Consider the following 72089-nt stretch of genomic DNA (forward strand, 5'->3'; position numbering starts at 1 on the left):
TATGGAAGGTTTTATTAGTCATTAACACTGTAGAAGTATTTATTATTAGTTCCTAAATAGAACGTCCTATTAGCTCGCATGCAGCAAAAGGAGATCAGGCTATGCAGGCTCTATTCAAGTAGCATTCATGAGGCCAGCAATTATTAAGAAGAGGTCTGATTGACATAGATAGAGATTTCACCGTGCATCATGGTATTATTTTGGTTGTTGATCTTCGTGATGGCGATGCGGTTATTATTGCTCATACGAAGTGCGGTGGTATAAATTCCATTGACTTGGACACTTGCGTATAGGGCTTGGGCGCTGAACCACATGACTACGGCGCGTATACCTTCTCCACGACCTTCTCCATCACATCAATATTTAGTGTAACCTGAAAAATTATAACTCAGTACTCACTGCAATGAGTGACAGAGAGCGCATTTTCTCGTCGACGAAAACTTGAGGTCACGGACGGACAGACGGACGGACAGACGGACAGACAGACGGACATGGCGAGCACAATAGTGCATTTTTTCCATAAATGAGAAAATGCGCTAAAAAGACCGGTCGATGATTATTCCGAGTCCTGGGTTGATATGGAACACAGTTGTGTGATAATAGAAGCTGTTCTGTAATCTCTGCAGAATGTGCGTAGTTGAAACTGCAGTTAGAAGAGGTCAATAAAACATTAGACGTGTGTACAGATATCACTAGATTATTTTGCATTTCTGTTTTCCTTTTGGGGGTGGCGGTGCGTTGTTTGAGGTCTTGGTGACAAAGCTGCACCTTATTCGACTGGCTCAAATCACCGATGGTCACAAGAATTAAAATTCCACACTTCGTTGGTGCAGGCAGTGGCTTTTTGTGTTGATTCAAAATCAACGCATTAAAAGCCCCACACGAGTTCAAAATTAGATGCATCCAAACTTGAGGGAAGATTCTCAGAAGCAGGACATACACCATTGAAGGGTACACAGCAGGGATTGCTTTTTCACGTAAAATTTTGCTGTCTTTCGATTGTCTACTGTTGCTTGCCTACTGTTGTTTTTGTGATTGTCCGCGGTGTTGGCCGCGATGGTTGTAAAAATTTAGCAGCAGACGGTCAACATAAAATGTTTTTTTTTCTACAGCACAAATCATTTAATAAGATTTAATACTTGATACACTACGCTGGGACAAAGAGAGTAAGAATACTTAGGCGAGAGAATCGGCCTTAACGGTTGCAGGGAATCATTATTGCGTGGAGGTGGGAAGCTGTAGATACTAAAGAAGGAGCAAGATGCTGTGTATATCAAAGAAGAAGGAGCTTACTTAGTTGGTCTGCAGAGGCAGGAGAGCAATGCTATTAACCAGGTGTAGGAGAGGCTGGCAGGGTGGAATTAACTGCACCCGGGGCTAATAATTCCATGGTGAAATGAAGAGCCTGTCAGCATATTTGTGATGTTTGGCAAGACTAGCACATGGCAAGTGTTGGCCTGCCAATACTGTCTACCAATAAAGTTACGCTAACTGGGCGTTAAACGGGAGATGAAGTCCTCAATTAAACTGCCAAGCCTGCTTACCTTTGCTGTATATTTGCTAGGCTGCATCACAAGGATAGCCCAAAGGCTTACTGCTTGAGGGGTATCAACATTTGACCACATGAATTAGTTTCCGTGAGAGTTGCATCAGCAGTATGGTAAATTTCTGACTTATTTATAAAGAAGGAAGGTGGAGATTCATGTAAGCACGTTTTGTAGCCATGCCGTTGTCAGGTCGGCTACAATCCATTATGTCCTTATTTCAAGTTTAGGACGTTTCCGTCCATGGTCAGGCTTATGCGCCATCGTTCTCCGTCCCCAAGCCGTCGATAGGTAGATCTCCCCGCCACTGGGGCCCGGAGGTAACGTTGAACTTGACTACCTTGCAACCGCCTGCATTTGGGCCAGCTAATGCAAATGGTGTTGTTTAATTGTTAGGACTTGCTGATGGTAGTGGGGCATTGACGGATGATCTAAGACAGTTCTTGAAAACATAATCAGTCGTCTCTTAGTTGTTTAGACTGACCTCTCATCTCAGTTCCTACATCTGGTCGTTGAACAGCCTTTGACCCGCCAATGAATGAGAACCATACGAAGAATCTAAACTCTAGCCGCAGCTCGGATGTGCTGTGGGGGTATCCTACACAGTCTCCCCTTCTTTCGATATAATACGTCACTACCCTGAAAGTCTAACTTTTAAAGTTTGAAGCCAGACTCAGTCTGGTTATCATCTTCCACGTGTGCAGTATAATTTACCTATCCATTCTCCTCTCCAGTGAGTACCTACAGTCCCAGATACTCCAACCTGCACCAGTTGCGCAGGTCCCTCATTCCGCTGATCCAGCACGGTGCACCCGAAGATGCGCTGGATTGAATCCAATGACATGATCAGTTGCATGGTCAATTAGACACACTGTACTTGACGATCACTGGAGCCTAAATGATTGATTAGAACTGTTATAAAAATGTTCGAGTGAGAGAACTAGATTGAGGCACAAAACATTTACTATTATAGATCAGTCCATACTCAAGTAGGTAATTATAGGGATAAATATCCAAGAATGTAATTACTGATTACTTAATCGAGAAGGTAATTTGTGGTAGCCTTCTGGAAATGGTAATTAGTAGTAACTTACTCGAGAAGGTAATTAGTCGCAACCTACTGGAGTAGATATGCCAACTCACTGTAGCAGTTACCAGCGCTCTGCCTGTACTGAGTAATCAGAGAACTTCTAACTAATAACGAAATTAGTTAGAGGAAGAAGCCACGAATTGGCTACTTGTAACACTTTGACGTTAATTAGTCTTCGGATTCATCGGAGAAAGAGCATAATACTTCAGAGATAAAAAAGTGGTAGTCAATGAAAAGGGAAGAATGGGTCGTCGGAAAGCAAGTTTGATTGATGCCACAGAAGCCATCACTGGACTGCAGCTAGATCACCTGCTATATATGTAGAAGATGAGACAGCATATGGAGAAGGCACACTGCACATTCACAATATAGTCAAGAGTCGGATAATATTAAATGGTCCGCATCATTCTCAGGACTGTATAACGACAGCCTTTGCATTCACTATTACAACTCTGTTCTTTCCAATGCAGCTGATGTCTTCACAAATTATTGATCCACATGAGATGTGACATGAAAATTTGGCAAAGCTTTAGAATAGGCACAATTGAATTGTGTGAGTGCAGCCATCGAGCTATGAATTAATTCTCAGGACTGTATAACGACAGCCTTTGCATTCACTATTACAACTCTGTTCTTTCCAATGCAGCTGATGTCTTCACAAATTATTGATCCACATAAGATGTGACATGAAAATTTGACTAAGCTTTAGAATAGGAACCGTTGAATTGTGTGATTGCAGTCATCGAGCTATGAATTTTTAACGAAGCGGTTAAAATTGTTCGAATAAGTTATCAGCTCATGGTTGTCTTCACTTATTATCGAATAAGTGACCTTGTCACTGGAAGAGTATTTGCGTTTGGAACGATGAAAAATCCTTCATTATTTTTGTCTCTCTTCGGCTCTCTCGCAGAGCGACTTCTTCTTAATCGTGCAATGAAAGTTCCTGACCCCGCCAATGGTATGTCAATTTTCTCCCATGTAACACTGGGTGTGGCAGTGTGATGTGTCCACATTTTCAAAGTGTAAAATTTCTTGAATTAAATAAAAAATCGATGAGTTCTGAGGAAGACGCTTGCACTTTTTAAACTACAATCATTCAAGTATCTTCTAATAAGTTTGTTGCTGACGTTCAACCCTAGTGAGTCAGAGGATCAGGGCATCGATCGTCCGCTGCCAAGGTCACCACAAACTCACGATCTTATCAAAACGACAGAGAAATACGCACAATGAGAAATTATTTTTTATTGACTGCTATTTAGAGGAAACTTGTTTGATTTTGTTCGCGAAGTTTCTGCCAAAATTTCAGATAGTTAGAAGGGAGATGGGTATTTAAAAGGGAGATTTACTCTTACAGAAATATTTCCAAACAATCGTCCCCGTCCAAATTGAGTTCATTATTATTTCAGGGGCCATAAACCACCCTGTCCATTATGGGGCCATTTCTTCGATCAGATTTTCAGTAACTTATACGATGCTAAGCCAGGCAAAAAAAAACACAAAGAAATATTCAATTATTTTTTAATATACCTGTATATGTGGGTTTATAATCCGTTAAACAGTAACGGTTCATTAGCTAAGCACATGTGAACATCCACGGAGCAGTCCGGGGCACGGACGGGGTACGAATGAGATATAAGCGGGGCACGGACGGGGTGGGACGCCTGGGACGGGGCACATTTGAGACATGAACGGAGGTACATTCGGTGCCCGGACGCAGTAAGGACGGGGCAAGCTCGAGTCACGAACGGGGCAGGCTCGAGTCACGAACGGGGCACGAACGGGGCAAGCTCGAGACACGAACGGGGTACATATGGAGCATGGGCGGAGTAGGGACGTGGCACGCCCGAGACACGAACGAGACACGAACTCCACAAAAATTCACAGTATCATTAAAGAAAACGTTTATAGAAACATTCCCAATAAAGACAGTATGAATTTTTGCGGAGTTTTCTTTGCTTCTAAGTTTTTAGTGAATATGCGATTCAAGTAAACAAGTGACATTATTACGAACGAGGCACATACGGAGCACAGACGGTTAGGATAGAAGCAAGTACGAGACACGAACGACGCATGACACACGAACGAGAAAGCCGTATGCCTCAGGGAGCATAGTGCAAGCAATGCGTGTGCAGGCAGGTAAATAATTTTTACTTTAAAAACGAAAATAATGGTAGTAATGATAAAAAAAAAAGATTATCGAAACACTGAAACTTGTATACGTATATTTAGATACGAAAAATAGAACATGATATGTTGGATGCATGCAGCTAATATACTGCAAGTGTTTTCAAAGACCGAGATGTGTCCTGCAGAAGAAGAAACACTAAACGTTTGAAAAACTTTTGACGACAGAGGTTCATGAACAGTGGTGAACAGCGGTTCTGTGAATTTAATACTGAAGTTGGAACTGTAATACACACTTAATCAGTCTGCATAATCTATCCAAATACTAAAAGGTCTACGAGGGCCCGGGAGGATTACTTACATTCCATTAATTTTAAAACAATGATGATAATGCATGCAGCTGAATTTGTTTATATTGGTACGTATTGGGCATTTCACACCGTTCTGCGCAATACATGTTACTAGATGACGTAATTCAAGCACAAATTTACTCTCGTCAGCTGCAGGTAAAAATTTCAAGTGCTTTACATATAACTTTCGTGTTCTCTTCACAATCTTACGCAGACGTAAGCTTTTTTAAAATTGTTTTCTTCGACTTCTGAACTAAGAAGGAACAATTTTACTGAATCTGAGCTGAACTAAGTGAGTGTGATTTCTAGAAATTTTCGCTAAAGATTCAAATATACTTACCGATGAAAAACCTAAAGGATAGATAAACATTTTTTTTTAATAAGAAGACTACTGGTATGTCATTTATCGAGTAATGGATAAATGTGCACAATTATACAAGGTGACCGCATTGGGACTGCATTGCGACTTTGAACGGACCGCAAAAGTGTCAGTTTGCCGGGCGCTGGCTTAGTTTAACTTGCTCTTATTTTAGCCCAACATTACTTATAGAATTCAATAGTAGAACTTGGAAGCAAACCAAAACTTTATGTACAGCGAAACTCAAATATATTGTAGATTATACAGATTATTGTATATGTAATATTGTAAAAGTGCAAGGTGTTGTGATGATAATCGGTTGAAAATGTTTTCCCTTGCAGTGAATATTAGTTCAATTGCCAATCACAGTAACCTACTAGTCCGTAAAAAAAGTTCATTTTCACTGTAATTACTGCTTTTTGAATCATATTAAGAGAATGTTAGTAAAAATACTTCATGAAAGTACAGTTTGACTTTATTTTCTAAAGTTATGTCTATTTTTATGGACGTATCCATAGTTTATTTGCACTTTAACGCAGGGCTAAAACGCAGTCACTACTCACTAAGTATTGAAATCGGAAAGATGACTCTTCAGTAATTGAATAAAAGGGTATAGAGATAACATAGCCTACCTGTAACTTGTAAGAGTGTCAATGATGCAAAACATTTAAAATATGCATTTACCGTGTATTTTGTAGATTTCGTCTGCAGGAAGAGAATGTTAGCCATCTGCGTGATTTTTGTTTAGGTGCAAAACATTTTCGGTACGTACAACTACAAGTGTAAACTTTTGAAAGTAGAATTTTCGGTTAACGTCTTCCAGTTCCAGTAAACCATTACCATAGGATGAATCCGACAAAAAAGTTCCAATTTCTCATCCATAGCTACCAAGGTGAGTGACGATTAGAAATAAGCATGAAAAATAATCATTGCACATGACATGATGACTTGCATGCACACGCTACACATCATTGATGCTAGCCTGCTATCGTTGTTTACATACATTTTCGTTCGACTTTGCTAGGAGTATTGTAATCAGGCCTGCGTTTAATTGTATTTCTTTAAACGTGGTCCGCATTTCGTTTGACTTTGCTAGGAGTATTGTAATCAGGCGTTTCATTGTATTTCTTTAAACCTGGTCCGCATCTCAACCGTTGGCAACGCTTTCTCGCAGTGATTAACGAATCACAAAAACAAACAAACGAACCCAAAACTATCATTCGCTCTGAGGCGAAATGTTTAGGTAGTCGTATTTATTGGAACCTTGACGGCGAAAGATACCAATTGCTTGTCAAAAAATATAAAATGTCAAAAAGAGTTGAGCTTAGTTGATGTATGATTATAATTGTATCTAACAATATAGTTGAGTATTGTGTAATAAAAAATTTAAGTATTTTGTTCAATGTGCTCAGTTATAAGCGAATTGGAAGCTTAGTTTCCTAAGTCCTAACACCGTAACACGTCAGTGTGGCGTTGCCTTTGTTTTGGTGCTGTGGCATGTGGTAGAGCGCGGTAGCCGCAGCCTCTACTGGCTGCTTACGGTTAGGTCAATGAAGACGGATCCATGTTTACTTGAGTCTGTGACTCTGTGTTGAGGATAAATAGATGGCTGTGCAGTGTGCATTGCTGGCCTTGCCACTCACTACACTGCCTGCATGTGGGGCGTGGCGTCACACGCGCAAAAATGGGAGGCAGTGTGGCATATAGCCACTCGTGTAAAACTTGGAGGCAGGGTAGCATGCGCCATGCAGCAACCTCTGAGCTGCTAGCAATACACACGTGTTGCGCCGCGCTTCATATGCAGGCAGAGACTCCGCTCTTGAATGATATACTTATAGTGATATGCGTGGAAGACATTTGACTTGCGCACTACTGACACTGAGTGTCACTGACTAATGCTCAGTCAGTGCAGTCCTAGTAATAGCAGTGTGAAGGTTGCGCGTAAAGAACGCTCAGTGCAGTCTTCGTCACGTCCGTGTGAGTACTAAGGCGGATTCATGTGGGCTTTATTACTGTAAAATTGGAAAGAAATTCAGGGAAACCAGAGCCTCATAAGGGTTTTGATTGCTTCTTCCAGTAACAGGCATATGAAACGCTCAGAAAATCTTTCGTTTCTTATTATATAGAGTACTATTGTGAATTTAATAATATTATCTCGTATGACTATGACTATGAGTGCGTAGGCTAGCTGGCAAAGTAGGTAGCCTACTATTGTGAATTTAATAATATTATATCGTATGAACTATGAGCGCGTACTAGCTGGCAAAGTACTATTGTGAATTTAATAATATTATTTCGTTTGAGTGCGTAGCTGGCAAAGTATTAATGTGAATTTAATAATATTATCTCGTGCCAGTCGTGTGAGTGCGTAGCTGGCAAAGTACTAATGTAAATTCAATAATATTATCTCGTGTGAGTGCGTAGCTGGCAAAGTATTAAAAGTACTATTGTGAACTTATTAATATTATTTCGTACGAGTGTGTAGCTGGCAATTTGTACTTTGTAAGGATTATATAGGCCAGCAATTGCGACTATTGCGTTACACGTATTTATTCAGCTTACCCGTGCGTTTGCAGCTTCTCGTATTGCCTTGCAGGTAGCCGGCCACACTCCCACAGTTTACCATCGGCAGACATGACTTGCTAATGCGATTTTCGATAGACATGTTTTGACGTCTGGGCTCATCCGATTAAAACTATTGACGGTAGATGGATGGCAAGATTAGGTTCGAGTATCTCAGACATGATTATTTCTGAAGGCCAATCAGGTCGGAACGGACGGGCAGTTTTGAATTTTTGATACGCTGCATGACGAAACGGGAGCGCAGCCGTGGACCAAAAATTTAACTCATAAACAGGCCCTGGCGGCTGACGCCAACGCATCTCGACGAAACTGTTCTTCGTATGCCCAATTGAACATGTACTGCGAACGAGCGCGCCAGCTTGTGCGGTTGTACCTGGCATCTACTATCCGAGAGCTCCACTTAGTCTAAAACTTATTTCATTTATAGTTACAGAATTTTTTGTAATTGAGAAAAATTGTCGTTCGCTCATGACACGGCGCTGGCATCACGACTCATCTATATCATTAGCACGACTCATCTATATCATTAGGGAGACTTATCTATATCATTAGGGAGACTTATCATGCATTGTTAGCGATTTCAAAGTATTTATCACGTCTAATCAGAAGCATGCCTACGCACTCCTAATTTGTTATCTTTCTCCCCCACAAATGTGGTTTGTTGTCGCTCTTAAAAGCTGGTGCCATATTTCTGTCTCGTCCTAACTGGTTTGAACAAGCCAAGGCTCGAAACGAGAAATTATCAATCAGTTTGGCTCATTACATGACATGTTATATCTATTTACCTTCTCAACAATTTTGGCTGCTAATGCTACTCTTCAAGCAAACACTCTTAGACAAACATATTATAAATATTTACCATGATTAATTAATATGTGGCCTGTATTGTAAATAAGCAATATGAAAATGTATATTTATGATTAACCCCTAATTGTTTTGTACTCGTCCGTGATCTGTGCCTCCTTTGGACGTCTCCTCCCTTGTTGCTGCTCCTGATGCTGCAGAAGCCTTGGCTTGGTGAGCGTACCCCCCTTGTTTTTATGTCTCAACTATAGCCAGTATTACGATAATAACAATCCGTTATGGGAATTGTTTACCTGCATTACCATTAAAAAATAAGCATAGTATGCGATTCATTGTGTATCATAAATGGCTGAAGTGTTCACAGCTTAGCTTTGCTATTCATCGCTCGTGTTCTCTGTGGACCTTACATGGGCTCATCATTGATCACTGCCTCGTCATGAGTTGCTAAATACATTCTTTTTAGAACTTCAGTGAATTATTTATTTAAGATCACGTATTTTTGTTCAATCAATGAAGCAAAGTTTATGCCTACAGATGAAAATATTTCACTTGCCCGATGATTACATAACCTGCTTGCTTTCCAGTTTAGAAGTCGTCGAAAGGAACCTGCAGCACCCCCGCGATCACTGGCAAGTGTCTGAAAGCAATAAATTTGCTCCACCAGAACCTCCAGGTTCATGCAATTGGAGCTGCACGTCTGACTCCATGTACCCAAGTGGCCATCCTACTCGAAGTCACTCAAACGAAGTCCACACAATTCACGGTGGTCTTTGCAACCAGACGAGCGATGAGTCGGACCGTGTCGGTGGTTCTAATTTGAGCTCCTCGAAGCGAAAGGCTTATGTTTGTGTTGCCGAAAAAACTCCAAAAAATCTTAGTTACGCCGAAAACATTCATCACGGAAGCCAAATTCCTGTTAATTTTTGTGACGAAGTGGCAGGCAGTAGCTCGACGAGAAAGGCCATTATTTCTATCATGATAACCAGCGCCCCTGATCAACCGTCTCTGGAGCCGATCCCTGGCAGCGAGGAGGCGTGCAGTCTACCGCAGACCAGAGACGAAGCTCACCTAAATAGCGGCTCAAGAATGCGTCCAATGGATACGACAACCTTGTTCTCTGTAAGTTGAATTCTAATTTTGGTGCATTCTATTAAAATTCGACGTAGAATTGAAAGAAGTAAATGAATTTTATCCCAAGAAAGAATTTTATCCCAAAGCGTTGAATTGTATGACATAATATTGGACGAAGTTATTATTTGAAAGCTTATTTGAAGCTCTTAGTTGTAGAGAAATTTCGCCAATTTCCTCGTTTTATCACTTTTGTGCCCCCAACCATTATCGTTATCATACTGAGCCATTTAGTTCAAACGCTTTATTAGAAATCTTTTCATTTCTTTCTGTATCCATCACTTTGAATTCTCACTCATGGCCAGCGGGACAAAATCCTGACCGAAGATATGCTTGGTGGCAGCAACGAGCCCTCAGGCGTGCACGATATCTCGACCTCAGACAGCGACCACGACGCTCCGGTTTGGTCCAACTCTCCCCGGTCCAGCGATCGATCCGGCACCGATACATCCGGTTCACGTCAGGACAGTAGTACCGACAACGCTGTTACGGACGTTTTGCTCGAGCGATGCTCCAAAATACTTGCCGCTGTTGAGGCACAAGTGCATTCTCATAATCCAGTGATAAAGGTAAATTGCTGGTACTCCAGGTTATCTTAGAAGATTACCTACATGAATTGCTTGTAAGTGTAAGCCGTTTGTCGTAAATATTGTTGAGGGACAACTCTCTGTCTTTATGCTTATGCTCTTCCAACCTCCCTCATTCAAGTTCACATCATATTCAGAAGTACAGAGTTGCCAGACTTGTATTTTAATGATCTTACCTGTACAAAAGCGTTGTGCAATTTTAGTCATTAACTTTATGAAGAAGGAATCGAATCAAACCCGGAAGCACACAAAACAGGAAGTCCGGAAGTAATGTAGGAAAATGTAGGAATTGGTATTACTGAAACATTATTTAAATTTGTATAATTCTCAAACAATATTCTTACTCCTGCAACGTCCATTCTCTCATCACTCGCACATTTTTCCAAGCTTTTCCGATGGCATGCGATATTTTTACGATTATCCTCAGGAATCTTTGGTATCCCTACTGCGGTCACTGGAGCTACAACGGCATCTTTTGCTACAAAGGCAAAACCGTGCGCTTCCGAGCGATCCTTCGTACCTGGAACCACAGGCGCCGGTTGATGCCGCGACCCACGCCCATGTCAACTTGTTCAACGCGCCTCCTGACCACTGTCACATTCGTGAGTTTTATTCACCACGCACCGAGTTGCAAGAATCGTTTTCTCTCGACAATAATGTGAGTAAATTCATCTGAAGATGTCATGATCCATCTTACATCTAATATTTCTACTTAATCTCGTGATTGTTTTGGCTATTGCACTTTCTACGCAATAAAATACCAATATTATTCGATCTAAAATGAAAGGAACATTAGGATTGATTTTTATAAAAAAATGTTACGATCATCTAAATGTGACGCCATTAAGGAGCGACTAAGGTAAGGACTGTTTTGGATGTCTGTGAAGTGGTTCACCAAAGATAAATAATTGATACAATCTCTCAATGTATGCAGAAAATTTTAAAAAATGTGTTTACACTATCACAGTAAAATAAACATGGAATATTTATATAAACAATAAATAGTCTTTAGCAATCATAAAATTGCAATACAACAAATTCATTATGGAGTTATCATTGAATCAAACAATGGCAATTGACTCGCGGTAACAATTTATGATGCCGTCGATATTGTGAAGTAAGTCGCTTGTTAATTATTTTTAAGGTATTTTAATGGCAACAAGGATAACATTTTTCTTTCTGTCGCTCGCGTTCAACGGTCTCTTCAATCGTCAGCCCATGCTGATTCATACTTACCCCAAAACAATGAAAAACTTTTAGGGGGTGAAAAAATTTAGGGAAATAGTTAGGGGGATGAGAAATTTTTTCAGTACGAGCTTTGTTATTTGTTGCGTTATTTTAACTTCATCTGAAAGAACATTATTAATGCTGCTCATCATTTGGAAAATAATTTTTTTTAGTACGAGCTTTTTATTTCTTGCGTTATTGTAACTTTGAAAGAGTATTATTATTGCCGCTCATCATTTGGAAAATAAAAACAATAAAAATAATTCTTAATAAAACAAAATAAAAATAATTCATGGTCAGAAGAGGAGCCGCAGAGCGCGGCGAGCTGTGCCGTGGAGAGCATGCGGACCAGCCCAGCGGGAGGCGCGGGGCTGGCAGGCGTCGTGGGGCTACAGGAGGTCAAACAAGTCCTGCAGGAGGCGTTCGTGTGGCCGCGTCGCTTCCCTCAACTTTTTCAAGGTAGAAATTGTTCCCGTCTTTTGTTATATTAATGTTTTATTAACATTAACCACCTTTTTTATTTTCTGTCTGCCCAATTACTTGATGTACCTTTGTTGGATCTTGTTTATTTTGCGATGGTGAAATAAGTTGCCACGACGCTTGGTACCAAACACAATGTTGGGAAAATCTATTATTTTTCTCGTATTATGTCGCGTCGTGAAATTATTCAATAACTTACCGAACATTTTACATATGTATTCCATCCGATTTGTTCCATGTTAATACTGGAATAAATTCTTGTGTACCACCTCAACACTTCCAAGATAACTTACGCAAATATCATTTCTTACAGAAACGCTTCGCTTTTCTTCTGTGTTATTGAAGCCTTAAAATTTACTAAGTCTGTTCTCGGTGGAAAAAAATATATGTACACGAAAATCATGTGAATTTTGTTCACTTTACTATAATACTTTTTGTGCTCAGTTCTCGTTCGTAATCATGTGAATTTTGTTCACTTTACTATAATACTTTTTGTGCTCAGTTCTCGTTCGTAATCATGTGAATTTTGTTCACTTTACTATAATACTTTTCGTGCTCAGTTCTCGTTCGTAATCATGCGAATTTTGTTCACTTAACTAAATACTTTTCGTGCTCAGTTCTCGTTCGTAATCAAGTGAATTTTGTTCACTTTACTGAAATAATTTTTGTGCTCAGTTTTCGTTCGTAGAAATAAAACATTTCATAAAATTCCAGTGACTGCTTTTCCAGGAGAAGCAAGCGGGTGCTGGTCGCGGCTGCTGCTGTACGGCCCACCGGGCACCGGCAAGACGCGCCTCGCCAGGGCTCTCGCCCAGGAGCTCTGCTGCCCTCTGTACACCGTCACGCCCTCAGCGCTGCTCTCCTCCTGGCTCGGCGACTCCGAGAAGTAATCAGTAGCATTACAATCAGGGCCAGCACCAGCATTATAATCAGGGCCAGCACCAGCATTATAATCAGGGCCATCACCAGCATTATAATCAGGGGCAGCACAATCACCAGCATTATAATCAGGGCCATCACCAGCATTATAATCAGGGCCATCACCAGCATTATAATCAAACCCATCACCAGCATTATAATCAAACATCCAAATAATGCAATCAAATGTCGTCGGGTTTCCTTTCTTACAATCGTCCATCTTTATTTCTTTGATCAGTCACTATTTAACCACACAGGGCTATATTTGGACTAGTGGTTACTAGGATTAAATTGACACCGTTGCTTACATGTTTGAGCCCCAGCGAGCTGTAAAAACTCTGACATTTATGAGGTGATCGAGTGTTTAAGATTAGCAAGATTGAAGCAGCTGAGTTTATTTGTAGAAGTCCTAGAGTCAAGAGTCGGCGACAGGCGAGACAGACTTGACCAAATCTTCAAAGCTGGCACTAATCCACACTATACTTTCATTGCAGACAAATTATAGGTTCCTTCTTCTGAATCATAGGCTCCCATTGGGCATCCTAAAGAGTCTTAATTTATGATGGAACAATAGTTAGTAATTATAGTCTTATTATTGTTTATCCAACTTCATCGATATGACAAAATTCACAACGAAAATTCGGTATATTTTTAGCATAAAGGTATTTCAAGCAGCACGTTAATAATTAGTAATAATTTATATTACTGGCATTTTATGTATTGCATACTTGAGTATGTGGTGATTGCGGTGTGTATCGTACACGACAGGATCGTGCGTGAGTTGTTCAGCCGTGCTCGCAGTGAGGCAGGTCCTGTGATCGTCTTCATGGATGAGATGGACGCGCTCTGCCGCACTCGCACACACGCCGAGGACGACTCCACGCGCCGGTGAGGGTTACGCTGCCTTCCATGTAAGGACTTCACTTATGTGGCGCTCTGAGAATTATTGGCGGAGACATGGAGAGCATTTGAGACAGGGAGAGAATTATGGTGGAGACTCCACCCGCCGGTGAGCGTGCAGCTGCCTTCCTTATAAGGACTTCACTTATGTAGCGCTCTGAGAATTATATGCGGAGACATGGAGGGAATTAGAGACACTGAGGGGTCAGTCGGAGACACGGAGAGAATTATTGCGGAGACTCCACCCGCCCGTGAGCCTTACGCTGCCTTCCTTGTAAGGACTTCACTTCATGTAGCGCTCTGCGAACCAGCTGCGGAGACATAGACGGCCTTTGCTTGACGTGTTGCCATTCAGAAGGCGAGATGTCTTTAGCGTTGAGGTCGCTAGGCCTGTAATCAATAACTGAGACGAGCAATAGTAATGTTGAACGAAGACTGTCTTCGATAAAGATGCTCATGCTAAAGTCTGGTTTGAAATCTCAACATTGAATAAAAACTGTATTAATCAATCTTATACCATATATCACTCATTTCGTAAAACTTTTTCGCTCAAATTAATACCTTTCGAAATAGAAACATTATTGTTTTCTCTAAATTTACGGCATTAACATACTTACAAAATACCATAGAAGTTGTATTGGATGACTGAAGCAATGTAATATGTTTCCTTTCACAGTATAAGCATATATGCGTTTCTTGGTTTCGCGAATGGAATTGAGCCAGTGATATCTGCGTAGATCCTGCAATCATTTACCATGTCCTGTTCTGACAATACGTGTACAACAATACCCTCACTTCCTTCTTCAAATATTGTACTCTTTCAATTTCAGCATCAAAACAGAGCTGCTCGTTCACATGGACAACGACCGGAGAGCTGACACTGCAGGCCATCACGGGTGCAAGAGAAACTTTACTAATTTTACTTCCACTACAAAAGATCATTTCACGTCTACGAATAACAGCTGTCATGTCCTGCAGGAAGATGATGGCATTTCTCCTTCCAAAAAACTCAATTCCGCGAAATTCCCGCATCTGATGAACAGTTTTTTGTCGAGGACCGTGGACGCATCTATTCGTAATGAGAACAATAATCGTCGCGGACGAGTTTCATCTTCGGACGAAGATATTTTTTTCATGAGCGATGAGCCTCATGAAGGGAGCTCAGTTTACCCTGGCATGGACAGCACAACCCACGGCACATTTCGCAGCGGCGACCAAAACGATGAGACGGGCGGCGTCAATCAGTTGTTCGTCATCGCCGCGACTAACTGCCCATGGCACGTCGACCCGGCCTTTTTAAGACGATTCCAACGTCGATGTTACGTCGCACTCCCGAACGGGTCAGTTCCTATCATTAGAAGACTACTTTAGAGTGAAAAAAATGTGTGCATCAGGTAAACAATAACTATAGAATCATTATATCATTTTTGATGTTCGAACCTTATTTCGCAGTACGGAACGTCGTGCGCTGCTGGAGGCAGACTTCGCAGGCCGCCGTGTGGAGCTTGACGCAGCCTCGTGGCAAGAGGTCATATCGGCCACTGAGGGCTACTCAGGCGCTGACCTCGGCAACTTGGCTACCACCGCTCGCTGCCTGCCAATCAGAGAGCTGCATTCTGCTCGCTATTGGCAGTTTACTGATGGTATGTTCGATGAGCGACGAGATAAGTTTTGGTGAAATCTTCCAAAAGAACGATCCAATTATCACTCTATAATCGGTCACCGGTGGTCATTATTGCTGGTTGTGACTGTTCTCGTCTCGTGCTCTCTTGTAACCGTGAGTACATGTCACTAGGAACTAGTGGCTATATTTTTTTACCTCTGTTTCTACTCTTGTTTTACACAGACGACTGCACCCCCATCATATACCTGTATTTTCACTCTCCCCCTCCCCGTACCCTCATGACCCCTCCTCCAGAGGGTACGTCTGCCTCAAACCTGATGGGCTTGTCCCAGAGGATGAGAGGCAGCCTCCTCCCAACATCATCATCACGACCTAGACTCCCATCTCACTCATCGTGTCATTCTCCCTCATCTTCATCCTCATCCCACCCACCATCAAACTTATCAGAACGATCGTGTCCCAACATTGACCCAAGAATATCTACCGACCGACCCAAAATATTCCAGACAACCTTCAAAGAACTCGACGCTCCAATAATCCGACTCACCGACCGCAATTGACGCAATTTTACGCCGTAACTGACGACGCTACTGCAATTGGCAAAATGAATTCAAAAAAGCGACCGAAGCATTCCTGAAAATCAACCTGACACCCATTATACCCCCAGACCTTCGAGCTAAACAGACCATCTTTATACGACAAATAGACAGAGGGACGTAGGAAGCCACGCAGCAGACGAAATCAAATACGAAATCACTACACTACAGAAGTGGCTACATATACAAGACGTCATCAAAATCAGACACTACACACATGTCATCAAAATCATTACCACAGACACTGCAATAACCCAGCGCACACTTACTAGTGGATTCTACATATACAACACGAAATCTCACCTTCATAATGCGAACAAGAACAACACACACACTTACTCATATGCACTTACACACTTTAACAAATATAAGAGCACCCTACACATCAATGCACATCCACCACTCCACTCCCTCTTGTTACGAATGCGCCGCAAAAGACCACACATGAACACAATGCTCTAACACTTACAAGAGTTGCCTAAGCTGCCAGAACAACCACCGACTGCCCATACCGCAAATAGAAAATTCAAAATTCAACACAAACAACAGAAACAGACCGAGACCATCAAACAAAAGACCAATCAAAATACGTCGACATCGCCAAGCAAGCAATACAGCAAATCAACGTCCCCCAACACAGCCTGACACTGACACACAAGACTCAACTGAAACTGACCGCCATAGTACTGGAAGCCCACTTCGCCAGCCTCTCCCGCCAGGAGGGGCTCAGTACCAACTCTCCGAATCTCTAAAAGATAACTATGACATTGACGCGACGTTCCCCCCCGACAGAGACTCAGCAAAAATTTCCAACTTCTATAATCAACCAGAGACCACGACCCCTGACTCTGACTTCATCCCTATAGGACCAAATTTATCGACGATAACGACCTCAGACGCTCATAACTCAACCTCTCTCAACAACCAATAGACGACGACAACCGGAGAAATGACTCTCCACCTCCGATATCCATAACTCGTAACGAAGACCGTGATCCTAGGAAAAAACATCTAATAAGAGTACAAAGAATCATTTATCACAAGACTCTAAAAAAGATCCCACAGAAATCCCCATGGACCCATATAACCATTGGTATGCCGACGAATTGAGGAAGGAAGATTACTGACTGAGGCTCTCGGTGAAGGGCGCTGACTCATCGAAAGTACTTGACTTCCTGAAATGTGACATGTGACAGACTGAAGATGCATCAACCACTAGTAAATATCATCCCCCACGACACCTTCGTCAACATGGACAAACACTCGACAACAAGCATCAAAAAGATGAAACACTCCATATTCAAACACCCCTTAAAATGACCCTTCAGTCCACACTAAAGATAACACAACACAACGTCCGTCACTCGTACAACAATAGATTTACTCTTGCAAGCAGCTACAACCACATACACACAGACATAATACTTATCAACGACCACTACATTACAGAGGATAACACCCAATTCAAGATATTCTATCGCAATGTATATTGTTGCAATAATGATAACACTCTACACCTCGGTGTTGCCATAGCCATTAAAAGACACTTGCCTTACAGACTCCACGACAATTCCCGCACGGACATGCTCGCAATCACAATTGCCACTCAACAGGAACCCACCACAATAGGAGCTACATGCATCCCACCCCGCATAGACTACATCAACTACCTTGACTTCCACACATTGTTGAATAGGCCCCATCACGTATACCCCTTCGCGCACGTAAACGCAAGACATACAAACCACATAGGAAGACAAATACACTAATATCCACATGCAAATGTACCCACATCAGGCCTACTTTCCAACTCTCATCACCCACAACAGCACAACATCAACCTGACAGAGTTCTACGCAACAATAGGGTATTCCACAACATACAGCCAGGACCCATCACTCCGTCAGGCCACATTACCATAATAGCCACAATATCTACAAATCCGTTCAAATACCCATCCGTCCTCGTAGTTCCTTCCATAGAGAAAATTGGACACTTTCCAGCAACACGCCATTCAAGAGATCTACACCTTCGAAAATAAATGGCTCATTAGGTCAATCACAAATAAATTTAAGATTATACCCATCATTAGGCGAAACACTTCCGACATGTTCATAGACAATACCAACTTTCCATGCACCAACAAAGGAACAGTTATGGGTTTACACTTCACTACACACGGCATCAGCTTCCAAATAGCGAAAAGAAAAGCAATAGCCCTCACAAATCTACACAAAATACACAGATTTTACCTACTCCCACGCAACATAAAACACACTTAATGCCTCTCCTTTGTCAGACCATCACTCATTTACCCCACGATGCCGTTGCACACCCAATCAAGATCATCCATATCCAAACTGCAGACAGCTCTAAATAAAGCCCTCCGATTCATCACAAATTCACGCTGGTCCGCTTTCACATCATCATAAACACTACATGAACAATCCGACATTTTTACAATAAACACAGCCCTTCAGCAAAACCTGGTCCACCATCAAAACATATGATCCCCAACTCAAAACATGTGCATATTATTAACTCACATTCCTTCCAGACGCCATAGCAAGGCAGCACCGGTTATTCGAAAGCTCCAAATTACACTCAATAGGTCCCTCACCTACACCCCTGTACAAACAACTACACAGCAGACCATGCTGCACCAGAACAGCAGCTGTTCCCGTCACGTCTGTGTGTAGCTGGTCCCATAACAATCATCATCAATACACTACAATGATGACGGACTGACGCAACTCACCGGGAGTGACACTCTGTGAAGACGAGACCAATGAACTACTGAAAACCCAGCAAAAAATTGACAAAATTCACCCTCTAAGTCTCGAGCGACTAACCATCATCATCATCACCAGCGTTATTACCTTCATCGTCGCCATATCATCTTTCGGGAGAAAAAAACTACAAAAATATAAGTGAGAACGCATGTAAATAGCAAAAACACGCATCATTTTTATTTTCGTTTAACAGTGCTCAAAAGTGTAAATAATTTAAATAAAGAATCACCATCTCATCGCCCACCTGCTTAAACCATCCAAAGCCCTGACGGGTCTCCAACCCCCACCCAATCATGCGCAATGTAACATTTTCACCTCCTGTCTTTTTCATTTCTCCTTCTTCTTTCTGGCCACTGCGCAACCTCATGTTCTCCTCCACTCATGCCTTGTGGTACCGCACAACAGCAACAACAAATTTTTAATCGTGAATACTATTTGGAAGCATTTCAAGTGCGTTAGATAGGGGTTTACTAGTTTTCTTAAGCTATCTGTTTTAAAATAATAGTCCTAAAGAAACTTTATGTAGTTTGAACATAATAATTAGATTCGATTCTACATTGACTACTGTAGTTTTAATTGAGGTTTCAACAAACTTTGAGTACACGGCTATCATGATTTTTAATTATAAAGAAGGAATCAAATATTAAAATAATCAAAATCGTACGTGTAATTGTGTTGGTTGATTGTCCGCAGACAACCTGATCATGCCGTGCAGCAGCGACACGCTCGGCGCCATGCAGTACACGCTCGACATGCTCCCCAGCAACAGGGTGCGTATGGCATCACGAGCCTTCACTATATGTAGTCTTGCCTGCTTGCATGTTAACAATTGTGCCTTTAAGTTAACATTGAACGTTCCTTTGTTTTTCAAAGCATCCTGCTGCCGCTCACAATAGGAGTCTTACACTATCTTAGGAGACCATGCGGACTTAGGAGAGACATGCAGACTTTCATTTCTAACAGAAAGATTTAGCACCACAAGCAGCTAGGCTTGAATTTAATCCTTCTCGACTTTAACCAACGTGCTGCTTTTATGGCATGAAATATACCTCGATTATATCGATAAAATGTAAATCTGAATAATAAGACCTTTCCCAATGACAGACGAAGATATTCAACCTTAGTTAACAAGCTCAATCCATACAACATGATCCGACAACATCAGCCAACGCGGAAACTCTGTATGATTATTGTTGTCTGCCCTATGAATGAAGGTTCATATGGCAGACAGTCAGAATGAATATGAATGAACTATATTCATTCTAGCTATTATTTGCAAAATCTTCATTGTTTATTCGGATCTTTTGTATCGCTCTTCTAAAACTTTAGTCTAGCATCAAATAAATCTCACGATATAACTAGGTACTTGGGTTAAATTCAACTTCTACCATTTCCTGTCAATACGCGCCCAAAAACATAAATTTTCATGCATATCTTGGAGCTGCTGTAATTTATCTGGTGTCACAGGTGACCGTTCGGCCCGTGCGACTGGAGGACATCCTCGCGGCAGCTCGCGCCACTCCGCGCTCTGTTCCCTCTGCCCTCCTGCAGCAGTATGCTGATTTTTCCTCCTGCTAGTTAGCTCTTGTGTGGAATGTCTAATGTAAGGCACTCAGTATATTTAGAATTAATTAAATATCTATCTTTATCTTTTGTAATGTTGCCTTTTTTGTAGTAAATATCAGCCATCTAGCTACTCCGAGTATACTGGTTATTAATAAAATAAGTCAAGTCTCAAGCATTGCTTTGTTTCTAGTCATTAATTCACAGGTATACTATACTAGATCGAACAATCGCTGGTGCCTTCTTAAAAGAACGATCAATTTTCACACCTTTACCCCTGTAGCAGACCGAGAATTTAAAAACCTCTTAGCGGTAATAGATTCACACGGTGCCATGTGGTGTACACGGTGCCATGTGGAGGTGCATGACGTAATGTCTTCATAATAAGTTGATTTAGTTGCAGTGTTGCACTATATTCTAATGTGCTAGTATCGATTCTATAAAGAAGTACAAATTACAGCAAGTGGGTTACAGTAGGTGAGAAAACTTAGTTTATAAAGACAAGTTAAGGTGAGAAAGTAAACTTCAACTCCTTCTATTCTCTTGTATGACTATTCCTCCCCGCCCATGAATTAGAGACGCTAGATCTATGCTTGTAAATTGATCGGTCAATTTTAATAAGAATGGAACGAGATACTCGAGCATTCTCGTAATGTGATTAAAAAATGTAATGTGATTATATGTGAATAGTAAATGTGATTATACGTAGAAACATACGAGTAGCGGGCGGATGCGCACGAATGCTATAATTATTTGACATCATAGATCCAGTATACACGCAATGTATTCTGAACGCACACGAGTTTAAAATTTGTGATTATTATAAGCTTTTCTTCCATTGATTAATTTTGTAGAAATAACCGATTTTCAAGTTCGTTGGATCTCTCCGACTACCTATTTGTCATCATTGAGTGGCCACATAGGGCTCACCATAACGGACTCTGATATGCCTTGGCCTGACGGTCGAGTTCCCGAAGAGTTCCTTCGAGCTTCTTGTTGATGTAGTCGAGGTGGTTGACTACCTCCACGTCAAGTTTCTGCGCATGGCTTACGTTCGGTCGAAGCCTGCGAGTGAAGGCCGCTGCCACAGTCATCATGTATTCGACGACCTCATAGTCGTTAGGTTGTGCGCTTAGATCTTCCTTTATGGCTGAAAACGCATTGCAGATGATAGCGATCAGGAATGGGAAAACAATAAAGAACATGATGAAGCAGTACATGAAATAGAATATCGGACCAATGAATTTGTTACCTTGCTGGATTTCCTCAAACTTTTGATCAATTACGAAGAAAGAAGTCTCAATGGCGTTTAAGAAGGTTGAGAATTCACGACTGGTGTCTCGAGCGATGGTGTAGAACACAGTTACGAAGCTCACTATAGAAATAACAAGCACTAAGAAAAATGCAAGAATTTCAGGACCAGCGAGTTTCAGAGTAGCTGACAAATATCCTATTCTTTTGTTAAAGCGCAGTAGACGAAGTAGTTTTACCGTAACAAAGAAGAGCATTAAACCTATTACTTGAGTGAGGGTTTTGTCGAACACGGCCAAGGACTGCATGCGTATATCTTTGGTCTTTTTCTCCTTGGTCAGCATGTCCAGCAGCCAATATGTGTATGCAGTCTTTATTAGGTAGAAGACAATGGCAACGAAAGCAAGAATAATGACAGTTATCTCCAAGTAGTTCCAGGAAACGGCGAAGTACTGGCGTCCTTCTTTCTTCATGGCTTGATATTCTCGCCTAGTAAAGAAAAATATGAAAATCAAGAAACAAATTTCGCACGCGAGAACAACACTGCCGGCGCCCGTGTGGTAGCGCAGGAGGTTGAAGCCTTGGTACTTGAAGGTGGGCGTGATACCACCTCCCGGTAATACCTCCGCAATCAGCTGGATCACTCCGAACAGGTTCACCTGAAAAATTCAAACGTCTAAATATGCTGGATGTGCGGCAATTGCTTATGATTTCAAAGCATTACATGCTCGGGAGAATTTACTAAACTGAATAGCTTCAACAATGATTCAAGACAAAGCTGCTTCAAGCTACAAACAGGTTCACCTGAGCAATTCAAACGTCTAAATATGCTGGATTTGCGTCAATTGCTTATGATTGCAAAGCAACACATTCTGGGGAGAACTTAGCCCAACTAAACTGAATAGCTTCAAAAATGATTGAAGGCAAAGGTGCTTTAAGCTAGGCTACTCGTTGATCTGTGCTCAGACGTTATATATTCACACTTCAGGCACATGTTATGCTCAAACGTCAGCAACATATTATGTTATCACGTCAGCAACATATTATGTTATCACGTCAGTAACATGTTATGCTCAAACGTCAGCAACATATTACGTTAGCACGTTAGAAACATGTTATAACGTAAAAATGAACTGAAAGTTTATGAGAAGCAAGCCCCATGCAAGATGAATGTTCTCTTCCCACCTGTGGGTTGTAGATGGAGACCTCAGCAAAGATGGCCCTCGTATACTTATCAATCCAACTGTTGTTCTGCAGCAGGTCAATGATCTCTATAGTTTTGTTGAGAGGCTTGGCTAGCCCAGCAATATAACCTCCACCGCCGTACCTATGAACATATTAGTATTTTCTCGATAAATATTTTTAAGCATATCTCATTTAATAGGGTTTCTTAAAGGGATATCGGCCAGAAATGATTATTAGTAAACATTCATGCATCGACGATACAACAACGCGAACTGTACGGCGAATGTATACAAATGAGGTTGACACGGTGCGTTTCATAAGCAAATCGCATCCACGAAATTAGTCCACTGCCTTCATTGATTCCAGTAAATGGTGGCATAATATTTCTTTGCTAAATAAGTACAACTCAAGTACAAGTTGTAAATAAGTACAAGTTGTACAATAAGCACAAGTTGGCTTATTTCTTTGCGAAATAAGCCAACTCATCCGACTAAGAGATTCGACATGAAAAATTGAAGTAATATTCAGTGTTTAAATTCAACGTGAAAATGGAGTAGTCTCCTGTAATATTTTCTTTATTCGTCACCGATATTAAGACCTTCCTAACTACTTCAATGATCAGTAAACTACTTGGAGCAATCAATTTTCTGCTAATTTATTCCATTGTAGAAAAATCGCTCTCAAAAATTAAAAATCAGATAGAATTGAATTATTTAACTAGGTAAATAATTATATAATCGAACGTGACTCATGAAAGGTTGTGATGAAATCTGTCATGGCCAAAATTGGGTTTTTAATTTTATTTATTGGGTTAAAATTTTATGAAAAAATAATAATTTTGATTTGTAAAATGATTGACACATTTCTTACTCATAAAAAAGTTCCCATTTGATCACCATGAATGATATTACAGTCTCGCAGAAACTCAGTAGCCAAAAAATGTAACTCGGTACTCACTGCAGTGAGTGACAGAGAGCGCATTTTCTCGTTGACGAAATCGTGAAGTCACGGACGGACAGACAGACGGACGGACATGACGAGCGCAATAGCGCCTTCTTCCCATAAATGAGAAAATGCGCTTAAAAAACGGCACTCACGTTCCCAGATTGCCGGTGTACGGCACTCCGTGTAATGACAGAGATGTGCGGTAGCGGTAGTACAGGTGAGGCTTGGTGACGTTCCTCTCCCAGCCTAATCCGTACGACTCGTCGTCTGCGATGCTAGGGTCGGTCTTTCCTGAGCACTCCTTGATGGCGAGCTGCATGATACCGGGCACCACGCAAGCTCCTGCAGTGACCATGCAGGCATTTGTGACCAGTCATTGTGGCACACAAAGACGTACAAGACCTACTCGACATCAGCCATGTCGTGTTTAGACAACTTCATCATCATAGAAGCAGTTGCACTATTATTTTCATGGTAATTTATGACATATTCCAATAGATTGTGTCAATTTTTTGAGAAGTCAAAGGTTATACTTGATTAAAATAGAGCTCATTAGACAATATTTTTCTAAATAATTTCAGTTTCAGTGCTCATCTGCTTTCATTCCGATTAAGTCACAAGTCACATTAGCATTTGAATACATGGTCAATATCATGTTCTTTGGTAGCCCCCTCATTTTCTTCTCGTAACATTAGCTAAATTTCTACCGGCCGCTTATAGATGCGATCACGATCATTCATGATGGAATGCTGGGGCCATACTTTCAAAACTCGCTAAATGAACATAAATACTTACGCTCTGTTTTCTTGTCTATGATTAGTGGATTTTGCTCGAAAGGCCGTCAATGATTGGCTAATGAACTTACGATCTCTTAACTTTTTTTGAACAGGTTCAGTCTCTGCTCACCTTTCTTATTACGTATTTGTCTGAGGAGCGGCCGACCCAAGATGAAAGACACGCGGTCGTCGACGGTGTTGGCTGAAAATTTGTCAGGAGGGCCGCCATTGTAGGGTGTGTCGTTGTACAAGAAGGGCGCAAGACTCTGATGAAGCCACTCGAAGTAATCGTCCACTGTTTGGACCTGATCAAAAATTCTTCTAAACTCGAAAAAATGTTATATTTTTCAGCGCTATGACTCAATATGATAAAGGTTATTTTTCATTAAATTCGTTGAGATACCTCACTTGAAATGTAACAACTTCTAAAATTAATCAAAGACCGATAAATACCTCAAAGAATTGCATTATCTTGTCTCCATCGTGGGATGTGGCGAGTCTGTCCTTGAAGTGTTTATTCTGCAGGAAAAGGCTGATATCGGTGCTGGTGTACGACAGAGTCCCGATGATCGTCACGAAGAGCAAGTAAACCAGTATGTCCATCAATAGCCGGTTCATCGCCACCTAAATTAAAGTATCAATATTAAAGTGGTTATAAGTGGTATAAAGTGGCTCAGTGGTTACAGTTCAGAGTACCATGATTGGCGCAGAGAGGCGCGGGTTCGATCCCATCTCTGTGCGCCAGTTTCGGGTCAGAAACGGCGAGGAGACCGAGCGGTTCAGCACTGAAGAATTGAAGCAGTGAGTTGCGTGTTTGAGACCGCAACATGCTGTGAATGTTCTGCGATGTTAAGGATCGATGACAGGCCTACGGCCTAATAAACGCTGAAACCGCTATTATCATTATTAAAGATGGGCAGCCATCATGAGATAATTTGTATGATCATTAAAATTCATTTAGTTCCACGTGCAAAACAGAAACGTCTTTAAGACTTGAAAATTGAAATTTATGTAATTTGAGTAAAGCGATACTAATGTGCAACGCAAATAAGTAATGAATTTCTTAATTTGAACCCTTGCACTGAGAAATTCACGTCAGCTGACCTCGGTAATTCTTTAATAGATTTATTACCGTAAATCTGGACTTTATCAACTTCCCACTTCAGTAGATAGTGTTGTATCCTGAAAGTGTTATCAAAGGTAAAACATCGTTTTTCTATACGCCAAATAAGAACTTTAAACGAACTACAAGTGGGCTTATATAGTTACTCAGATTGTATTTGTCTCCTAAACACCTGATAAAGTGGATGTACCTGATTACTCAGCTTGTATTTATCCACTAAATAACTCATAAAGTGGATGTATACCTGATTTTTCCGTCTCTTGCGAGCCTCCTCAAGCGCCTCTGGACTGATGCCGCTACCGACGGTCTTGTCTCGTTTGCGTGTCAAGTCTTCTACACCGCGGCCTGTCGTAAAACATGTCACAAACATTTTTGTATGTCGGTATAAAGTTTCGGGAGTTATCTAGAAATCATTTGGTTTATGACGCAAAGTTGATGGATTTAACGGATTGGTGCAAATTCTGTTTTACATCAAACATTCTTTGTTTCTACGGTGAGCCCAAGCTAGCCGTCATATCGCATGTGCATGCTACAAGCCCAGGATTCAGCTCACATTTTCATTGATAACCTAAGTTGTATCATCTTACCATTGACTTCCCCAGGATCCACATAAAATATTAATGACATTTTTATTCGCCAATTTTTGATAAATATTCACACAGCTTAGACACCAATATTGACTTGACACTTCTGCATGTCCCTAAAAAAGTAATAATAAAAAAGTAATTTTATAAATTTCTCTCTTATTAAAACACATTTTTTGTCTAGCATTTTTTCATAAATGTCTTTCTCATGTAATATTTGTTAAAATGTAATGAAAATATAAAAAGATATTATAAGTTAAAATTCTTGGCTTATATTAGATTTTCCAAAACCTTGATTAAATAGAGAACCTAAAGCGTAGAATCAAGATTTTATAGAACCTTTTTTAGAGATTACTCAAGATTATATGCTTACGTAGGAATTAAGAATGTGGAGGGAAGGAGAAAACAATTGAGGAATGAACTACAGTGAGTGTAGATTTATCAGAGGGAACAACTGTGGTTGAACGGAAAACGATATTTAGATAGACAAAGATAGTATTGATGCCTTGTGAAGGAAAAAGTAAAAAATATATTATCAATAGCCTAAAAAAATCTATAATAGATTCTTTCAAATTGCGTGTCGACATTTTTTATTTGAATATATTTTAGTATCTTACGATATTACTGATAAATAGGTCAGGTTCTTGGAATGAATTAAGATCTCTTTAATTGATTATATTTTGGGGATTGAGGAATGTGGACTTTTGATTACTATTGAATAGATGACAGCTAGTGAGCCGCGTGGCTGACAAGAAGAACAAAGACGCACGAACAACTTCGTTTGTTCTTGTCAGGAACATCTTCGTTCGTGACAAAGAATTGACCCGAGATCTCCAGTTTCCCAATTTCAATGTCCGCCTAAGAAGTGAATGTAAGAAAATGCTAGCTTCACAAGCCACCATGGCTTTGTCTCGTGGGTGACATTGCCAGTCCCAATTAATTACTTTCGAACCACCTTCATCGGTCCAACTTCTACAATAAGCCTCATGACGCCAAGAATGTGTTGTTCAGTATGATTTGCAGCACCTGCATGTAGGCACACTCCCACAAAATATGGAGCTTTTGTCATATCCAACTACTACCATCATTAATAAGATCAACTTCGAACTTCGCAAGAATCAAAACTTTCTTCACTCAAGAGGAATCAAAGCCTTGCAATTAGGTATAGTTAATAATATATTAAGTAGATACAATGAATCTATATAATAGTATGTATAATTAATCTGTTGTATTTCTCAGTCGAAATGTTAATAAGATAATCCGATGAGCTGAGAACAACACTATATCATTGAAAAAGTCCTACACACTAAAAATTCACTTTTTAGTAAAAACTAAAATCCGAAAAACGGGGTTTTCAACAAGCCACGTTTTTGGACGAAAAGAAGAAATGCGTTATTCACTTCCAACCGAACGTTTTTTAATCACATCAGAACATGGCCCCAACTATAATTTCACAGAAATACATTAAGATAGCAAACCTATTGGAGCCTCGGCGTGCAGCAGCTCCACGTCCCAGTCGAGCTCGTGGTAGTCTTCGTCGTCATCGTAGTCGTCGTGCATGTCCAGAGGACGTCGGAGAATCCACGACAAAATCATCGCCGTCAAATAAATCTGGCGTAAGAAAATTAATTAATTCATTGATGATTGTTCGAACGAATATTTTAGGGTCGCATGACTCACCGAGGCTTCAAGTTGACTCTCTAAACAAGTGAGATAAATACGTACATTTTCTAATCATGTGGAAACTCGATTACACTTCACTCACATTATTGCAATTCATAAAATGAAGTTATGAATTTAAATTAATTTCAATCAAAAAGAAAGCCAGGATTTATTTATTCATGTAGGATGGAAATTTACAGAAGTCTGTCAGAAATAATAACTGTAATAACATTAATAATTGCATGGAACTCGCCTTAATTGGCTGCGTGATAAGCACCGACGAGAAGAGGGATGACAACAGGGCGGTGAGCCACTGCGTGGTCTTGACGTTACCGAACATGATGCCGTACGCCCACAAGAAGAACACCGACACCACGATGCACACCACGCACAGCGCCCACGCGATGTATCGGAAGTACCAGGGTAATGTGCGTCGGAGCTTTCGCTTGTCTTTCTTCTTCTGATTTACATGAAATAAAGAATATCATAAAATAAATGTTAAAGAGGGTTTTAAAAACAAGTTCCAGATGCAAGGCATTAAAATTTATCACGTAGTGATCTATTAAAGATAGATAAATTGCGCAAACGTGAGCAATAACTTTAAATTTTTTGCAATACATGCCTCTACTTTGTCTTCTTTAGGCTCGGATGTCTGCATGGAGTCGATGAAAGCCAGTTTAGGATGGGATTTAACGCCCTTGGGCAGCGATTTAGAGGCGATATCTCCTTGCTTCATGTCAGCGTAGTTGATACTCTGCTTAGTGAGCGCCAGTCCCAACATTGTCTCCAGGTGATCGTGGTCTGCGGAAGTATCACGTAAGGTTTAAGTACTACACCCAGTAGTAATCTCTTGGGTGACTTTATTTTTAAAATATAAATAGTGAAGGGAAATTTATGAGCTTTCTTCAAATCACTAATATTGTACGCACGTCCGTAAAACTTCCTTTTGGTTAATTATTCAAACCCTGTTGATCGTTATTGTTATCTGTAGACTCCCATTGCTTTCCATATTTTTATTGTGCGTATATGGGCACTCGGTTAAAGAAGTGATGAAAAAACTTTAAAAAAGTAATCTACGAAAATGCATACTTTTTTTCTCAGTTTTTACAAGAGCTTCTTTGACTCTTGAGGCCTTTTGCTTCCTGGGACGAGCCTTCCTGAAGAAGTAGACGATAGCGAACGAAGGAGGGAACACGATGAGGTTCGTGATGAAGCCCACGCCCAGCGCCGCCGGTGCGATACGTGCAAAGCCCATGTTGATGGATGAACTTGATTCCGGCACCTACGTGAAATAAAAGCTCAAAATTTTATTGGAAACCTTATCAATTATTCTTTTTATGTCCTGGAAAAATGCACAATAAGTGGATTAAGCATCTTAAGTTTTTCAACTAACAGAGTTGCTGTAGAAGTAACATTTTTATTGCACTCGACACTGAGCCCTGAATATGAGTTTTCGATTATGTATTCCAGAGATTAACAGCAGGTGAATTAAAATATCAGCAGTTATGGGAGGAGATTAATAGTATTGGGACACTTACGACGTTATAGAACATGGCATTTGTGAGCATGGAGAGATAAACGAGTGCCATGCACGCAGAGAGTCTTTGGACTCTGGTGAACCTGGACCGCGGAGGCCGGAGGAAGATGCTGAACCAAAGATGGTCGTCTTGCATGGCCCTTTGCACTTTCTTGCCGATCACGTGCGCTGTGTCCTTCATTTGCTCCAGTCCCGCCACTGGCACCACTCGATCGATCTTATGAAGGGAACTTGAAACTGATCTATAGCATAGAGAATTTCTATGGGATTGGTTCATTGATATTAAGGAACTAAATGAATAAGTAATTACAAAGCCACCTGAAAACCGTCCATTTCCAGCCACTGGCACCACTCGATCGATCTTATGAAGGGAACTTGAAACTGATCTATTGGACTATAGCATAGAGAATTTCTATGGGATTGGTTCATTGATATTAAGGAACTAAATGAATAAGTAATTACAAAGCCACCTGAAAACCGTCCATTTCCTTTAAAGTAGGCAATTGAAGCGACAGGAATGAGGTTGTTGTGATTATGAGGACGAGGATAGGCAAAGACTAAACCCCGCATGCCTCGCTGAGGAAGAACCTTAAAAACAGTATTTGAAAATTTAGTGTAATGCTTCTAAAAAAATATCCACAACTAACCATGCCATCGCCCTCCTCGACGGCGAGCCAGTCGTTGCAGATGAACTGATACTCAGCGCCCGCCTGGAGGTCTCGAACAACCATGTGGCTGAAGAGCCAAGAACCTGAGTTCCCAGGTCCGTTGTTGTCGTGCCAAATGCGCAGGTACCGAAGTGGACCCAGACACCTTCAAGGAGAGGATGCAAACTTTCGACTACCACTTGGTCCACATGCCAGATCAAGAATACTGCCTCAATAAAGTTTCATTGAATGAAATCGACCTACTGTATCATGTGAAACTTTTCAAATAGTATTTCTTTTAAATTAGGGGACTTTCACAAATTTTCCCTCTATTAAAAGTCTTTATCATTGTGAATGCAACGAGTCGCTTTGAAAAAATAGGTTTTCCATTAATATACACAATTCAGCTTGGGAATGGTCAATGTTTCATGTGAAAATTTTAATTTAGTTTTCCTTTAAATTACTGGGAATATCACAAATTCTCCCTCTATTAAAAGTCTTAATCATTGTGAATGCAGCGAGTTGCTTTGCATAAATTGGTTTTCCATTAACATGCACAATTCAAATTGGGAAGGGTCAGTCCACTACAAAGGAAACTTAGGAATTAAATTGCGAAATAAGTGCAAATATGACATGGAGAAGTTGTTTTGTATCCGCTTAGTTACAGAGATTAATGCTCCAAACTGCTCCTGATTGGCAGCTCGACTGTTGCTAATTTTTAGCGCATTTTCTCATTTATGGAAAAAATGCGCTATTGTGATCGTCATATCCGTCCGCCCGTCTGTCTGTTGGTCCGTCCGTGGCTTCACGTTTTCGTCGACGAGAAAATGCGCTCTCGGTCACTCACTGCAGTGAGTACTGAGTTATATTTTTTATTATTATTGGCAACCAACTATAAAATACTGCACGAATCCAATTTGGCTTGATATGAGGGATGCGACCACACCTCGGGACGGTGAGGACAAAGTGGTCTTGAGCGCCGGTGTACAGGATCCGACGATGATGGTCTTGCAGCGTCCTTATATCAGAGTCGCCCCAGTCGCCAGTGAGTAGAAAATTCACCTAAAAAATTATCAGACACGAAATTCAGGAATTGCAAAGCAAATTCTCTGTAATAATTTTACGAAAACAGTCACGCGAATTACCTCAGTAACTCAGCCACCAAATTGCTGAGAACATAAGCAATATTTTCATATCAACTTTTCCGACCAGTATTGTTCATACAGAGAGAATTTTTCTTATGTTGTTCTTACTTCAATAAGAACGCGGATAGAAATTGGATTAAGTTACACAAGTGAGAGGTATCCTTATGAGACGTTTTTGCTAAGTGCCCATTAGCTATTATGCTGCATGGCAATCTAGCAGAATATTAAATCGATTCACATTCTGTCTACTCTCAAACGGCCGTAAAAGCAACTATAATGTTACTGACCATGCAAGTGTTCCACTGACCAATACAAAAAAATCGCACACACAAAAACTTGAGACACTCTAACGAAAATATAATTACGACCCACAATGAAAGTACATCCGAAAAGCACAGAATACATGACGGGTAGCCAGAGTTTTTCACTGTTATCAACCGAGTTTTTTCGCAACCGCCGAGAGGTCTTTGGTCGGTTCATACTAACGTCGGTTTGGTCTGCAAGCGATTTATTTTATCAAAGGCTAATGCAACATAAGCGGACGGTAGCGTTGTACCATCAAGGTGGTGTGCTCATTTATTTTTGTCTCAAAGCCATCATGGATCCAGTTCCTTCAAGCAGCGCCATATATTACCAGTTCAAGCGAATTACACATTTCAAATTTGATAAAACTATTATCAATAATTTTAAAAAAGAATTTATCACTTTGGATTTGGTTCCCGAGTTGGGCTGGAATCCGGTGAAGACATAGAGCTCGTATACGTAGTGATCTTCCGGCCTGTTCTCAGGTAGGGGAGTCGCTCCAACGTACTGCAGATCTTTTTTGTCCTGCAAAATAATTTATTATTGGGAAGTGTCACAATATGCAATGAAACGCATTCACTGGGCATTGTTTTGATTTTCTGCTGATTTTAGCCGTAAAGTAACCGTTGACATGCACGTTAAAAACAGATTGTGATTGGAAACAATCCACGTATGTATTTGTGTTCAACTGACTCGTCCCAAGACCACGCTAACATCGCACCCCGGCACCCGCGTCATGGGTTTGAAGGAGGCCTATGTTAGCTGATTTTGTTTCTGACTTAAATTAAAATTACATTTCAATTTGCATAGTAACCATGTTTCTAACAGACACGGCATAGATAATCTGATTTTAGCAGTCCGGTTTATCTTTTCACCAATTCGTGTATATGTTTGGAGCAAACGTATTGGAATCAATATTTAATTAACAAACCGTCTATCAGTCTCTTTCATTACTTAAACGAGGCAGCCCAGAAATATTCTTTCTAATCGACCTTAATCCTGGCGTAGATGAGTCCGATAATGTAGAAGCTCAAGGAGAGGATGATCGTGAGGTAAATGGTAAGGTTCTCTGCGAAACCGGCGTTTGCGAAAACGTAACTGAAGTCGATGGGGTTTGGCATTGGGAGGAAGCCACTACCGAACGACGTGAGGTGGTTGCAGGCGCATACCGTTGTGCTCGCGTTACCATTCACCACCTGGGAAGAAATTATGTTTTGAGGGATAATACCTGGCAAGTCAAGGCGAGGATGGGAATCTTTTTCATCAAATAATTACGACGATTAATAACCTAAATTTCAATATTTTATAACTGAAAGAAAGAAAGAGAGGTATTTTGTTCCACTTAAAGTCGAGACAACTCACTTTACATCCTCTGCTGCTCCAAGCTAGCGTCTGTTTGTCGAAGAAGAGGCAGGAGCTAATGGCCGTCCGAATAGCATAGTCTTGTCCGACGGGCAGCAGCAGGGCGAGCGTGTCGTTGAAGGGAGCTGAGCGCAACTCCATCAACGCAGATGAGATGTTCTCCCGAGTCACCTCGGACTGATCCACGGAAGAGCGAAACATTAGCAAAAACTTTATAGTTTTTATTTTAAAGAGGAAAGCTGTGTGACGGAAGATTACAATTCAAAATATAAATTACAGTCTATGCTCCCTAGCTGCTGCTCTCAAAATTACTTCTGAAACTGTGATCATCCCCTTGAAAGATATCAAAGGTAGAGCAAAGCACATGCAGAGTGAACACGAGGTAGATCCTTAAGTTGTTCCAAAACATGCTTAATGTTTATTCCTTACTATGACATCATGTTCTACGTATCTACAACCATTTCTATGATTAGATTAACAGCTTTCCTGCAGTTAGGATTAAAAGAACGTCTTGGGACGATCATTCCAGTGTAATTGTCATGACACAATTTCTCGGAGAAACCCTGATCGAAAGATAAATACAGAGTTTGAGATTATCAATGAGCTTGACACGTTTCTTGTTGACATGTCCATTCCCTGAGCTGCTCACCTCATCCATGAGGTAGTCGCCATACTCAGTGAAGTGCTCGGCAACGGCCGTCAGGTTCACTTTAGCGACGCCCAGGAAATATTCAGAGACAACTTCTCCTTCGAAGTCAGGAGGCAGGGTATGGATGAGCCACTCGCTGGACAGGAATCGCTCATAGAAGCCCGTGTCTGGAAAAAAATTACAAGAAATGCAGTAAAACTGCAAATTTTAATGAAATAGATTAAAATATACATGTATTAATTGGTATTAAATTATATGCATTTGCAGAAAAGTTCTATTAAATATATTTTAATATCTTAACGCTGTTGTTCATGGAACTGATCAAGTTATCACAGGCCATTGATGTGCGCTAGGCTGTAATTAGAATTTTGATTGAATTTTGGCGTCGATTGCCGAACGACACAAATATTTATTTTTACCGCATGCGGAAGCGGATACAGTTTATCGGTCTGAAAGACTGTAGGACTTGCCCACTGACTAGGAATGTAGCTTTATGGACTAGTTTCCAGTGCTCCTATAGGAATAAATAAAAAAAAGACTAGGAAAGTAGAGATAAGTCATTTCTTCTACTCGAGAATCGTTTTCATTTATTCCAATAAGCACGACTTTAGTAAAGCTTGAATCTTGCCCAAGCCTTCTCAACGACTATAAGAAATTTTATAAAGTAGTCAAAAATGTTGAATACATAGATTAAAAAATATGTAGAAGGCCAATATAAGACTAAAATCAAGGTTGAATTTAGTGTACGGGCTGAACCTTTGTTGCGCGTCCAGGCTGCATCAGGCAGGAGGAAATAGTAGTCCGGGGTGCTGGTGTTACTTGGGGCTTGTGTCCCCCACGTTAGCACCCAAATGTCCTCTCCAAAACCATTCTCTTCAGATTCTGAGTTCGGATTAAACACGTCCGTGTCAGCAGAACCTGCCTGGTCAGCAGCGGTATGTGCTTCGTTGTCTTTGTCTGAAGTACCCTCTCTCTCTGAGTTAGATGTGTCGTACTTTTTCATTTCATTAGCGGAGTTGCTGGAGGAGTTCGAGATGACGAGCGTATGTTTTCCGGGAAAGAATTCTATCAATATTCCCACCCCGGGACCGGGAGGAAAAAGACGGTGCAAGCTGAGAAGTTGAGTCCGATTTTCCCCAGGGTCAACTGGGAAATTAAGATGATATAATTTCATTACAGTGATGCCAACAGACATCATCAACGCATATTATTTATCTAATACTTATATTATATAAATATATTCTAATTATTAACCTTTTTGAAATTTTCATGCAAAAACTTGATCATTTATCTCGAAAATAGTGCGACAATTACCAACGCTTGGTTCAAATGTCAATTACCAGTGTTGCAAGGTGCAAAAATATCCTAATGAAGTCCTGACCTACGACAGTTGGGGCGTGGACTTCACTTTGGGCCACAGGGATGTACATAAGGAAGTCTTCGCGAGAATTGTTGACGTCAATGGGCTTCATCTGAGCGTCGACAATTGAGAGCTGTACGGTTGCCGATTCATTGCCCAGCGTCTCTGTATTGCCACCGAAGCCGTACACTTGATTTTTCCATTTTACCATCTGGCCAAACACAAAATTTTCTTTAAAAATCATATCTAGACAAGTTCTCTTGTATTTTCATACTAAACTATTAATTAAAAATGAATATCATGCTTGCTCAAACTAAATGAATAGCTATCTTCATTTTTCTCTTGATTTTAATGCGTTTCTGAAAACGCCCACAAGACATGCACACTTCTTCATTGTTGGCTTGCGAATTTGATATTCAAACGTGGGAGGCTCTCGCGGCAAACGAGTGGAAACAAACTTGAGGGTGTCTTTACGAGTGCAAATATGTAAAGAATGCTGCAATATTTCCATCTGAATTATCTTCTCTGCATGTGAATGAAGCATAACTGCATAAGGTATGTGTAGAAATAAGCGCAACTAGACCTTGATGCCTATGGAGAGTGGGACGCCCTCTGGCACGCAGCCTTCGTCTCTGTCGATGATCGCGCAGTAGCTCGGGAACTCGTACAACGCATCGCCAACCTTCACCCGCCGGCCTCGCAACTCACGAGCATCAAACATTCCTGAATAAATGCTTATCGTTATCGTGAACATTACTTTATGTTGTTATGATCATATATAGGAGATTCTATGATGTTAAATATGATAATACTGGCAAGTATTTAAGGGGAAAATACGCAACGAGAAGGAAATTGTGGTAAGAAGTCTCTCGCAGAAGTCTTGGGGGTTTGAAAATGTCATTTTTAGAGGCAGACTTTGGGTCCTTTTGTCACTCCAGTTTACTCCTTCTGTTCCGCAGATCAACAATAGCATTGTTGTTCTCATCGAACCAGTCTTGATGATGGCGCTGTCTAGGGCCTAAGACAGTTCTTGATGTTTCCGTCAGCAAATCTCTGAACCTGATCCACAACTCGTTTGGGCCTCCATCGAGCAGTCCCTGTCAGACAGCTCGCTGACCAAGCAGGATCGAAACTTTTGCAGGCAGCACGGCTCAGTGAAAAGACTAACGTTGAAAGACGGGCTATTAGCGTATTTTAGATGGCAAGTTGATGTACCCATTCGGATAGTTGATCGCACCAAAAGGTGGTCTGTCCAGCACTCAGTTCCCCTCAAGGCCCTGGTGATTTTTAAATCCCGAATGTCCCGCTGTTATACGATGACGTAAACAGTGAGATGCCATTTCGTAAACAGTGAGATGCATCCATTTCGTTTTGTATTTGTTTGCCATTCTGAGCGCAGTGTTTGTGATAGTAAGTGCAAACCCGCACATTTGCTGAGCAGCAGCAGACAATTGTTATTTATTTGGCCCACACAGTGCCTACCAAGTACTCCATCCCACTTCGCGTGATCCCAGCCACCACGGGCGTTAAAGTCCTCAAGCAAAATCGATTAATCGTTGGCGGGCACCGAGTGCAGGATGGAGCTGAGGTCGGTCTAGAAACGCTCGCTGGCCTCCTCCGTGCTGGTTAGTGTGGGAGCATACTCACTAATTACTGTGGCATCCCGGTCTCCGCAGATAGGAAGGCGAACCCTCATAAGCCTCTAGCTAATGCCCACAAGCAGGTTCAGCAGCCGCTTGAGCAGGCTTGTCTTAATGGCCTTGCCAACGCCATGCACTCTGTTCTCCCCTGCAGCTCTACCCTTCCAGAAGAAGGTGTATTCTACGGTAGGTTCGGCGAGAGACCCCTCTTCTGGCAAACGTGTTTCGCTAAGGGCAGCGATGTCAATGTTGTATTGCCCAGCTCTCGGCCAATCAGAGCTGTTTTTCCCTCCGGCATTAGGATGTTATCTCTACCAAAGCAAAGTCGTGACATGCCACGCTCCTAAAATGAGCTCTTTTTTAGTTGATTTCTTTTTGATTCGACCGCTAAAAGGGTTGACCCGCCAGTCGCGGTGAACTGGCCGGGTATGTTATAGGGCAGGCAATACCTGAGACGTTCCTTTATGACGCTCCTTTTATAGTCCTCTCCCTTGATTAGGGTGAGGAGTGCTGTCCTAAATATAGGCTGCTCAGTCACCCAGGATGCTGCCGGATGTCTCTACTGCCCCGGATATAGAGCCGAACGACCACTGGTCCATGGGCCACCTTCGTGCAGGATCACAACTACCAATGGTCACCTCCACCTGTTGCTTCGCCACTCACCCATCGCTGCAGGACCATGAGATTGTGGTTCACTATGAACGAACGTGCGCAGAGACACCCGTGCGTGATGGAGATGAAAGTTGGAAGATCGGCGCACAAAAACAATCCCACTCTCTCGTCGTAGGAAGCCTGCATGGATTCAGTGGCTCCAAGAGTCGTTACGCCTGGAGACTTCCTCCGCGGCATTGGATGACCGTGTTGTCCTATGTGCTCCAGCACGCTCTGAGCACTCCACAGTGCTTTGCTGCATCGCCATTTCAGTCGTTGACCTTTATTGAAGGTTTCTTTCGCCTGATCCGCCGAGGCAGTTTCCACATGCTGGGTGAGCAAAGCCCTAGTTCACCATGGGACGGACAGTGACCACAATAGTTACCTTACGTGGGGAAAAACACGTAACGAGAAGGAAATCGTATTCTCTAAATATAGGCAATGTTATTACGCAATCTGCGCTAACAATATATTAGTGAAACATTGTTTGATCCATTGCCACTGCAAGAAACAAGAGAACGACTTCGATAGTCCTGGTGCTGAAGGAAATCTTCTAGGCCAGAATAATTTTTTGAAATTCTCATACTATTGAGATCTATAAATTTATAATATTCTAGGAGATTATCATTGATATAATATAATATAATATAATATAATATAATATAATATAATATAATATCTATTCTGAACTAGAGAGTTGGAATTCTGCTTATCAAGAGTTGGGCTTTAAATTTTATCGAACTTGTTTATGACTAAAGTATGATTATACATATTCATATGATTCAACCATGTTCATCGCTATCTCTACAGTATTGATTGCATTTCTTCGTTTAGTTTCCTAAATTTTGACATTTATTTTTTGTCTTATTGTTTTTTTATGCTGTGTCTTCTCAAAATTTTGTTCTTTCGGCGAAGTTATAAACAAAGTGTAACTTGATGCACGTCTCCTCTATCGTAACTAATTTTCGATGACTCCTGTAGCTCCTGCTCTATAAAGTTTTCTTAACTAAGTTCCCACGAGATATTCTTACCGACAGCCATGGTGACTTCATCAGAATTGACCCTTGCAGGTTCTACTCCGGCGACGGCGCTCCGCAGCAGCGGTCCCTGAACGTTGTCCACGGCCCCGAGCGCTGCCTCCACCTGCGTGCATTCGCTGGCATTTTTAGCAATTGTAATATGCTTCAATCGTCAGATTCGCTAGGTTCTTAAAATTTATTGCGATCTTTAAATTAACTAGTAAAGTAATGTGGTCTTGATATAATCTCATTATTCAAACTATTTGAAAAGCATATTGTGCTCCTGATACTTTGATAATGGCAACATCTAGGCTATGTTCTGCAAAGTTTTGCAGGTGTGCTCGAAGTTTGGTGTCATCGATACCACCGTGTTTTATCTGCTTCTTTGTCAATACGAACTTTGTATAATGTGTGGCTTTGATAGATATTGGTTGGTGGACATCATAGCCACACATTTTTCAGTTGAGCTAACAGGATTTTGTATTCTATATAGCTGGCGGTGAGAGAGTTGCATGGGTATGCTGGGGCTAAAAGATCGTACATAAGCACCTCTGATTTGGTAGAATTTTACAATGTATACTTGGGTTATTACTCGGCAGAAATTAAATAATTGAATAATTAGGCATTGGTAGATCATATTTCAAGGGAGACTGTCTATGTATAGTATAGTCATGCCCGCTTTAACATTCTGCATGAGCCTATTGTTTACATGTGTTCATTAATAGGCGAAGTTCTTGCATGATTATTCCTGGAAAATCCTATAAAATTGAGTTATAGATTTAGTGCGAATGCTGTAGCCTACATTTTTCATAGGTTACTGAAGCTTTCAGTGTCACAACAATTGTTGTCGGTTTAGTGGACTATTGTGTGTATAGTTGGATGTTTCGATTAGAGAACCATATTTATATATATATATTTTTTGTGATCTTTTAACCAATCTTTTATCATGAACTTATCCAGAGGTATTTGAGGTATTTCATCCATTCTAACGTTATGTTGAGGCCTGTCATACCTTTGTTAGGAAGGCGGTTTGTAGCTGTGTGCCTATGTAATGCCCATTGAGAGATGTCCTCGGGCGTAGCTATCATGCTTTCATGCAGCTTGATGCTGTGCTATAGTAGGGGTGTTTCGCGTGGCGCACGCCAGGAATGAACTGTGAGATCTTGGATACGACTTGTGGTGAGAAACGTGCGCTAGTTTGGTTTAGCTGCTCTATTTCCTGAGTTTATAACGTCTTTTAATAGAGTAAAGAATCCACTTTGTGTCAAAAGAAAATTTTCTTTAGAGCTTAATTTGCTTTGTAGTAAGATTAGCGTTGGCGAATTTGTATTTGAATTTTATTAGAGGTAACGGAAGCAATTTTTGGAAGGTGGTTTCACGGTATGATTTGTCTGGTTATAGATGAATGATGGAGAAGGTTCGGTTATTGCGGATAATTCTATCTGCGTATATTGTGCTTCTGTGGGTGAGGGAATAGGGAGGTGGGAGTCTATGTGGGTGAATTGAAGCTGAAAAGTGATTGGTTGAGACGGAAGGCGTCTATACTGATGTCTCACACGTGCATGGACCGAATGATCATTGAAGATGCCTTAGATTGAACAACCCACCTTCTGAAAATTTTCATTCTATTGGGTCAATTCTGTATCTGTTTAACATGATAAGAATAATATCTGACCTTGTCATTAGCTTGAGCAGCTGCAGGGTTTTTGTGGGCCAGATTCTTGAGGTGCTGCGCGCATGAGATGCCATCGGTGGTGTTCAAGACGTCCTCGTACTCGAGATTGAAGAGCTCTTTTGTGAGATCTACTCCGTAGTGTTCGACTGCACATTGCATCGCTCTTAGCGCCAAGCACAAGTGTTGTTCAGATTTCAAGAAATTAGATATTTCTGTGGTGTCGTTTGTGGAGTTGTATTGGCTCACATCCAACAGGATAGCAAGTGACTGGATTTGCTCCATGTCCAGCGCATCAAAGGCCGCACTTTGCGAAGGCTTCGAAGTGACAGCGGACGGAGATTCGTCGGCACGGATATGGTCAAAAAACGCGTAAATGACTGAAACAAAAGAATCATAAAGAGAGTGTGGAGGTTCTTGACTCGCACCAGGTGTGACTTCATTATTTATTTTCATGTTCGACGCGCCAATGTCATGTACTGTTTGAAGAGTTTCATTCGTGAAGGGAGTGTCTGTGAGGCACAAGAGCAGTTTCGTCCAGCATATGGTTTCATTGTAACATTTTTTTAACACTTGAGACGGGCCACTTGCGCCCATTCTGGTCTTCCCTGCGACGTTTTCATTAACACCCTGAGGGAAAATATAGTTGCAGTTCCGAAATTAATAATCGCGTAAGCATCACAATATTACGACATATATGGTTATATTTGAGAACTTAACTTCAGTGCACATTTCATCGCACAACTACCATTTATTAACAAATTTTTACTTTCTTCACATGCGCATTTGTTTATGCAACGCATCTTTAAGGCTCGATTTAATTTGCCCTACAGACACAAAGTTTATTACGAACTTTGACGAGGGAGGCGACGACGCCGGACGCCGTCCCCGCCATGGCGGAGGCCTGAGCTGCCGACGACGACGAGCTCGTCGACCCCGCCAGGGACACAATAGAAGCCACGGCCGCGTCCTGTGCCGTCAAAATTATTTCTTAAGTAAATTATAGCATATATAAAATCGTGCATGTGCCGTCAAAATTACCTTTAAGTAAATCAAGTAAATTATAGCATAGATAGAACCGCGCATTAAATACACGAAATAAATCGTTATGACTGGGGCGCACGAAAAGCGATCTCTTGAAGCGAATGAAAATTTTCGAACAATCGATCTCGAGACCGAGATGTTGGGAATATTTAGTAATAACATAAAACATTCGTATTGAAATCAGTAAAATGTTCGTCAAGCGAGAGTTGGCTACATCACGCAGAACACTTGACTGGGGCTAAAGATGAGGCACTTTAGTATATAAGGTATAGTTGCCTGCTATAGGTATAACACGGCAGTGCACACTGCACATATCACTTCCCAGCGCTTCAAGATAATTAATGTCTTCAAATTTATTTTTAATTTTTTTGCTCGCTCGAAATCTAAGCACACGACAAAAATCAACAGAACGTCGAGGGTCAATTTAAATCACAGTCCCCTATTTATTTATTGTTAATTGCAGTTAGCGCTGATTGGTTAACATTGCTATTAATAAAATGCAGTGGAGCAAGTAAACGTTATGTCCTACCTCCGCGGTAGCAGGCAGCGGATACGCCACAGCCCCCAGGATGCTTGTCACCTGCACGCAATATTTTGAGAACTCATTCCTTGTGATGATAACTGATCTCAACGAAGATAAGTTCAACAGGTCTGAGTTACAGTGTTAATATGCCTGAACAATATTGGCAAAATGTTCTAATTGACTATAGCAACTCAAATATATTAGCAGATAATTCAAATACTACTTGTGAAAGAATAAAAGCGTTCCCTTGTCTCCATAATGTGCTACAAAATTACTGTGCGACATAAGCTATACTTCGTCAATGCATGCAGACTTCAATAAAATTTTCAAACAGTGTCCAAAATGCAATCAAAACTTCTGGTAAGCTACAATATTCAAGTATGTAACAATTAATTAAGCTTTCGGAAGCTATAACTCAACCTGGACGACGTCATCCATAGAATCCTTGGCAAAGTTGTCGACTGCGCCCACCATCTTGCTGTTCTTGTTCAGCGATCGCTGGCGAAGTGCCTCCATTTCTTCCGCCGTCAAAGGCCCTAACAATAAAATTGATTTGAACAATGCATTCACGTGACTGGAGCCCATATGCTTGCCTTGGTCCATTTGATGATATGCGATTTGACACCAAATTATTTTTAAAATCTTTAGAGCTCGGAGAGAACCGAAGAAGGTAATTGAGTGTGGAATGGTTCGCTGCGTTCGCCAATAAGTCTAAGATATTTACAATTGACATGAACATCGAACAAGAGATCTAAGTTGTTCGTATGATAGTGATAATAGCTACCTCTTGAAAGGCCACATATGCGCCAAAATATGCACCTCTGTTGGCAATTAAATACGAGCCTCAGTTCCGTCGAGCCTTGTTTTCGGACTTCACACATCCGAAAAACTCGAAGGTATTTTCGAGGAGCGAACCACGTGGTTCAAAGAAGGTAAAGGAATATATTTCAAAAGATGGAAATTTCAACAAAAATTTAAATTCAAACGTGTATGAAAATCTGTTATTTTGTATACCATATCCTCACCATTCTATCGATTGTAGAGGAAACTTCATTAGTTTCCAACATCTGTATTTTCACTGATACTCCTCTCGATTATGTAACGAAGCTATAGATTATAGTTAAGGTAATTATTCGAAATTTAAGTTAGAAATGCAACGCAAATTCTGAACGGTGATAATTAAACTTTGCTGACCAACTTTAGATCCCGGCAACGCCAGACCCTCCAGAGACGCCTCTGCTTGCAACAGCTGCCCGACCTTCAGTTGGTCCAAAGCAGCCACAGCTTTCTCGCGAACTTCACTATGGAATGAATATACAATATCGAAGTAGTCAATATAATATTTTTGTCCTAAATCATATTTTTCTTTTATCTAATTACCTACTTCTTCATTTTCCTTTCACCTTTGATGTATGCTATTTGTACCTTGGCTATGGCAAATTTTATTCAGTCCTCAAATCTGTACTATCTTCCTAAGCCGTTATGCACATGATAATCATTTAAGAAACTATCAATATTTCACCATATTTATCTTATAGAACAAAAGAAAAAGAGCACTCACTCTTTCTCGTACTGCTCGACCTGCTCCACCGATGGCAGCTTCGTCTCGATCACGTCAATGAGATGCTTGGCAGCTGAGCCCTCCTCGTCTGCCACCTCAGCGTACAGCTGGAGGGCGGATGCGGCGGGTAGGATCATCTTCTGACTTGGTGATGGTCCAAAACTTAGAGGGAGCTTCTTCTTGTTCACCACGCCTTAGGAGAAAATAATGCACGTTATTTTTATATAAATAAACATTGTATCTGTGTGAAACTGGGACATTTTTAAGTCTGTCTGTTGTTTTGAAGTTCTGCTCAACTTTTTTGCCCTTAATAATTCTGCATAAACATACTTCAGCGAAGCTTTTAAATATTTTTGCATTTATCTATCATAGTTGTTATCAAGTGGAAAAGACAATTTTTTACGCAAAATCGTTGTCTGTTTCCTTAGATCGTATTTTGAACATAAATACGCAATATAATACTTGACCTTAGAAGCATCCAATGATAAGGCGGTGCAGAAATTATCCTTCGCTACAACTATTTCTTATATCATCACCTACTTATAATGAAAGCGCACTAATTGATGTTTCAGTAGTACCGTAGTAAGTGTACTTGGTGATGGAGCTGCCCTCAGGGTCCACCCAGTCGCTGCAGGCCACCACGATCGCCTGTACCAGCGCCGTGATGCCTGCACACACAAATCCTTAATTCACAAAACGTCTGAATATACAGGAGTTAGGCAAAATAAATTAAATACTTGACAAATCCACAAAATATATTTTAGTGTAGTGTAGGTTCACCTTTTTTAGCAATTACAGCCTCAATTTTCCGAGACATTGATTCATATAAATTGAGAATTGTTTTCAAAGGAATTTTAACCCATTCTTCAGTTAGAACTCCCTCCAGCTCTTTTTAAGACGACAGCGGCGGGAATCAACTTCTGACTCGCATCTCTAATATCGACCATAAATGCTCGATAATATTCAGGTCTGGTGGCCAAATGAGATGCTCGACTTCATTAGAATGTTCCTCGTGTCATTTTTTAACAATTTTAGCTGTATGGATCGGGGCATTATCATCTTGAAAGTTGAAAGGTGACGTTCCACTCCGGGAACAGTGTTTGAACCATTGAATGAACTTGGTCCTTCAAAATTCCTAAATAATCACGGCTGTAGATTCTTCCATGAAGAGAAATTATTGGTCCGCCGAATTTCCAAGAAATAGCCCCTCAGACCATCACAGATCCCCCACCATCTATAGGGTTGGCAGGAGGCAGTCGGGATTAAATGGCTCTTTCGGCTTTCCCCAAACGTAAACTCCATTTTAAACGCTTTGAAGATCTTTCATAGAATCCAGATCTGTGCAGCTCTCGGCGGACAGTCTTTAGGGAAACTGGGTTCTGTAGGTGTCCATTGAGGTCTGCAGTAATTTGAACAGCCGTGGTCTATCGATTGTCCCTCACAATTCGATTTAGGTACCGACGGTTTCTCTCAGGAAACTTCGACTTTCGGCCAGACCTGTGCTTTGCTGAGTACGTTTTTCCTTCTCTTTCAAAATCAGTCATTGCTTTTGAGACAGTACCTCTAGAAACGTCAAGCATTCGGGAAGCTTCTGTCACACTAGCACCTAGTTGGTGCCATACTGGCAACAATAATTTGTACTCTATGAAAGTTAGAGAGGTTTATCATTTATAAGGTATAGGTTAGGTTATAGACATAAAAATTTACTAAAAATATTTGTGCACGGATAAAATATCAGTTAGCAACTTAGCAGTAACAATAAAACATAAAAATATGTCACGTTTTCATTGTTTATAACATATTCAAAAATTACGATATCAAAATTTCAGGCGTTTCCCTTATTTTGTCTAACCCCTATACACTTTGCAGCAAAAGTTTGAACTGATATTCAAAGAACCAGTAACTTAAAAATGGAAGCGGCTTGCGTGTGACAATTACGACTATTTCTGTTACTTAAAATGGGCCCCTTTAGCTCAAAATCGACCCGATTCTTGACTGACTTCAACCTCTCTAAGAATGCTTGAAAAAACCGTGCAAAGCATTGCAAACCTTTGAAACAGAATAAAACTGCCTTTCTCTTCATAAATTTCTGATGAGACAACTCAGGAAATGAGATCCTGAGTGATTTACGGAAATTACCATTAAATATGCATGGAAAGTAAGAACAAGATAATTGGACCAATATAAAGTGGAATGAAATGCAAGCATAATGCAATAAATTCAGTATAGATTTCGATTTTAAGCCGTGCTTACCGTCTGGAGAGATGTCGTCCACTATGTAGCATGATCCGTTCTCCGGTGCTTGGTTCACGATGATGCTCAACGAAGCGAAGCCTGAGGGTAATGAATACAAATCAAATAAATAATCCTCAGATGAAACTAATCCTTGAATAAATAAAGTATTTGGGTGAAATGAGTTCATAAATATAGTGTACGCTAACAATGAATGATTCCCGAGTTCAGACTCGTTGCTCTAAGAGTTAACAACAACGACTGGCATAAGAATTTCGGTACAAATACAAACACATTTATGTCACAATTTAAGAAGACTGGCATATTAAGTATGCCTAAAAATTTTATTTGCGAATTCAATTCAATCAAACAAAAAACAATTCAATTTCATTATAAAAATCGTTATAGATTTTTCTTCGAAATTTCATGTCATGCTTCACTTCTAAATACAAAAGCAACTTGCCAGGCGTGGGGTCAGAGGAGTGAACGCCGCTCACTGCGATGGTGAACTGCCGGTATTCGCTGAAAGTCTCCCAGAACTTGTCAAGGAGAACTAAATTGCTTTGGTCCAGCCCTGAGTTAGGATATCATGTTAAAATGAGTAGTCAGAGGCAAACAAAGGTCTAATTATAGAATGTTCAAAGACGTGCAACAAGGATAATTCCAGGCTTGAAGGGCAAGTCCTATGATAAAAGATTAAAGATTATAAGGCTTCTAATTAAGCCTATGTTATCGACGTCTGCGCGGGGACCTCATTGAAGTATACAAGTATATACTCATGGACATGGTTTATACAAGGTACCCGATTACCCCGAATTACTAGAGTAAGTAGAATTTGAAACAAGAACCAACACTAGAGGCCACGGCTATAAACTAAAAAACTGCTTCGCAACTTATCAACGTGACAACATTTCTTCTCGCTTCGAATCACCGACATGTGGAACAGCCTACCCTGAGTTAGGATATCATGTTAAAATGAGTAGTCAGAGGCAAACAAAGGTCTAATTATAGAATGTTCAAAGACGCGCAACAAGGATAATTCCAGGCTTGAGGGGCAAGTCCTATGAAGAAAGATTAAAGATTATAGAAGGCTTCTAATTAAGCCTATGTTATCGACGTCTGCGCGGGGACCTCATTGAAGTATACAAGTATATACTCATGGTTTATACAAGGTCCTCGATTACCCCGGATTACTAGAATTTGAAACAAGATCCAACACCAGGGGCCACGGCTATAAACTAAAAAAACTGCTTCGCAACTTATCCACGTGACAACATTTCTTCTCGCTTCGAATCACCGACTTGTGGAACAACCTCCCCGATTACGTCGATATATCATTCATTCATTGGCGCTACGAGTATGAACGCGTTCAAGAACAGACTAGATAAAGCCATGGAAAAATATATGTTCAGACTTGAAATGCCTAGCATTATATCGAACCCGGTGGAAGTCTAGTAGCTATTTCAAACTATTATAGTCAATCCTGAAAAGTTCCGGTCAAAGGACACGATTTTAGATACCTATTCTATGAACTAGTCAAGCAAAGAACAAGAATCGGCAACAAGCCACATCAGGCCTACTCTTCAGCGCGGACATCACTGTGTATGTTATGTAATTATAAATTGACAAATTGCATAATTAACGGATCGATATCGCAGATAAAGCACGACATGATTAATAGATATTGTAATTATTTGCGATCAGAACTTGAGGACCCATACCTGTTGTAGTGTTCGTGTCCACCAGGTCCAGCAGAACCTTCTTCTCAGGCTCCATAACATCGACCACGCCATGCACCTGCCAGCTGTACGACATGCCTGCCAGGCAGCCGTTGCCATCTGGCGGTTTTTCACTGTCGGGCTAAACAAGAGAAATTTACAGTGCTGAGCCATTTCGGAAAGTAAATAAATCGTAATGGTAACGTAATAGTTTGTGCGCGCACTTAAAATATTACGCACTGCAATGTTAATTTTGATTTTTGAACTTGATTTGAGTTTGATATTAAATCAGGAAGATCTTCCAAATGACACATGACAAATTGAGTTCCTTTGTCAAATTCGGTTTAGTTGCATAAGTTTTAGCATCAAATGAATTCAGTCCAATTCTTTTTGTTAAAAAACTCACATAGTGTCATGGACTTCAGGACAAGATAATTCTAATTTGAACCAATCGCTATTAATTGATTATTGATAATAATTTAGAACCTAAATAAATTTAAAAGTACACTGAAATTCAGAAGAACAAGTTTACACATGTTCAATTCCACTGCTAAAACAATTAATTATCAATCTTGAATTGCAGATTTAACCACTAAAGTCATTCTAAGTCGAGCATGCAATTAACTGCTCGATCGAGAAGACCTCTAGTATGCCGGCGTACATCTTGCTCATCTCTCACCCTCCGGCTACGTGGTGATGGGTCTCGGTGTCTTCAGTGGCTGTAGAAGTGCGGTTATCGTTATTGAGGTGCCTCCTTTCAACGTTATTATTACTATCCTTTTGAGAACATGGACTATAGCTTACGGGCATGTCACACTCGGACTGCAGGATGAGGCGGTTGGGGCTGACGAAGAGGTTCCCACTTGGTCGCGGATGGCAAGCCTGGGGTGGCAGGCACCCCAAGATTAAAGGGGGCGGTGACCCCTGCACTACTTTCACTTTCACTTCCCCCGCTTGCCGTCTGCCGTCCACGCTTACTGCCTGCGCATCACATATTCAAGTTTATATTACCGCTCCTGTCAATTTTATTTTTGATGAGTAGTGTTTATTGAAGACATTATGACATTATGAAGACATTATGAAGACAGTAAAAAACAGCACTAGCTTATGAAAAATGGGTAATTTAACAATTTTTCCCTCTATGTATTGAGAAATATTCTCTCATTCAGATACTGATAAACATTCGGAGCCGTGTTCCAATATCCAGTTGGTAACTGACCACTACTTTAAGAACCACGTCCATTGGGGCGCCCTTGAATTCAGTGGCGGCCAGATCCAGCACAGATCCATCGCCTGATGGCTTCGAGATCCTTTCTGGACCTTTACCAAAGCAGCCTGGGCTCGAAGAAGATCCTTTGGATGCATCATCAGGCCAATTTTCACCAGCCTTCTTGCACCACCACTCGTAGCTAGCGAGCTATTGGGATAGAACAAACCTAATCACTGCCAGCGAGAAGGTTTGTGGTCTTCCAGCACCAACAGTCGTGTTTAGAGTCGAATCACTTATACGCATCAGCATTCGTTGAAACTTAAATGGTCGATTTTAACAGGTGATCTACATTTACTCACAATTGTTTCATTTTCGTTTAATATTTTTTTTCTAACACAAGTGATTCCACTTTTAAAACTCTGCCAATTTATGAAATTTATTAAGTGCATATGCTGTAGAAAAAATAGGATTGACATTATTTTACAATTCTACCTGAGGACGAAAATATTACGCAATTCCAGCTCAGCACCGTTCATAAAAAGTTCATTTAGCAATAAGTCAACACAAACTTTAAAGTTTGTATATTATAATCATACAAATTATCCGACTTTTTAGACTACTACGAACATCTTTGTTCTTTGATAACAAACGTTGCCTTTGATAACAGACCACGTTGTGGGATATGGGATCATTCCTTTGCACGGTTCGTACGTTAAATGACAAAGAAATGTCACACTTCATAATCAGGCTTGTAACAAAATTCCAAATTATTTTCAGACCCGTCCGTCGGCCTGATCGTAGTCGTAGCTGGCAGCGGAGGCGTCGAAGTGGATCCTGCCCCTCGTGACCGCAGTGGCGCCTCCTCTCACAGCGCCCACCACGAGGCTCGTCGACACCACCTCTACAAGGGCGCTCGCCCTGCCCGCTGACCACAGGCTCTCCCCCGTCGTATTGTCTGCCCATAACAAATGATCTCTTCCACACCAGTAGGTACTGTCGTACGTGACGGCTAATTGTGAAATGATAAAACCAAGAACACCCTGTCATGCTCATAACAATAAATCTTCATCTACAACACATATAAATTTGTTCCTATGCCGATGAATACTTTAACTGACCGTAGAGCGTGACATTGTAATACACTGCTACTTCGTACAGCCCGAAATCAAGCGTGTGAGGCGGGATGCCGATGCTTGTGTCTGACGTAGTTACGTTGTCCATTTCAATATTCGATGCGAAAGCCGTGTTTCTGTCGAACAATAAGCTGTTTTCGGGCAAAGTTTTTGATCCCGAAGCATTTTGAAGTTCAGCTCGGAATTGGTCAAGTTCCGTTAGATTCTTCTCTATGCTTGGGGAAATCACCCAATCTGAAAAGTTGCAAATGAATAAATTTATTAATTAATTTATTTCTGCAAGATATATGCAGAGGAATAAGATGTACCCTAAATTGAAATAGTTATTAGTCTTCTCTATAAGCTAGAAGCCTATCTGGGCCTGCAACAACTCATCTCATTTCAACTCCAGCAATAATGTCCTATTGTAACTGAATCCCATTAATCTCTAATGAAGTTTAACTATTGCTTATAATACATAGAAAAATGTCCCTTCATTACGCACCAATTGAAGTAACGGTCCCTGGGTCACAGTCAGCAACTACCGTTGACCGCACCCTAGCGACGGCCGAACGCTTCACCGAGGAGATGGTGGCGTTGGCGGCGGTCTTGGTCCTGACGGAGATGCTGCGACATGGTCCCTGCGGTACTACTTGACTTGTGGCCTGTGAGGTCTGCAGCCCCACCGCCGTGTAGAGGGTGGCCTGCACCTTCACCAGTGGTGACCGCGGGGTGAACAGGTGCTGAAATATGCACGCCACGGTACCGACAAAATTATTGACATCGTCAATTCAAAATGAAGCAAAGTTTTCTTTGCCTTGCATGGCAGTAAATATTAGACAGTTTTAGCTGGAGCATAACGAGAAACTGTCGTGCTCTATCACACTTCATCTTGCTATTTTCTGTAATAGAAATATAGTTCAGCGCAACACAGATGAGTTACTACGTCAATTCAGAGTAACACAGGTGACGAAGATGTATTTTCGTTATTAGGCTGTTAGTATTAAAGATTTTACTCCCAATGTTAAATGAATTATTGAAGCGACCTTAGCGAATAAATTGAATGATTCTATAGACATGCCGACCAACTTTATTGGTTTGAATTTACCGTTATTCTGGCAGAGTAGCCTTCAGACTGCCACTCGACTGCTCCTGGAGGAGAGGCATCGCATCCTCCGACTCCCTTCCACCCCAGAAGAGGGAGCCCTTCTCCTCTGTCCAGGATCACGCACGCCCCCATCACCTGGGGTGGGTCATCAAAATGGGTCATCAACAAATATAATTGACCAACTACAGATTTACAGCATAATCACAATTGGGTATTAAATAGTGGATAAGAGGTAATTTATAAAAGGAGAGATCATTTATTAAGCGTGTACAGAATTAGTATGGTAGCCAGCACCTATGGTGTTAGGAAGAGTGGTACCAACTATGCCTGTCTTGAAAAAGGCCCGTTAGGAGTGGGCTATGTTCTCGTATGTACTAAATAACCCCTCAGCCATTTATACATAGGAAAGTGTACAGACCTCCGGCACCATAACGCCCACGACCAGGGGCATGCCGGCCCTCAGGAAGGCTGGCTGTGTGAGCACCGTGATGGGCGCGAGGGGCCGCCGCACCAGCACCTCCACAACCGCAGGCAACGACGCCCCTCCTTTCCCCCCTCCTGAGCTCAGGCTCAGAGTGTATTTGCCTTCCTGAGGGAACATTACTTTTACTTATTACATGAAGGTGCAGGTGCACCCGGTATTATATGAAGCTTGTATGGTTACTTGCGTTCAGGCTACTTCATTGCTGGCACATGCAAGGAAAAGCAATGACCGCAGGCTGAGAGTGTACTTGCCTCTCTATTATTTGACTCGCTATCATACTAAGAATGGACGATGATTGGCGTTTGTGATAGAACAATTGTTCTTGAGATGATAGAGAACACTAAACTGAAGCATGCTCCTCACTCAACTTCCTGCAGCAACGCGAGCCGATGGTCTAATGGAACTCATTTACTACTTTTCGTGTGATATGATTAAATGGTTCAATAACTGGGTAAACTTGCAATCCTTTTTACTCAAGGGCGATAAATGTAAAATCGATGCCGAAGCTAATGATGGAATGCAAAGTAGAGGATGCAAAGTAGAGGATGCAAAGTAGAGGATCTCATCAGGTCAGTTGCAATAAAGCAAATAGATTAGGAATTTGCTTGCCAATCCGAGCAATTCTATCCGAAGCATTTCGCCCACCTGCTTGAACGAGATGATAAAGGGGAGTTTAGGCTGCGACTTGCGTTCTCCCTGGAAGGTTAGGTTCCAGTAAGTGGCATCGGTCGAGGAGGAGTTGGTGGTGACCAAGAGGTTGGTGTTGGGCGGCGCCACAACGATGCGGGTGCCATCACCCGACGCACTCAACACAGAGGAGATGGAGGACCCGTTCTCAGCCAGCACTGATACTTCACCAACTTTCGCGCGATTCCGCACAGAGATCTGTAGGGGAAAATAACAAACTACACCTAGAACAATGAAATAATACTTTACGCTTAGGTATAATTCAAAGTATTCAAGTGGAAAACCTTACTTTATTGTAATAATTTAACAATACGAGTATGAACCCTGATAATTCGGGCTCCATTTTCGAATTGTAAGCACAATTTTGTTAAACTCTGGAATAATCGTAATTAATTTTAAAAACTCGTATAACTCAACTTCAAACCTGTATGCGAATTGTACGCAATAAATGCCTTCCTATAGAAGGCATTTATATATTCTTATAGAACATTTTCCCCTTTGGCTTCTAAAAGTTATATCAGAAAAATACTCGTAAGATAAGATTTGATATGGGGTGCGAATAATTACATTGTGTTTGATGTATGCTCATTTAATTATATTTTTTCTATCTCATACTATGATTCAGTTTTCGAATGCCATTTCGTAATAAGACTTATATTGGAATGTTGTCATTGCGCTTCTCCCGAAAAAAAATATATTATTTCACCTCAGCTGAAGTCTTCTGCTCCGAGAACGGATTTCTGAACGTCGCTGTGATTGTGATTTCTGCCGGCGACACGAACGTTCTAGTTACGTTAATCGTTGTTTCCCCAGCCGCTGGATTCAAGACTTGCGAAACCGTGGAGTTTGGGATAGAATTTAAACCCCAAACGATGGTCACGTTCAGTTGGTACGAAGTCGTGTACAGCGACACTCGGGGGATGGCCACAATGAATGTCGCTGACGCAATGCCTGACAAAACACGGGTGCAATCGATATTATGATACATTTTCAAAAAATACATAAACTAAAACACTTGATTTGTTTTGCCATTAGTAATTATTATACGAGCATTTTACTGTTATATTATTCGAATAATGGATAGCTTACAATATATACATGTTTATGTAACAATTGAAATGACTATCAATAAAGATACTGTGCTACTCACACAACAAACTAAAAATATGTGTTCAAAATTAAAATCAAAAATTTTTATTTTCTCAGCCCTGAAGCAGCAGAAAAAATTACTCTGAGTTTATCACTAAGTTCAAACCAGAATGTTTACCTGGTGGAATAAAGACAATATTTTTCACAGGTCGGATAGTGGCCACGTCTGGCGTGAGAGGCGCGTAGACTGTGACGAGTTTGCTTTGTTGTTTCTTGTCAACGCATAATCCTGCATTTCGAAATTGGGGCTCCGTCGTTGAGTTCGAGTCGCGTGCACTTTGTTGGAATTCTTTGCTTGAAGCGAAACTGAGATTATGGAAGGATATGGAGCAGCCGTCGCGTGTGATGTCTAGTACGACAGGATGCGTGCCTTCTGCTGTGATGTTGAACACAGAGAACCCGATCACTGGTCCAGCATCTGAAGAAACATTTACAGAAATATCGTCATGATGTTAGACATTATCAGTTTGTAGTTCTTTCTTCAAGGTTAACTAAGCGTATTAATCAATCAGTTTATTATGTTTCAAGCAGAAGACCGATCACCATTGTAGAATAAGCCATCTAATTTTTAACTTGGGCAACTGCTAAACAAACTATCACCTATCCATGAGTTTTAATTTTTACCAAATCCTTTACTGCAAGTCAATTGCGAAGCAAACAGCTCACGTTATTGCATGACGCCGACCGATTAGCCATCGATTATCTAACTGTCGCCGTATCTTTGATGATGAATTTTTGAGTATAAGCTTCGTGATCATACATGGCAATTGCAGGGTTATGTTTACACAGGCAAAGGTTTGAAGTGCTATTCACAGATCCCTCTATCACTAGAGAACCAGCAACAGAGGTCACTTGTGTTGACCTTAGAAAACAAGACGATATTTCTGAGCTGATACGAGGCATGAAGTCGGTCGTGCATGACGTCATTCGAAGCCTCGTGTCATAGCATTGAAATGTACACTAAAGAATACATTTTATCGAAGCATTATATTTCAAGGCATATTAATTTAAAAATCGTGTAATTATGCCTTTCACCTTCTGTAATTCGAAATTGTTCAGCATTGTATTGTAGAGAATGGATCGTTTTTTACCACTTTCGTGACAAATATTTATAGCAATTACAGTGCAGAACTGCAAATACTGAAGTAGCGACAAGCTCGCCAGTGGTGAGAGGCGAGAGCTCGCCAGAGTTGGACCAATAATGGATGCGATTGAAAAGATTAAAATTTATGATGTTTTCTTATATTTTCCTACAGTGTTCATAAGTCTACGATTATCCTTCTAATGTGTTTCCAAATTATTTGACAAACATACGAGATGAGTTGAAAATTTGCTCTGAAATTGAAGGCGTCATTACGTTGGTATTTTTTCGTTAAATCTACACAAGCAAATTGTTGACTGGCTGACGGTGCAGCTTACTGTGCAGCTCTGCTGGGGTATAATTTCCAAGGCTCGGTCGAACAGCCGCCTCTTGGTTCAGCGTGCAGTTCTACTTGTCATGTTAACTCTACAATTTTCCATGCATGGACCAACGTTTAATGCCGAGTTTATTAGTGTTAATGCGCCGTTATTAGTATTAGTACCGCTCATCAGTATTAATGCGTATTAGTGTTAATGCGCCGAGTTTAATGCCCTTTGCAGCAACTAATCATAAATAAACATGCATATACCATCAATCCCAAATTTAAATTAAAAATAAGATTCCTCACGAGGCTTAGACGGACAACATCGATAACAGGTATAAATGATATCATGTAAATTAAATCTTGACAAAAAATACTCACATTGATACCTGACGTTCTGAACAACCATGTCGTCAATTGTGACGACCAAGCTTTGCGTTCCCTCCTGTAGACTGTCACTCCACTCCACGGACGTGACGGCACCAAGGAGCATTTCGTCTGGAGAGACGTGCCACTCCATGGCGGCTCCCGCGTGCCGTGTTGTGAGGAACAGAACTACGCCACATTATCGAGTTGTAATTATTACAAATTAAGATTCTTGAAAATGCCCACAAATTCAATCTTGAAAGATCTTTCAAATCGAGAATATTTCAAGTCCGAGAACTCAGTTGTAGGGCTACAACGTCGGAGAAGATAACGTGTACATTATATGGTGCAGGGTTTGTTAAACTTCTGAGTTCGGTTTCACAATAGTGCGGAAAAGTTGTGGATGTGCAAGAAAATTATGTGTACAAAATTTTAGAAAACTAGATTGATTCTTTCATGTTTTGAGCGTCATGTAAAATGAAATTGATGATATATGAAAAAAACATATATTTGGAAGTTTTCACAAAAATCCAGCAAGTATTTATTGAGGTAAGAATAGGCAAAAATCAACATTCAAACGATGGGCAGACGTTGAAATTATCTAAGTACAATTAGGCATACATTACGAAAAGAATTGAAGTATTAAAAACGAGAAGTTTCATCTATGATCATGTATTAATTTATTTATAAACCCATGTTTACTCAGGACCATCGCATATATGAATATTATATACATAGCCTGGCCACGCAGTGTTTTTCTTATGTTTAACTTGATTCTCATAAATTTTACTATCCAGCTAACGGCCACCATCTTCCAGATATTGTTTTCAAAACATGAGTATTCTAAATGGTATGTTATGCTAACCTCGAGGAAAATAAACTTTCTTCTTTATGTACCTCCATTACTCTTTTATTTTACGTCAAAACTGCTCAATCGGTTCTGCCTCACCCTGTGTATGTTTTTTTCATAATTTTAATTCATGTTTATTTTAGTTTACTTTATTATTATTATTATTAATATTATTACTTTGTTTCATTTTTTACTTTTAATTCTTATTTTTCAATTCATTTAATTTAATTTATCTCCTTTTCATTTTTTATTTTGTTATTATGTATTTGTTTATTTATTTTATTATTATTACTATTATTTTTTTTTAATTTCTTTTCTTTTGTGTGTGTGTGTTTTTTTTCTTTTCAGAGATTTTCAGAGTTGTTAGGCACAAGTTAAACATTATTTAGTACCTCATGGATTTAGTTTCTAGTACTCTCATAAAAATAAATAAAAAGTATAATAAAGACTTAGTGACAACTTGAGCCGTGAGGGACATGCATGGGAGACAACCCCACATCCTCAACAAACAAACAAACAACAACAACAAACTTCGCATCATTTGTAGGTATACATGTTGATTTGAGAATGTATCTACAATTTTCATAGTTAGCAACTAGGATGAGTTCTTCGTTAATAAAATTAAATTAAGCCGTGACATCGTCCAAATAGCTCATATAACTTGAAAATTAAATGTTACTTGCAAGTAGTACGGTGCCGAAGGAGATCTTGCAGTAATTAAGGGCAGCATAAATTCCTTCAATAAACAGATTGAAATATTGATTGAAAGAGCCACAAGTTCAAGGGCAGCTGCGAAGATTGCATGAAACTTGTAAACTAACTGATAAATTCAGCCAGAGATGGCACTTCACACAGCTGCATATACTGTATATTAAACTAAACTCGACGTGTATGAATATACAATACGTGAGCGGTTTTGCGGGATGGCTGAACTAATTTCCAAGACTTGGTGTGAAGTTATTTGTTGAACTTTACCATAGGTTCTTTCGGATTTTATTCGAGCTAAATATACGATTTTTAGATTATTCTGAGAATTTTTTGGGATTCATGCAAACTTTTACCTAATTTGTGAGGCCAGAGTGAAGAAAGAGATAGGCAAGATCGAAGCCAAAGTGTTTCACTAGCGGAGCAAGTGTGCAGTCAATTAAACCATAAGTACAGTCTGAGTGAGGATAGAGTGAGACCAAAGTGAAACCGGAGTGACGTCGGAGTGAGGGCAGTGTGGAGCATGCTTCAAAACTAAAATGAATCCAGAGTCGCGAAAATAAAGTAAAAGTGGAGCCTTGTGAAACATTAATGAAACTAAAGTGAAGCCGCTGCGAAAATATTGTGATTTCATAGTAAAGTTGCAGAGAAGCGAGCGTGAAATCATAGTGGAGCACGAATGAAGTCAAGAAAGTCAGAGTGATATTAGCGCCATGTGAAGTCATGACATGAGTGAAGCAAATGTGAATTCAAATGAACCTCTATGGTGAATTGATGAGGTGAAGTCAGAGTGAAGCTATCGTGAAATCCTAGTGGGGCTAGACCGAGTGAGCCCACAGTGAAGTTAACGTGAAACCGGAGAGAGGCTAAAGTGAACTCAGATTGAAGCTAACGTGAATCTACAGTGGCTAGAGTGGACCCAGAGTGAAACTAACGTGAAAATTTTTTAATTGGGCTGGAGTAAACCGATAGTGAAGCTGACGTTAAGCCATTGTGGAGCTAAACTGAAACCAGAGTGAATCTAACTTGAAAAATTAGTGGCTAGAATGAACCCAGAGGGAGGCTATAATGTTAAACCGTGGACGGGCATGCGTGAGCCCGGAGTGAAGATCAAAGTCACAGCAAAGCTAAAGGGGTTCCGCAGTTAAAACGGAATAAATTCGACGCCAAGAAAAATTATATGAAAAAATAAACCAAAAACGCGCAGGGGCAATGCGAGAGAATTTAAAATGAAGAGTAAGAAATTGAATTTTTCTGTGGTCCGCACTTCACCAAGGAAGGCTTCGAACGAACATACTATCACAAATATTTAATAGTAACGTTCAAACGTTTCATGTTTGAAACGTTCAAACGTTTCATGTTTGAAGGTTCAAACGTGAGACAATTACCGACAAAATGTATTATTTAAATACAGGTGAACAATTTATGCAAACAAACATGCATACAAAACACAGTGAAAAGAATTTAAAATTCATTGCTCAACGTATATTCTCACCTCCAAACATCGCAAAAATAATTTGAAGCGGGGTTCCCATGTCCAGCTTCTTGCTGAGACTACTTCGCAAAACTGTCATTCAGATTATTCACGCAAGATTGACGTATCGAATAATTTCGAACACATCTTGATGCTGATTTTAAATCATGCCTTGAATTTAAATGTAACAGAAAAACAACTCGTCAGTGTTAGTCTTTTACCACGATTTTCGGATAGTTTTTATCTCTTGGGATATTAATTGACGTATTCATGCATTAAGCGTTCGAGGAAATGTGTTCCGTATGCAATGTTTAGTGTTTTATCTTAAAGTGATTCTTTATTCGATATCTTAAAGTTCAGAAGTTGAGTCTGATCATTGTGACCTCCCACCAAGATGTACACAGGTTAAATGACTTTACGTATAAGCTCGTATGATCTACTGTCAAGTCATGCGTGTAAGTGATGGCTGCCAGAGGTCTGGATTGCCTTTTATAACCTCTCCAGCCGGTTGCGTGTCGTGGCGTCTATGTTTCTGGCAACTTCAAGCTTTGTTATCGTATTGCTGATTCAGAACACATCAATATTCGTCTGTAAAGGGGAACAAATACAGGCTCTTGTAAGTCTGTTACCTTATTCAAAATGTAAAAAAATCTTCCCCTAATCGGTATAGTCGTAGCCAAAAGTTTAATTTATTTCTTGAAATGATGGTCAATTTATATTTCAAATTAAAAAAAAAACTTGGGCAGTCTCCGACAAAAGCGGAACATTCGCGTGGGCTACCTCGCGTTCAAATGCCGGCACTATACACCTAGCTGCGACAACTAAAACTGATATGTTTTGCAACTAAAGGTGCCTGTAAACTGGGACAGATAGTGGCGGTCAGTAAAACCTAAATACGGTCAGTAAAACCTACGACTAATTATAATGCTATTGGCCTTGTGTACATAGGCACTACTGACCACGCAAGGACCATGTGAGCCTTTACAATCAACAATGGACTTTATTTCCATTTCTCATTATAAATCCTTGTCCGAAAAATTTTCTTTAGTTTCAATTGTGTAACTCTAAAACGTTCAAGTTTGGCAACTACAACGCCTTACTATGTCATATTGAAACAGATCTCTATATAATAAACGTTAAGCTTCTTTCTTATCCCTTTCGTGACGGCAATGTGTTCTACAACTTTTTATTCGTATTTTTCTACAGAATCATCATGAACTTGGACCGAATAATGCATCTCCGTAAAAAATAATTAAATATATGTTAATGGTAAAAATTATATATTTGGGACTAGAAAATCCCGGTAGTATATGGTTCCAACTGAGGTGACACAATTTACGACATCACTGATTTTGATAAAAAAAATATTTTCGTAATATTTTTTGTTAGCAGTTGAATAATATCACAAACTTCCTTTGGTAAACGCGTGTAATAGCTTATATAATAACATATCCCAAAAAGAACATATATTAATATTCCCTTAGATTGGACATATATAGGCGCAGGAGTGTTTCTTATATGTCCCTGTAGTTAGCTATGCCTTGAATTTTGCGCTACATGCAAGTTATAGAGAAAATCATTGAGCGGGACGTCACAGTCCCTTCAGTCAATTACTTTTGAGTTGACATGGCGCAGGAGTGTTACTCATGTGTCCCTGTAGTTTGCTATGCTTCGAATGGTGCGCTGTACGCAAGTTATGGGATAAAACATTGAGTGGGACGTCACAGTCCCGTCAGTCACGAAAGGGTTATTCACGCCGCAAAATGAGGCTTATTGTCAAAATACTTTTGGGCTTTGATTGTATATTGGAAAACCTAGCACTAACACTCGACCATTTAATAATTTTTAGAGACCAATTTCAATGGCAGTCGAGTTGCGATATGGTACCCTGCCAAATAGAGTTCAAAGCCTTGTTAACTAAGCACCTCATACTTTGGAGTGCACCGAGAGATACATTATTAAATTTCACAATGGCACTTTCATAATGCCGTTTTCAACTAAAACGTTGAAAAGGGAGTCGAAGTGGTACAGTATAGCTTTATATTTCCCTTACGTAGTAATGGGCGATGTCAGAACCCATATGACGCTGCTCTCCTGCAGGACGACCTCAACAAGCTGGAAGACGGGGAACGCACTTGGCAGATAGCGTTCAACGTAGAGAAGTGCCACCTCCTCCCAGTAACAAGGAAGATGTCCCCGATACCTTCCAGCTATACCCTGCATGGCCAAACATTGGAATCCGTCAGGGACACCAAGCACCTCGGTGTTACCATCACCAGCAACCTGCATTGGGGGAACCATGTGTGGTCTGTCGCTGCAAAGGCCACGACGATAAGCGCTTTCACCCTCTGAAATCTTAAAGGATGCACCACGAACGTCCAGACCCACTGCCTGAAGAGCATGGTCCGACCGATTCTGGAATACGCATCGTCCGCGTGGGACCCGCGTCAGCATGGTCTTGTGTCCGCCCTTGAGGCAGTCCAGCGCAGAGATCCTCAAGACGTATCCTTGGGGACTTCAGCCCACACTCAAGCGCTTCATCGATGATGTCAAAATTAGGCCTCGAGCCACTCTGATCATGCAATTTTTTGGTAAATTGTAGCGGACAAAATTTTTTGGTAAATTGCAGGGCGCAGAGCTTGCATGATGTTTAAAATCACGCATAAGCTGGTGGACATGAACGTCCCACCTGGTAGGCTTCAGCCCGCTGTCAGAATCACCAGAGGTCACCATCAGAAAAGCTCATAGTGCCGCACGCAAGAACTGATGTATACCGCCATTCATTCTTCCCTTCCGGTACTAGACTATGGAACTCCCTCGTCCAGAAGACCGTGGCAGCTCTTGACCTAACTGCCTTCAAACAGCTGTGAAGGCCTGGCAACAGCGGGGGCGGATAGCTAGAGGTCAGCATAGCCTAAGTGCACAGTGCGATTCATATACCTTCCCGAGCGTAACGCAGCCGGGCATCTTCACGGCTTTTGACACAAAGCGCCCACCACAACAGCGCCGTTCAGTCACAGGCCGGAGCACAACAGGCCCTACCGCAACAGCTACTCCTAACGTAACTTAACCTCACCTAACCTGCGCCGCCTGTTGCGCTCCGGCCAGTTGGGCTCCGGCGCTGTGAAGCAGTGGCTGTGTTGTCCAAAGCGGATTTACTGCTAGCCGGAGTTAACAACAGCTCATTGATCTGAGGCTATGTGTAGATATTGCATGCTGATGGTTGGCGTTAGGCCCAGGGCCTGTTTACGAGTCAATTTTGTTACCCACGGCTGCGCTCCCAACAGCGGCAGGGACAGGAGCCAATACTTATTCAATCTTAAACCTTTTACTCTGTTCTGTTCTTGTGAATCGAATGCCTTATCTCATATTTGTGCCAATGTATGTGCGTTTGTATGTATGTATGTATGAACGTTTATATAATTTAGTTTTTAATTCAATGTGGAGCCTTTGCTCGAGCCATCGGGGTAACCACTTTTCTTCAATAAATAAAATATACAATATATTGTTGCGAGTTGACCGGGATTATTATATGAATGTTTACAAGAGTTGAAAGAAAGTGGCTATTCAGAGGACCATATGCGAACAAATGGTATCTAACGCATTTTCTTGAAGCTCACAAGATGTATTTATAGCAGCAATAAATTAATTGTTGAAGTAGTGACGGCTGAGATATTATGAATTAGCAATTAATTTTGTTTATAATTATATTGTATAACGTCATGATTATCACCTCTACCATTTATTTTACAGTGATTCATTTATTCAGGAAGGTTTTGTGCAATGATTGTCATAAGAAAGACTATAACTGAGACGTTTCGGCCCTTTGAAACCACCACCCTCTGAAGCACTTGGGAGGGAAGAGGAGAAAGGAAGAGGGGAGGGGAATTTTTGCCCCTCATTAGAGGATTTTGTGGTCTGGAAAGATTGTGGCTTGGGACGGTAGTGGGGAGGAATAGTGAAGTGTAAAGGGGCTTACAGTGAGGCGGGCTGCGCGTCTAAGAAAGTAAATCAACGAAATGTCAATTATTCTTGATTTAATCACAAAATTATTTGCTTTAGTTTCACACAAATTTTTTGTATATTGACTTCTATCTACCATAAGAATTCTCATTAAGAAGTGCATGGTATACCGATCAGTGAAGAATAATAATAAGTAGTTAATTAAATCTACGTACATCAAGAAAATTGTAGAAAAGTCGCGCGTTTCTCGAGCATAATGATGCAATATTTTATCCTTCCTGATAACAGTTAAAGTACAAAGGTTGCAAAATTGGGAGCGCAGCCGTGCACCTCCAATTTTGTGCACCAATAAGCCTGAATCGAACGCCTTGGATCTCTCCTGACCTACACCAATCAGCCGTGCACCACTTGGCTTTGTCCTCTTCCGGCCTTGACCACCACCTGCCGTGCACCGCTATAGGCCGCGGATCGAATATGGCTTCCAGGCATCGTTAAATTACGTAATTTTACGTTCACCGCATCTGAGGTTAGGTTTCAGATAGCATAGTTCTGCTCCAAAATCTATCGTCCTTCGACATGTGGCCGAAGGCTGTTTCGATCCACATCCTAGATACGGACGGCTTGAAGTGTTGAAGGCTACGTTCCGGAAGGCAGGAATCATAATGGTCCATTACATCCAGGGCAGTGGTGGTCTTCGGCAGGCGACCCGCAAAATTTATCTTTACCTACACATTGACATTGAGTGCGGTACGGCCCACCGGTGGTCGTGCCACCGGTATGATATACGCTAGATATGAATAAAAAAGGTCGAATAACATTCCAAGTGTCAGACTTCTATCTTATTTAATGCTAGGTTATTGTTTGAAAAACTATTAAAGAAACTATAGGACTGAACGTGTTCTGACGCTGACTTACGGACTATGGATTTAAACACTTGACTTCTCTACCCGGAAGCATGCCTGTGCATGTGAAGGAATATAATAGTGAAGGTGGTATTTGGTTTTGCTGGCTACAAAAATCCGTCCCAATTCAAGAACGTATTACCGCGTCATCCTGTCTCAACGTTGAAGTCTTAACTGGACAATGTGATATCGCTCCATTCGCTACGATGCCAGGTAAAATCGGATGGGCTAATTTTGTAATTAGGCCGAGATCGGGTTCAAATTTCCGGAATTTGGCATGGTTGTTATCGGCTAATCGCACCTCCATTACCAATACAAATGAATCCCATAAAAGAGTTATGGAAATATATGTGCTTTATTTACTAAAATAAATTATTGAAAAAACGAATAACGTAGCTTCGTATAGTCTATGATGCAGTTTTAATTTAACTTTGATAGATCGTGATTATTGACAGATGATGAACATCCGTATTCCCGCTATTCCGTACACCGAACTACCCGCTACCGTAACAAGGGAAACGTTGGATTTATTCATTAATAACTAATTTTTTACCGGTCGATTATCTACCATGTAGCTGGTAAAATGCACTGGATTAAACTGTGATTTGCCCTAAACAAGAGAATTGTTGATAACAAGGAGAGCTCATGCCAGCAAAGAAGGAAATGAAATTAAGAGAAACACGCTGAAGACTTCAACTAAATAACTATTGCTGAGTCCAGGTGTTACAAGCGGTCAACGTGCGACTTCTTTTTCACCTACAACCCGCGACCACCACCACCTAATAACTAATTTATCAATCATTTAAGTATTTGTTTTAATATTGTATCGTTCTAGATTTATATGAAACTTGTACAAAATAAAATTTCTGTGCTCACTTTTTATTGGATAGACCCCGTGGATTTCAACAGCGAATAATGTAATGGTACAAAAATCACAGACTGCCGTCATTACTCATTACCCGAAAGGCTGAAACTATGTTTTCTCGACGCTAAAAGGAAAGAAAATGTCGAGCAAGGGGAAGGGGTAAGGAGTAGTTGGTGGTCAAGTAAGCAAGTTTATTCAGAGGTGGATATGCAAATAGAATGATTTAATAAAATTTCAAATGTTCATTCAAGATATAAGTTAGATGAATTCTGCATTTCATTTCAACATAAATGATAAACCTTTCAATAGTTTACTTTTCTCATAATCTCATTCCATTCTCTTCTTGAAAATTATAGTAATTACTGTATTTTTATCAATAGCAGCCAGATGGCCATGGCTGTTCGCTGTTGCACTGCCTGCCCAGGCTGCCCTGACACAGCCTTGTTGTTGTTGTTGAGTTGGCTACTTGGCTTGCAGGCATATGAAATGTTATAGACTTGAAGCCTAGGTAATTATAGATTATTCCAATATATTCCATCAAGACTCATGTCTGGGCCAAATAGTATTTAAATTTGCAGTGGGCTGAGGTTGTGGCAATGTGGCATAGTCATAGTGGCTGAGGGCCTGAGAGTCTGAGACTACCCATGAATTGCCGGCATGAAGATTTATGAATAGAACATTAATGCCTGTAAGGCTGTGGCCCCTGTGGCATAGTGGCAAAGCAGAGAGTTTTTTAGACTCTTCCTCAAGTTCATTTTTGAGTCCTATAAGTAGACCAGTAAAGTATCTTGGATACCAGAATTATCATACATAAGAAATCTGTTAAAATCTTAAGCAAATGAGGAAATTAAAAATGAACTGATTCTAAACAATCACTGGTTTGCCACTATGCCCTGTGGCGACTGGCGTGTGGACAGTGGACTGTGGCCTGTGCTTGCAGCTTGCCACGTACCCACGTTGCCCGTTGGCATTGCACTTTCCAGAGTTGCCAGAGGCCCAGAATGCAGAGTACAGACAATTTCATATAATTTTATAGCCCTTGCTCTGCTTACTTAGTTACTTTCTTTATTGAAAAATAAGAAATTATGTGAAAGTGAGTGAAGCCATCATTTTTGCCAAATTGCTTGTGGTATTTGGAAAATTTATGTCAACTGAGGCTGAGGCTGAGCTACTATGAAGCATGAAAAAGCCAGAAATAAACCAATTATGAATATAATTTACAATTTTTCATTATTTATTTTTATAAATGATTGCCCATATTGTTAAGGCAAGAACCATTAACTCGTTAAAACTAGTAGTACTAGTACTAGTAGTAGTATATTAATGTCAAAGCTCTGCTCTGACTTTGCAGTTTGCTTTTAAAACTAAAGGAGTAAATATCTAAATATCTAAGTAATGAAAAATGACAAAAGGACAGATCAATAGAGGAAACACTTTAAGCAAGATATAAAACCATAACCTTACTGAAATTAATTATAACCATAAGAAAATGTAACTTAATTTCATAACACTATCATTCATGAACTAAAATAAAGGAATTAAAGTGCAAGCCGCAAGGGAAGAAAGAAAATAAAATTCATTTAATTAGCCAATTAACATCAATACAATTAAAATAGGGTAAACGCGGTATATTCCGACATCATAGGTAATTCCGTCACTTCTCTAGTTTTTCCTTTATATTAAGCTTTGTTTTAGTTCCATGCGTAGTAATGAAAAATGACAAAAGGACAGATCAATAGAGGAAACACTTTAAGCAAGCTATGGAACCATAAGTTTACCAAAATTAATTGTAACCATAACAAAATGTAACTTAATTTCATAACGTTATTACTACCAATGAACTAAAATAAAGGAATTAAGGTGCAAGGGAAGAAAGAAAATAAATTCATTTAATTAGCAAATTAACATCAATACCATTACAATAATATCAAAGACACAACATAACTAAATTATCTATAGATGATTAGTAATGACATTAATATAACATACATAGGTACCCTATAACATTTGTATTAAATGAAAAATATAGAAATTTCAATTGAGTTGAACTGAGTAATGAATGAAATATGATTATTGATAAAGAAAGACTTGAAGGTTGGGCTACACAGTAGCCCAATTCAACCCCTGATAATGGCAGCTTACATCATATAGAATCTTATTTATATATTTTTTAAAGTCTGTAAGTTTGCTGCTGGGACTTTCCAAATGCATATCCAAGATTCTCATTGTGGTTAGATATTACCTGGACGTAGAAAATTTCATTGAAAAACTGGAAAATTTTATTCATTCAGTATAGAAAAATGAATTTTTTTTTTTAATTTTAGGCAGATGAGGGTTAAATGTTTCATATGAAACGTGAGTTTGAACTTTCCTTTCCTTGATAAGGACACATTCATACTCATTAACAGAATTTCAGATGCTAGATATTAAAATTTTAGGAATCATCTATCCTTGATTATTTATATTATATATATCTGCTAATTTTGAAATTACAGTCACCTCTTTAAATGCACTTGAAACAAATAGGGGTAATGAGTTTGTTATTAAAAATGGGTGACTTTGCAATAATAATTACAATGGCAGCAAGATGACTGAGCTGTAAAGAGCATAGGCCTCATGACAACAATGCTATGGATAAATCTTTAGAAATTATATGCAATTAGGTAAGATTCTATGCCTAAGCATTATTTTACTTTCCAGATTTTTAGTAGAATTATGTCTGTTGAGGATAGAAGCAAGAGTAGTGTTGAAGGAGAAAATGATGGAACTGAAATATCTCAATCAGTTAACTTTGATGACAATCATTTGGAGTTGTCTTCAGCAGTGACCATTGAATCTGATGCCATTCAAGCATCAATAAATGATTCATCCTTGGCTGCAAGGATTCCTCTGGATGAGGAACAAGCTGAGATGAGGACCACAGTATTATCTTCGCCAAAAATAAACGTGAAATCTGACAATGCTGCTGGTATTATAAACCCTAGGGATGATACTACATCAAATAGCTTGGATATTCCTTCTGTAGTTCCATTAAATGTCAGTGATGAAGATAATAGTTGTAAAGTTACGAATTGTATTACTAGTGATAGCTGTGATGAAACTTCTTTCAATGTGAAAACCAAGTGCCACTATCCTTCAGCTGCAGTGTCTGACAGTGGTTCTGAGTTGCCTTCTTTAGGAATTCTTGTTGTGGATGACAGTCATGGTGCCATGAGCTCTTCTTCTAAAAGTGTCTCAAGAGTTGCAGAAAATGAAACCATGAAGTCTGTATCTGCCAAAATTAGAATGGAACGAACTATTGATGAAACGGAAAGTAGCAAAAAATCGGAGGAGTCTGAAGATTTGAAAGAAGTTTTGAAATTATCTTCAAGCTTAGCAGTTGATGTTGACCAATGTCCCAACAAATCTGAGGCTGCCTGTCTGATCACAACTTCTCCACCTGAATTGGAGGAACCGGGAGCTAGGAGGAAATCTGAGCCCCTACCTCCACCTGCAGCTGTAGTGCCCCCACATGAAGTCCTTCACAGAGTCAAGAAGATCAAATTCAAAGGAAAGGAAATTCCAATTATTACACAGAACAACAATGGTCCTTGCCCTCTACTTGCTATCCTTAATGCATTGCTACTTCGGGTGAGTTTTCAAAAAACAAAAAGGTTCAATTCGGAAATTACTGTATTTGATGGCCTTGAATCCCTTGATCCAATTATTTATTCTGAGATGTATTGAAACTATGACTTGATCCACTCTTTAGTATGAGCTCATATTTATTCTGGACCTAAAAGCTTAAAAATTACAATGACTGAATTTTGTTATTTTAAGGTTGTTATCCAGTAATGTGCATTTGTTTTCATTGTACTAACATGGGCCTTTTTTCCAGGGAGATGTTGAGCTTGGAGTTGACAGCAGGGAAGTCAAGGGTGGCCACTTGGTTAGCATTGTAGCAAATGCTTTAATAGATCTTGCACCGCGAGGTAACAATGCCAATAATCCCCAGCAGCAGAACCTTATTCAGCAAAACACCAACGATGCTGTACAAGTGTTGGATAAACTTCTCACAGGACTTGATGTCAATGTCAGGTTCTCAGGGTGAGTTTTTTTCATGTATTTTTTTCTGATCTGCTTATATTTGTGCTATGTGTGTTTGCTGTACTTGCTGCATACATTTAAATAAAGACAAATTGTTTACAAAACATTGATTAAGTAATGTGTAATTGAAGGAGCAATAAGTATCAATATTAAGGCAATTTAAATCTGCAAGCATGCACTAGGATGCCCTAGTATTGTGATGAAAATTATTTTTAAATTTCACATTTTACCCCATCGCCTTTACCTCATCATTTTACCCCATCTAATGAGAGAATGTGCCACATGAAATTTCCCCCAAAAAATTGACTGCAATTGTCACCAAGCAGCTCTGGAAATTTAAAAATCTTGTTTCTGTTTAATTTTACTGTTTTTTAGCATGTCTTCATATAATGTATGTTTTGCAGAGTCCAAGACTTTGAGTTCACATCAGAACTTTGTGTGTTTGATGGCCTGAGCATCCCACTCTACCATGGCTGGGTTGTGGACCCTGAGTGGCCAGCAGCTAAGGTGGTTCAGGAACTCACCTACAACCAACTCACCAATAATATCCTTACGTGGCGACATACAGCCGACCATACCAATGATGATCTCTTGATCATGAAGGGTGAGCGTTCAAAACGTAATTTGATTTATGAGTGAGCTTGCCACAATGTCCTTTGATTAATGCGGAGTGTGATCTGGGAAACTGTTGTAGGTTACCATTCATTTCTTTAGTGAATCATTCAGGGCAATCCACCAGCTAACACACTGTGCAAAGCTTCAGTTCATTGTACTGGTGGTATGTTTCAAATCTGATTTGAAATTCAAAGTTTTAAACTTATTGCTCTCAAGTTTTATGAGTTTCTTAAGTAAGGAAATTATGTTGGATCTACACCCATTTCATGACTAAAAACAAAAATTTTGTGTCTATAACATGGTTATGATATCTCTCATCACTTTCATGTTCAAATTAGAATCTGATATTTCAATTTGCATCCATCTTGCCTAACTAAAAAGTGGATCAAATGGTAATATACATAAATATAGTTTACTTGTGGTAGGTATTAAGGATATAGTTTTTGACATTTTATGCATTTCAATCTAATGCAGCCTAGATGCCTTGAATTATCCTACAATTTAGCCAAATCAGTGATTTTGAACGCTGGTGATTATCATCAAATGCTGCTCTGTTTGCACAATAGAAATCCAGTCAGATAAGAATTATCCTACAATTTAGTCAAATAATTGATTTTGAACGCTGGTGATGATCAAATGCTGCTCAGTTTGCACAATAGAAATATAGTCAGATGGGAGAAGACAGGACCAAAATAAGCAACAAGCTTGTGGCACCTATACCATGAATAAGTGAAAACCCCTGAACCTACCACATGGTGTATTTGTACAATGGGACCAGGTCAGATGTGGTAGATGGGACCAGATTGATGTTATTCCTTACTCGCTTCTTGCAAGTAAGGAATAACATCCACAAAACGTGGATGTTGACGGGTACGTTTTGTGCCCAACGTCCACGAAACGGGCAAAAAATATTGGTTCATTTGGCAGAGCTCATTTCCCAGATAAGGTTAACGATTTTCTGACCGTTCTTTGCTTAGTTTTTTTCAACAATTTGTCAAAAATTTATTATTTGCTGCTCAGTGTTGTGATGATCTCTGAAATGACCGGAAATAGCTGCTCTAACAGATTCTTTCATCAACCTAAATTCAGTGCAATTAGAATGCACGCCCTTCTAACAATGGGCTGGTCCCTTCTTACCCCATTTGACTATATTCTATACAATTAGTAATTGTAATTCAACAGAATTCGAAGGGTTTAAAATGTCACGATTTCTCTACTCAGATTATTTTTTGTTATGATGAAACAAAAATGGTAGGTTGTCATGCGTTCCCTAATCCTCAATAGTTGACAAAGCCTGCCTGCAATAGTGCTAAGTTAAAGCAATATTGCAGCTGTGTTGTGCGAGGAGTTCCTGCAATGCACCAGCTCCCAGCTGACGGTGCACGGGCTCTTTGCTCTCGGCAGCACCATGAGGGACCAGGAGGTCGCTGTGCTCTTCAGGAACAATCATTTCTCGACCATTTACAAGCATAAGGTTAGTTCTCGACCACAACACTTACGGTACAACAATCATTTCTCGACCATTTACAAGCATAAGGTTAGTTCTCGACCACAACACTTACGGTACATTTGTGAACGTGCGGCCTCGGCTTTGTTTTATCAAGTTAATCATGCAACAGAATTCTATAGTTCATCAATCCAAATTAAATAGGGATAAGCAACCCTTGAACTTATATCCTTTATTAACAGATGATAATTAGAAACTGCTGAACTACAATGTTCCGTCATTCATCCTCACAAGATTGCCTTGAAAGTCTAATATATAAAGTTAGAGCTATTGCCTACTGAAAGACCAATTACCATTTACCATTTAGTACCATTTACTTCTTACTAGCAAAGCAAGAGAAGTCGACTCGCATTACATAACTAACAATTCACAAACAAGGTTTTGAAAAGAACTTAATTTGCAGATTATTTGTCTTTTGAGACAATGACATCCAGAGATTTGTTGTTTATGTATTTATTGAGTTCAAGTGCGCTTAAACCAAGCATAACACTTCATGATTAAAAATGCACTATGTTACATATTTAATTTCTTTAATACGAGCTACGGTATAGCTATATATCAATTTTTTCTCTATAGTTCCATGTTTTGTCCTTTTCTGTTGATGTGTTATGATGTTGAGTGCCTTTCATCTCACAAGGCAAGGGATAGTTGCATTTGTACAAAATGTACCTAATATATGAGCATGTTTACTAGGACATGTAGTCTTTGGACATCATGAATTCGCTTGAATTGACAAATTATTTCATTCTGCGCCAATTTAAGTCAACTTGGATGTAGAAAATTTTTGTAGACTATTTTTGTTTATGTGCTAGCAACAGCATGTGCCCTAGAACTATAAATATGCCAAACCCGTAACTTGGTAAAAATCCAAAACTAGTATTAGCTTGAAAATCAGCAATTTAGCCTAAACGAGACCACCAGTGTATCCATGTAACCCTCCATATAATACATTTTCCGGATTTTCTTGAGCTCAGGAGCAGTTGTATCAGCTGCTGACAGACCAAGGCTTCTTGACTGAGGCAGCTGTGTGGCAGACCTTGTCTGATGTTGATGCAAGCTTCTCTGAGTTTGTGACGGATTCTTTTGAGCCTTGGCAGCTACAACCTCACACCTCACCAGCAGTCAGCATGACTCAGGAGCAACAAATGACATCGGAGTTAGTCTACCACCTAGATTCTAGATGTTATCAACCATGTTGCTTACATAACTTGGTTTGTAGTTTTACTATATTTATTGATAACTGATCGCAAAGATCTGATACTCTGTGATGCTCTAATTCTTCTTCTTTCAATTGATCGTCCAACTGTGGTGGCTTAGCCTGTCAACATGAAAATGTGTAATAGTTCATGTATGTTGTGACGTTATAATGAGCTTTGTGGAGACTGTGATTAAAGTATGTTTACTAATGTAATTTATGTATCATTTATAATAGGAAATTGCTTCATATAATTAATTAAAGAAAATAATTTCATAACATAATGAGGTTAAATGGAATTTCGAAATTATAAAAATCATATATCTCACATAATCACATTTAAGCCACTGTAATGTTATTGGGATACTGATCCCATTTATTGTTGATTTTTTTATTTATATGCCTCACTCTTGTCATATTTCTTGTACCGGGTACTCCTCTTCCTTGTCTCTCCTGGCCTATTCTCCTGCTTGTTAATAATATATTATTATTGCTGTTGTTACCATTGCTGTGTTGGGCGTCATGTCTGAACAGGTGCTAACATTCTTCTTGGCTTAGTAATGCGAGTCTAAGAAAAGAATAAACTTTAAATGAAGCGCAACAATAAATCTTACGTGTGGCCGCTGCCTTGTTTGTGTGTTCTGAGTCTTGCCAAATGCTAGTCCTTAGTTAAGGATGCTAATGAAGCCTGTGTGTGTGGGATGTTAAGGATGTTAATGAAGCCTGTGTGTGTGTGGGATGTTAAGGATGCTAATGAAGCCTGTGTGTGTGTGTGGGATGTTAAGGATGCTAATGAAGCCTGTGTGTGTGGGATGTTAAGGATGCTAATGAAGCCTGTGTGTGTGTGGGACGCAGCGAGCAGTTGGCTGCTGTGCTGCAGCAGGAGAGTGATCAGCGCTGCCGGGACGAGGAACTCTTCTCTGAGACGCTGCAGCAACTACATGTCTGAGTGAGTCTCTGCCACCTCACAACCTCACATACTGCCCAGTGAGTCTGCCACCTCACAACCTCACATACTTCCCAGTGAGTCTCTGCCACCTCACAACCTCATTTACGGCCAAAACCAAACATCTTTTTTTTGGATACATATGCGTTGAAAAATGAAAAGACATCCCGAGTAGCATATTAGGGTATACATGATCAATGTTCCT

The 72089-nt window shown here is 40.3% G+C and overlaps 4 protein-coding genes across 5 annotated transcripts in view; 2 read left to right on the top strand and 2 right to left on the bottom strand.

Moving 5' to 3' along the window:
• Positions 1–6037: 6037 nt before the first annotated feature.
• Positions 6038–21206, top strand: LOC108683308. 2 transcript variants are annotated; one of them, XM_047884404.1, is made up of 12 exons: positions 6038–6358; positions 9054–9066; positions 9438–9972; positions 10287–10550; positions 10996–11170; positions 12099–12254; positions 13005–13161; positions 13962–14081; positions 14924–15433; positions 15546–15736; positions 19799–19875; positions 20573–21206. In XM_047884404.1, the coding sequence occupies exons 1-12, from the start codon at positions 6313–6315 to the stop codon at positions 20681–20683; spliced, it is 2355 nt and encodes a 784-aa protein (XP_047740360.1). In that variant the 5' UTR covers positions 6038–6312; the 3' UTR covers positions 20684–21206. The 2 variants fall into 2 exon arrangements, with proteins under 2 accessions (XP_047740360.1, XP_018028102.1); XM_018172613.2 differs by having other exon boundaries at positions 6039–6358; positions 12096–12254.
• On the bottom strand, positions 20838–38625 carry LOC108683307 (polycystic kidney disease protein 1-like 2). Its single transcript, XM_018172611.2, has 21 exons — positions 38520–38625; positions 35781–35920; positions 35219–35408; positions 34594–34983; positions 33838–34004; positions 33189–33365; positions 32819–33022; positions 32229–32351; positions 31325–31440; positions 30379–30544; positions 29733–29948; positions 29284–29476; positions 28817–28995; positions 28448–28654; positions 28011–28143; positions 26193–26293; positions 25279–25449; positions 24956–25130; positions 24202–24391; positions 23105–23246; positions 20838–22578 (listed from the first exon to the last, which is right to left on the bottom strand). Exons 1-21 carry the CDS (start codon positions 38527–38529, stop codon positions 21595–21597), a joined length of 4374 nt encoding a protein of 1457 aa, XP_018028100.1. The 5' UTR covers positions 38530–38625; the 3' UTR covers positions 20838–21594.
• Positions 38626–39591: 966 nt separating this feature from the next.
• On the bottom strand, positions 39592–54930 carry LOC108683304. Its single transcript, XM_018172605.1, has 22 exons — positions 54792–54930; positions 53126–53425; positions 52565–52809; positions 51817–52056; positions 51106–51276; positions 50688–50822; positions 50085–50322; positions 49586–49834; positions 49247–49422; positions 48477–48674; positions 48062–48238; positions 47261–47399; positions 46003–46113; positions 45561–45641; positions 43886–43975; positions 43308–43500; positions 42941–43047; positions 42167–42282; positions 41753–41803; positions 41033–41149; positions 40183–40809; positions 39592–39726 (listed from the first exon to the last, which is right to left on the bottom strand). Exons 1-22 carry the CDS (start codon positions 54928–54930, stop codon positions 39592–39594), a joined length of 4035 nt encoding a protein of 1344 aa, XP_018028094.1.
• An 11304-nt stretch (positions 54931–66234) lies between these two features.
• The window catches only part of LOC108683305 (ubiquitin carboxyl-terminal hydrolase MINDY-1), a 7568-nt gene continuing 1713 nt past the window's right edge, over positions 66235–72089 (top strand). Inside the window, exons 1-5 of the mRNA XM_018172606.1 lie at positions 66235–67165; positions 67413–67621; positions 68026–68225; positions 69568–69710; positions 70718–70899. Of these exons, the coding sequence (XP_018028095.1) occupies positions 66251–67165; positions 67413–67621; positions 68026–68225; positions 69568–69710; positions 70718–70899 (1649 nt within the window). The 5' untranslated portion in view covers positions 66235–66250. The remainder of the gene's footprint in view (positions 67166–67412; positions 67622–68025; positions 68226–69567; positions 69711–70717; positions 70900–72089) is intronic.

Source organism: Hyalella azteca, unplaced genomic scaffold (assembly GCF_000764305.2).
Source record: "Hyalella azteca isolate HAZT.00-mixed unplaced genomic scaffold, Hazt_2.0.2 contig1914, whole genome shotgun sequence".
Classification (NCBI taxonomy): domain Eukaryota; kingdom Metazoa; phylum Arthropoda; class Malacostraca; order Amphipoda; family Hyalellidae; genus Hyalella; species Hyalella azteca.

What these genes read in the sequence shown, in the direction of transcription:
- LOC108683308 (XM_018172613.2), top strand. Translation starts at nt 6,313, where the DNA reads ATGAATCCGACAAAAAAGTTCCAATTTCTCATCCATAGCTACCAAG. An exon ending in TCCTGACCACTGTCACATTC is followed by an intron (nt 11,171 to 12,095) that starts GTGAGTTTTATT and finishes ATTCATGGTCAG; the next exon opens with AAGAGGAGCCGCAGAGCGCG. An exon ending in ACATGCTCCCCAGCAACAGG is followed by an intron (nt 19,876 to 20,572) that starts GTGCGTATGGCA and finishes CTGGTGTCACAG; the next exon opens with GTGACCGTTCGGCCCGTGCG.
- LOC108683307 (XM_018172611.2), bottom strand. An exon ending in TGTAAAAACTGAGAAAAAAA is followed by an intron (nt 28,996 to 29,283) that starts GTATGCATTTTC and finishes ATACTTCCGCAG; the next exon opens with ACCACGATCACCTGGAGACA. An exon ending in TTATCACGCAGCCAATTAAG is followed by an intron (nt 28,144 to 28,447) that starts GCGAGTTCCATG and finishes TTCTTACGCCAG; the next exon opens with ATTTATTTGACGGCGATGAT.
- LOC108683304 (XM_018172605.1), bottom strand. Translation starts at nt 54,930, where the DNA reads ATGGAGTGGCACGTCTCTCCAGACGAAATGCTCCTTGGTGCCGTCACG. An exon ending in TGGGCGTTATGGTGCCGGAG is followed by an intron (nt 50,823 to 51,105) that starts GTCTGTACACTT and finishes GACCCACCCCAG; the next exon opens with GTGATGGGGGCGTGCGTGAT. An exon ending in TCGTCGCCTCCCTCGTCAAA is followed by an intron (nt 40,810 to 41,032) that starts GTTCGTAATAAA and finishes ATTTTCCCTCAG; the next exon opens with GGTGTTAATGAAAACGTCGC.